The sequence below is a fragment of the Zingiber officinale genome, chromosome 7B (assembly GCF_018446385.1).
Source record: "Zingiber officinale cultivar Zhangliang chromosome 7B, Zo_v1.1, whole genome shotgun sequence".
NCBI classification, from domain to species: Eukaryota; Viridiplantae; Streptophyta; class Magnoliopsida; order Zingiberales; family Zingiberaceae; genus Zingiber; species Zingiber officinale.
Genome location: NC_055999.1, coordinates 59,938,605 through 60,010,693, shown reverse-complemented (window position 1 = coordinate 60,010,693; position 72,089 = coordinate 59,938,605). Strand labels below are relative to the sequence as shown.

General features: G+C 38.3%; 1 pseudogene; it reads right to left on the bottom strand.

The window, feature by feature from the left end:
* Window positions 1-48,664: 48,664 nt before the first annotated feature.
* LOC122007596 lies at window positions 48,665-48,762 on the bottom strand (annotated as a pseudogene).
* Between the last annotated feature and the right edge of the window lie 23,327 nt (window positions 48,763-72,089).

Below are 72,089 nucleotides of genomic sequence, written 5' to 3'. Positions count from 1 at the left end.
TAGTGTTGTGTGTGTTTGTACGAGGCTTCTCCGCCTCCGGCTACGCCCGAGAAGGAGTGTTTCATAGTGGAGGAGTGAGTCGGTGTGTGGATCCTTAGATTAGTCACCTCTTCTTGAGGTGGATACCAAGTAAACCCTAGGTGTTAGCATGTTGGTTTGTTGTGTGTTTGTCTTCGAGTTTTCTGCTGCATATCAAGATGAAGCAAATCAACGCAAGCGCAAAGAAACGCTATTCACCCCCCTCTAGTGGGCACATCGGTCCTAACACCTAGAGCATCTAAGGAGTACCAATAGGTTTTGGGTTCCTATGAGCATATTCTCTACACCCTAGATGGGTTTAGAGAGTGTCAACTTCAATTAGAAAGGTAGTTAACCTAACATTGGTAAAGTTGATACTTGAGAGCATTTTCAAGGTTTCACTAACCTTTGAAAATGAAAAAGGATTATTAGTGTTACTCTTTGAAAGAGTAAAATGTGTCAAAATTTGAGGAGTTGAATCTAATTTAAATTGACACACTTGAGAGAAGCAAAAGTAATGCCAAATTTGGAATTCGGTATTTTCTTATGGAATTAAGGGACATGTAAACCTTAATCCAAATTGTCACTCTTGGAAAGAGTAACATGTACCAAATCTTAAGGAATTATGTTTGAATTAAATTGACACAATTTGGAGAATCATATGAACTACCAAGTTGGGATTTTGGTATGTTCTTAGGGAGTCAAGGGTAAATCCAGGCTTAAAATATAAGGTAATTACTCCTTTGGAAGAATAAATATGCCAAAATTTGAGGAATGCGCTTAATTTTAATTGGCATAAATAAATCAAGAGATTAAAGAAGTGTCAAGTTGGGGTTTGGCACCTTCTTGATGAAATTGGGCAATATAGGATTTAATTTTAAGGTTTAGCTAAAAATTAATGATACTTAGATAGATTATCTAGGTATATTTTATCTATGCTAAAGTGCCATAATTGATTACTTATCACATGTCATGATATCATGTGTTGCATTCATGATTATTATGAAAAATACAAAAAAAAATACCATGTCATGTTATACATACATCATGTAGTTATAGGAAATTTTCTTTTGAAAATTATTTATTTTTTATGTATGTCATAACATATCATGCATCATGTTTAATTCCTTGCTATTAAGGACAAATGACATCTATTATGAATGATAAATATTCCAACAAGTGGGAGTATACTTAGTGACATCCTAGGTGGATGATCATAAATTTCATAATGCCTAGATAGTTATGCATGATCCCTTAGTTTAGGCCAAAACCAAATATACATCTCACAAAGAACCATAGGGTGACTTGTATGTGTTTTAGTACACATTAGATACAAGTGAAATGTTAGGATGATGAACAAAACTCAAGATGTTGATTTAGTGCATCTTGTTGAGTTTTAGGTTCATCAAAACACTTAGTTATGTGTTTTCCAATCATTGGGAAAGCTATTGTACAATTCATGTGCATTGAGCCCAAGAAACATGGTTGGATATTGATTTTGAAAATGATTTTAAAAGGCTTTTGGAAAACCTTGGTGAAGACTATCTCTTGATAGTAATCATCATTGAATAGTTAGACACAAACTTAGAAGAAAACACTAAAATTTTTACAAGGTTTCAAATTTGTGTCAATCTTTGAAAATAGGAAGTATTTTCATAGAAAACTATTTTTACCTGATAGAATATACCCTAAATAATGTCTACATGAGTTTTCATGATTTTAAGAGGTTTGTAGAATTTTTGGGGAGTTTCTAAAGTCTACTGAAATTGAATTTCAGAGAAATCAGAAACCCAATCGATCAGTCGATCAATTGGATGAGTTTCGATCGATCAGTCAATCGATTGGGAAGCTCATTCCCATGAACAGAAGGTCAGTGAATCGATCAGCCGATCGACTGACCCAGGATGGATCGATCAGTCGATCGATTCAGAGGGAATTTCTGCAAGCAGAAGCTTGCGGAATCAATCAATGGATCTATTGAAGTAGCTTCAATCAATTGAGTCCCAACTTCAATCGATTGGGAAGTCTAATTTTGGCTTAAAAAGCCTGATTTCAGCACTTTAATCCACTTCAAGTTCCAATAACCATTCCAAATCCCTTGGAATACATTTGTATATATTTAAGGGGAGTTTTCTTGATGAAAACAGGTATGTATTGGTTAAGATAAATCAAAGTGAAGTTTAGAATGGGGTTTAGTTTCAATTTCAAATTTTAGAACCTCAAAACTTCAAGTTTTGATTTTCAAGGGTCATTAACCATTCCTAACCCTTTGGAATGCATTTGTATGCATTTAGGGGGAGTTTTCCTGATGAAAGCAAGTATGGATTGGTTAAGGTAGACTTAGGTGAAGTTTAGGTTGGGGTTTAATTTCATTATTGAATTTTGAACCTCAAAACTTTAAGTTTTGGTTTTACTAACTGTTTAGGAACTCCAAGTCATTATTGGTGCAATGACAAAAGTTTGACCATGTTTTTTAGGGGGAGTTACTCCTTAAATGCATGAAAATTTATCTTCAAGGACCTTGGAAGGGGGTTAGACCTTAGTGATGGATAATATTCAGGGTCGAGTATTGGGGAACAATGGAAGATTGGTTATCTTCATTCCTAGGATGATAAATGCTCTCGGATGAGCATTGTGGAGTAGGTTACTGCTCAAGGGGGAGCATTGGATTAATGAAGGGGATCAGACCTTCATTGGTAAAGTGAAAAATGCTCTTGGATGTGCATTAAGAAGAAGATTACTGCTCAAGGGGTAGCATTGAATACAATGAATAGGAGTTTCATTAGGAAGTTGATGCATGCTCTAGGATGAGCATTGTGAAGTGAAGTAGAGCTCAAGGGGGAGCTTAGGCGGTAATGAAGAATCTGAGATCTTCATTGTGGGGTTGTTAACAACATATAAGGTTGTAAACAACGTAGAGTTAACTCTTATGGAGAAGAGTTTATTTCCAGTCTTTGATGTGTGACAAAGGGGGAGAATGGAAGGTTAAGTGAGACCTTCATCCCAAGCAGGGGGAGTTCGCCCTCTAGGAAAGGGAGAGAATGAAGGAAACTTTCATTTATTCCTTGTCATGAAAGGGTTAAGACTATGGGATTTAGCCTTGTGATAAAGAAGAGGTTAAGACTATGAGATTTAGCCTAACTTAGAGGTATTGTCAAACATCAAAAAGGGGGAGATTGTTGGGGCAATTTCCCTAGGTTAAGTTTGACCAGTTTGACTAAGCTTGAGTTGAGTCAAGCTTGAGTCAGGATTTGAGTTTTGATGTTTGACAATATAAGGAGATTGCTGGAGCAATCGTTCGGTTATGGAGATGGTCAAAGGGTTAACCAGGTTGATGAGAATATAAGTCAAGTAGGCCAAGGTTGACAGGAGACTTGACTAGGAAAGTCCTAACTGGATGTTAGACATTTGGAAAGTCCTAGTGAGGAGTTAGACAAGGGAAAGTCCTGGTGAGGAGCCAGGCAACAGGAAAATCCTAGTGAGGAGCTAGGCAGGAGAAAGTCGTGGTGAGGAGCCAGGCAATTGGAAAGTCCTGGTGAGGAGCCAGACAATTGGAAAGTCCAAGTGTGATCTTGGCAAAGGAGAAAGTCCTGGTGAGGAGCTAGACAATTGGAAAGTCCAAGTGTGATCTTGGCAAAGGATGTAAGTCCAAGCATGTGGTCTTGGCAATGTAAGTCCTGGTATGACTTGGCAAGGAAGACCCGACAACTAGGATGAGGCCGAAGGAAGCTCCTGAAGGCAAGGCATGAAGGATGGGGAAATATCCAAGGGACGCAAGGATGATGGAGAAGGGGCTAGAAGGCTAGTTCGAGATTGGTCGGGTGTGGCCAAATGCTAGGCATGGAGACCCAATAGGTCATGGTTGACCGGAAGCTGGGTTTGAGACTTTAGACTTGAGTTTGAGTCAAGTTTAGAGTGTTCAATTGATCGGGCGATCGATTGAACAAGGTCCAAATCGATCGGTCAATCGATTTGGACTGTGATACGATTGTGGGAAGGCCCAATCGATCGGCCGATTGATTGAGATTTGAAATTACGAGCACAGAAGCTTTCCCAATTGATCGGGCGATCGATTGGGAGCTGCCAATCGATCGGTCGATCGATTGGGCAGCAGAAGTTCTCACGCGGATACGAGAGCACAGAAAGGTTCTGAATTGATCGGGCGATCAATTAAGGAAGTCCCAATCGATCAGTCGATCGATTGGGAAGTGACCGTTGCGCAGGATCCAGGTGATGGACAGTTGCGATGGAGCAGTGCCGACGTGGCAATTGATTGTGGATGAATTCGATCGATTGTGAGCACTTTTTAAAGCCTGGGCAGAGTGTTTTCTTCGCCAGACTTTGAGTTCTTTCTTGCGATTCCTCTCCGATTTTCACAGTGATTTCTCCTGATCTTCACAGCTGGTTCTTGAAGGCTCTTGGGTTGCATCCCCAAGGTTCAATAGGCTACTACAAGCAACAAGTAAGCTAAAGGAAGAGTGTATTCATTTGTATTTGTCTTTCTTCTTCTTGTGGAAGTGTTGTGTTGTAGTGTGAGTTTGTACGGGGCTTCTCCACCTCCGGCTGCGATCGAGAAGGAGTTGTTCTTTGTGGAGATAGCGTGTCATGTGTGAATCCTTGGATTAGTTACCTTTTCTTGAGGTGGATACCAAGTAAATCATAGTTGTTAGCATTGTGAGTGTTTGTCTTCGAGTATTCTGCACACAACAACAAGATGAAGCAAACTAACGCAAGTGCGATGAAACACTATTCACCCCCCTCTAGCGGGCATATCGGTCCCAACAAAATGCACTGTGGGCATCTATCATGGTTGCTTATAAAATTTTGAGAAACTTATCTAAATTAAAACTCGATGAATTATTTTGTGAACTTGAACTCCATGAACAGACTAACTGAAAATAGGCTGAGAAAGGTATTGCTCTTTTTACAGGTCCCTCAAAAGAAGCTAAAAAGAAGAACAAACCAGAGTCAGAATATGAATCTAACTCAGAAGACAAAGAAGAATAACTTGTGAACATGGTCAAAAAAATGTTCACAAGAAGAAAGAACAACTTCTCAAAGAAGGACCTACAAAAGGTAATCAAGTCAAATGACATGAAGGCGAAGATCACATGCTACGGGTGTAACAAGAAATGACACTACAAGCACAAGTGCCCAAAGGTGAAAGACAATAAATCCAAAGCAACCAGAAAGAAAAAGGCACTCAAGGTGATGTGGGACGAATCATCTTAAGAAGAATCGGATGTCGAAGATTAGAAGCACCACAACTATCTTGCACTAATCACAACAAGACCGAAATAAGAAAGCAAGTCAGAATAAGATGACACGTCCGAATACGAATCAAGCCACGAGTTCGCACTCGTTTTCGAAGGTTCAAACGAGGTATCTTCTATCCTAACTTCAAATTTCTTTAGAATTATTGCATGTTTAAATAAAAAATTAATTAAACATGAAAAACAATCCGAATCACTTCTTGAGAAAAATCAACGCCTCAATGAATAAGTTGAAAAAAGAAATCCAAATCAAGATATAAAACTTGAGGAGGAAAACACATATTTAAAAAATAAAATTAATAATCTTAAAGGGTTATTAGAATCCTTCACAACTAGATCAAAAAACTTGGACCTAATTCTTAAAACCCAAAAAGGTGTATACAATAAATCTGGCCTTGGATACAAGTCCAACTCAACAAACAAAACTTTTCTATCACTGATAAGTCAAAAAGCTTGGATTCCGAAAGCGCGTCTTACCACGCAAGTAGGACTCAATAAATTTTATATACCAAAAATTGAAATTCATTATCTAAAACAAAATCCAACTAAACCCATTAACTCAACACTAAAGAATCAAATAAAATAAAAAAAATCAAATAATAAAATAAAGTCAAACAAGTCAAACTCAAATAAATCAAATAATAAAATAAAGTCAAACTTAAATAAATTAAATAATTATCATCAAGTTTATTATAACTATAAAAATGAACAACGTAAACCTAAAACATAAAAACTCAATAATTCAAGGGGAGGCTCCAAATTTATTAGCACCTCCAAAATATTAGTTTACCTGGCTAGGTAATTAGAATTAGATCAAATAGGGATAAAAGTTTAATTTGAAAAATAGCACTGGAGAAGTTTTGGATGATAATAAGTTAGGGAAGTTCTATATATGCATGCCTATGAAGATATGACTTCGACCTAGTGCATTTGGTTTAGTGGAACTAACTGAAGCTACCCTCTACCAATCCTAGCTAGTTAGACCAAAGTTTTGTAATTAAGTTCAGTGGATAGGACTATTTGGAAAACCTCGAAGGCATGGTTACTCTAATGATGTCTAGGTAACTCACCATAGCCCAGAAGTTTATCTAAAGAATACCTATTTGTTGAACCCAAAGCTAAACTTGAATCTAACATAAAGTTAAACCAAACCCTAAAATTCAATTTAACTCATCTCACAAAACCATAGGATCCCTCTTGTTTGAAAATTTAGACTGGTGAGATGACTAAGGATAATTTAAAAGTAAGTTAATAATTAAACTAAAATAAAAATAATTAATTCATTAATATTTTGTGAAAATAAGTTTAGAGATATTGCTTGTGTCTGAAAAATCTTAGATTAAGGGGAGGATATTTATTCAGATAATTTTTAAAATTTTAGGAAAATTTATGTACTTATATTTTCTAAAAATTTCCTATTTCATTAGGGTTTCAAAAATTTGTTTTGGCCTTAACCTAGATCAAACCCCTAGAAATCATGATCCTATGGATCTAGGAATTGAGCATCTTACAAACACACTAGGTTATCCTGATTGTGCATGTATAAACATAAAATGGTGTGAGATGCGTAGGCATTTTGCCTGGACTTTAGATACTTATATCAGTGCATCAACATAAGTCTAGGCAAAAAATATAACAGAATATTGATCAAATCAAGTAGTCCTATTTTAGTAAATATCTAATTAGACATAAATACTTGTTTTACTGATCATGTAAACACTACTATCTTCTAATAGTTAGTTAGTAACCAAGGGATAGATAGTTAAGGACCAACGATAGATGAATAGTTTTAACTAAGTTTTTATTACTACTACTCTTCTTAAATTTTTATCTCAATTAGTCTTCTAACCCATGTTAACTTAATCTGTGACTTAATTACTAACTTAAATTAATCTTCAATTAATTAATTAATAAAATTAACTCAAAATATCCTTTAAAATTTAATTAATTAATCCTCAAGTTAATCAATTTAATTAACCATTAATAAAATCCATACCTTTTCTTAAATCAATCTTTAATTAACTTTTAAAGCTAATTAATTGTCAAAATTAATTTACGTTAATGAACTTAAGTTTCAACTTAATTTCACAACTTGAAATTAACTTATAACTTACACAACTTATTTAATTTAATCAATTCTATAAATCTACTTAATTCTTAACCTAAATTAAAGAATTGACCTAACCTAATTATCTCTTAACTTATTTAACAAATTAATTAATCTATTAAAACTCTCAATCAAAATCCTTATCCTTAACAACTAAATTAACCATTTTAACTTAATCATCTTCTTTATTTAATTTCCCAAGTTCACCTAATAAAAATTAATTAAACAATTTAACTTGAATCAATTTGTAACTTAAATTAATCTTTAACTTAATAAATTTTAAATTAAATAGATCCTAAAACTTAACCACTAACTAATTAATTTAAATATATAATAATAATAATAATAATAATAATAATAATAATAATAATAATAATAAAAATAAATAAATAAATAAATAAATAAATAAATAAAGAAAACCATGAACGGGAGCCCAAAACTAGGGGCGCCTGCCCCTGGTATCTGGATCTTGGTGCTCGGACGGGGGTCCAGGCGCTCGGACCCAGTCCGATTGCCTGGAATGCCCTATAAAAGGGGGATAGGGACGCCCCTAACCTTTGACCCACATCCTTTTCTCTTTTGCAAAAAGCCCCTCACCGAATTTTACGAGCAAAAGCAAGAAAAGGGAACATATTTTTTCCTAAAACTTTCTTACTTCAGTTATCAAGCCGTGTGTTGCAGATCAACTGAGGTCGTTAGTTCTTTTATAAATATTCTCGATGCCTCGGTAAATTGTTCTTAACCTTAAACTTTAATTTTTTTATTGCTTAGAATTTCATTTTTAGACTATTATTTGTTAATTAGGAAACGATCCCGTTCTGGTGTTGGCCCTTCGACCGCTAGTACATACCCTAGGTTCCCCACTGATGAACTTAGTATTAGATTTTCCTCTACCATTTATGTTCCTATACCTTCTAGACTTTTAGATAGATAATTTTTCATGCGATCATGCATTCCTACTGTAGAAATTATTGATTATTACAGCTTGCATCGATTAGTTTATTGTTCCAGTTCAGTTAACATAGGTCTATGTGCTGAGCTATATAACAACCTAGTTAGAGTCGATCATTTTACCTACACTAGTAGGGTTGCCGGTATAGATATGACCTTATCTCCCACTATTATTTATGACTTTTTGTGATTGAGTCCATCCGCATGTCCCTTCCAATGTTAGACTCCTTAAGATCCACCATTTGGTGATCCCTACTCACATATCACACTTGATACAATCTATTCATATTTTTGGGGGTCAGTGTGTACCGACTATGACCCTATTTAGATCAGTTACCATTAGAGTCCAGGACTATGTCCTCTATCGAGTCCTAGTTACATGCATTTTGCCCCTTACCACTCACGACGTAGCGATGATGTATCATTTTCATTCCTTTCTCCTTTATGCATTATGTCATAGATTAGATATAGACATTAATTTGTATATATTTCTGACCATCCTCTATTCGGCTAGTATTACCACTAGTCGGCGGATCCACATGCCTTATTGACATATTTTGACCGCATACATTGCCTCATTGGACGTTGATGTCACCATAGGTGATGTTAGAACCCTAAATGAGTTTGACATGGTAGGTTCTATGAACTTCTCCTTAGGGGGTGTACATATAGATGATGAGGGCGCCCTATCCTGGAGGAGAGTGACCCAGCACTAGCTCGATCCAGCTGCCCTACCCTAACCTGATCCTGAGGCCCAGGATCAGCCTGATCTAGCTCTAGACGAGGAGGCAGAGCTAGATGCATACATTGCTGATCTCTTTGGGGCACCGACACCAACACTGACACCTCCAGTCCCTCGTACGTTAGACGATCGAGTTATCGGACTTGAGGCTACCATGATGAGTTTTCGACAGAAGGTCTCCGATCTTCGACGGGACTTGTCTCGTTCTTGAGAGGTGAACCAGACTCATCATACTGAGTTAATGGACTTCTTGCGCTCCTGGAGTTCCAGTCCATCTTCCTCGGCTTCGTAGTAGTACAATCCTTGATTATTTTTTTTCTTGTACTTATTGACTTGATGTGACTTTACTTTCATTTCAGTTACTAGTACTTCATTTTTCTTTAGCCAGTTTCACTTTAGTGATTTGACTTAATATTGCTTATTACATAATGATTGATCTCACTATGTTATCATATTAAAAGGGAGATTTTACTTATATAAGTTAAAAATGATTTCTAAAAATGATCTCTCTATATATTTTTTTTCTTTAAAACATCTCTCTTTGAAAAATGTTTTGAGAATACTTTTAAAATATGTTGAAAAGTTATTCCGCTTTGATTTTTTTTAAAAGAAGTTTTCTTAAACCTTTACTTCAACAATGCTCTTATATACATACCTCCTTAGAAGTTTTGCTTGAACTTCCATTTACTTAGATATTTCTTTCCAAAATTTTTTACTTAGAAAACTTTGAATTTTTGAAAATTATTTTGACAAACAAATTTAAAATATTTTTTTTGAAAGTTATTACTTTTGAAAATCTTACTTGCAAAATTTCTCAAAATATTTTTGAAAAGTTATTACTTTTTCTTACTTGAAAATTTTCTCAAAATATTTTTTAAAAAATTATTACTTTTAAAAATCTTACTTGCAAATTCCTCAAAATATTTATTCCTCCCTCTAATTAGACTCTAATTATTTAAAGTAATTAGTATTCAAAATTCCTTATATTGTCATAATTCTTTGAAGCTTGCTTGAAGATCTCTGCTTGCAATATTTTCCTACTTTTTTTATGTATTATGCCTTAATTTTTTTTTATGTATGCCAAAAGGGGAGAATAGTGGGTTAAGTTAGAAAATTGACCTCACTTTAAAATAAAATTGAACTCACTGTAAAACACTTTAAACATTTTATGCTTTATTACATTATTCTAACTTTAATCCAGATTGTCATTATATCAAAAAGGGGGAGATTGTTAGTGCAGATTGCACTAATAGTCTAGTTTTGATATATGAAAATAGGTTATAGTTAGATGGGTTGTTTGTCTAATACTTCTACCAAGTGTGCAGGAGTTGACTGGTCTGAAGGACCTGCCACCAGGTTGAAATCTAGCAAGGTTTGTAGGGGCCGATAGTTGGTGGGAAATCCAGCTAGGTTCGTGGGGCCTGATAGCTGGTGCAAAGTTTAGATAGGTCCATGGGGCCCGATATCTGGCGGGAAGTCCAGTTGGGTCCACGGGACCTGACAACCGACCAAAGTCTAGTTGGATTTGTAGACTTGACAACTGGTGGGGAGACCTGATGGGTTAGAGGCAAGTCGAGTGACTGCAAGTGGTAAGTAACGGTAAGCAACTGGAGGAGAGATCCAGTGAGGATGCGTTCCCCGTTGAGGGAACTATAGGCGTCCGTCTAGCTTAGGTCTATTTGGGAAACCTGAGCTGAGACTATGACTAGATCCTAGTCTCAGGGAGATAGGATCTAATTACTACTTATATTCTATTATGTTGTGATAACTTTTTTTTGCAAGGAAAAATATGTTTTTAGGTTGCCCAGGACTAACCTTTTCTGCAGGGGAAAGCTGTTGAAGAAAAGGGGTATGGGTGCCCAGAAGAAGTCTGGGCACTCGGAGCTGGTCTAGATGCCTGGACTAAGCTCACACATGCGGTTTGGGCGCCTAGACCTGAAACTTCATCCACAAGTTAACGTGGATATTGGCTGAGTCACGTAGTCCAGGCGCCCGGAGGGGTTCCAGGCACCCGGTGGGGTTCCAGGCACCCGGAATGGACCTATATAAAGGCCTTCAATCCAGAGCTTCAAAATAACAACTACTACAAGTTTTCTTCTTGCTCGGTGCTCCGAAAAGGCTCCCGCAACGTTGCTACACTCCACCGACAATCGACGACCAAGACTTTTCAATTCTATTGTTGTTGTTGGCAACTTTTTCCAGTTCTTGTACTTAACTCCTATAATCTTTTGCGAATTATTAGTGGATTTCCTAATAGAAGCACTCGACGAGTGCGAACCTTGGAGTAGGAGTCGTCGAAGGCTTTGAACCAAGTAAAACTCAGTTTGTTAGCATTGGTTCATTTTTTTTCTTCCGTTGTGTAATTTGATTAATTCACTATCAATTTTTGTGATCGCTATTCACCCCCCTCTAGCGTTCTTTTCGATCCTACATAAGCTTGTTCTCGGTCAGCCAATATGTCGCACGATTGAAGGAATTTAATCAAATGTGTTCTCTAATCACTCGATATTTCTACTTCAGCTAGTCCTTTTGATGTTAGCCACCAACAATACTTGTTGAACCGGCCTGCTCGGCACTAACGGGCTCATAAAACTAGCAACTTAGCCAACTCATCCACGTATTGATTGTTCGTTCGAGGGATCTTCTACACAGTTACCTCTTGGAATCCTGCCTTTAAATTTTCAAAGGCCTCAGCATATAATTTCAACTTTGAGAGTTGTTGGGACACCAGTTGGAAGTCTGAATAAATAAAAACCCATGCAGCTCCCACATGCTTGGCTGCTTGCAAACCGGTGATCAGAGTCTCATATTCTACCTCATTATTCATAGCCCGATAGTCTAGACGAATGGATAGTTACATTCTATCTTTGTGCAGTGATATTACAAGTATGTCTACTCCACTACCCTACCGAGTGGAAGATCCATCCATATAGAATGAATAGTTACATTCTGGCTGGAGATTCTATATTTCTATCACAAAATCGGCCAAGGCCTATGCTTTGATGGCCGATCTGGGAAGATACTACATGTCAAATTCACTTAACTCTGTGGTCCACTTGATTAGCCATTCGGATGCCTCAGGGTTGAGGAGAACTCATCCTAGTGTATTGTTAGTTAATACAATTATGGGATGAGAGAGAAAATATAGATGTAACTGTTGGTGTAATCAACCTCCAAGGTTTTAATGTCTGACAAATATGTTTAAATGAGCTTAATCAATGAAAGTCCTAGTCATAGCTAGGCAAGGGTGAGAAGTCAATTGAGTGACTAATCCTAACTACGGTTAGGTAAGGAAAGCCCTAGTTGCAACTAGGCAAGGAAAATCTTGGTAGATCGTGGATGCCAGGTGGTTCGATAGGTCTGGAGGACCCGATATCGAATCCCTGGTGGGCCGATCCAATGCTGAGTCTTGGTGAGTGAAGCCAGGTGTAGAAAACTCTAGGGGGTTAACCTTAGGTCCTAGTGAGTGAATCCAGGTGGAGAAAACCCTAGAGGGAGGTAACTCTAGGTTCTGGTGAGTGAAGCCAGATGGAGAAAATCCTAAGGGGAGGTAACCTTAGGTAATGAGAAGTCTTAGAGGAGTGAACCCTAAGCAAGGTTGATCGGATGGTTTCAGGTCGATCGTGTGCGGTCGACTGGACCAGCGAATCTTGGTAAATCTAAATTTAGTTTTACCATAGTGTTCTGTATTACTATTATTGTTGTTGGCTAATGTAGTATTGTTGGAAAAGACTTAGTGGATTACAGAAGACACTGAGCAGAGAAAGTCCAAACAGGTCTGGAGGACCATGTTTGGCAGGTAAGTTGAGGTAAGTAACTGGAGAAGAGCGACAGTGAGGTCATGTTCGAAAAAGGAACAAACCCTAGGCCGTTGATCCAACTGAAGAAACTAGGAATGTTTCCAAGTTGACATCAAGACAATTCTACTGTCAAATACTACTCATGCATCTTCATATTCATTTATTATTGTCCTAACCTTCGTTTTACTGGGATATATTATATTTAACTCTATTTTACAGGAACCAGACTGATCGGTCAACCAAACTAGGGATCGATCGACCAAACCAGTTCAGCTCAGACTAGAAAACAAAATAAAGCAGAGTTCGATCAAATAGTTGATTGGTTGACTGAACCTAGGGATTGGTCAATAGAATCATGATAATATGGCAGAGATCAAATCGATCTGAAGCAAAAAAGGAAGCCAAGCCGATCGGTCGACCGAACACAAGGATCGATCGACCGAACGATCACTACATTAATGAAGACTTAATGACGTATCTCGGCGAATAGGAAAAATACACTGTTCGATTGACTGAATAAGGTGATCGGTTGATCGAACAATAAATGCTGTTAATGAGGCAAAGATCGGATCTCAACGAAGAAGAAAAGCATAGTGTTTAGTCGACCGATAGAGGGTTCAATTGATCAAATGGATCAGTCGACTGAACAATTTTTCAGTCGATCGATCAATGCCTATAAAAGCAAGGCTCGAGCACCGAGCCGATACAACTCTCTGAACATCACTCTTTCTGATTCTGCTCCGCAACTCCATGTGCAAGCTGCTACACTAAGAAGTACTAACACGCTTAATCATCTACTCCTTATCAGTATAATTTTATATAGCTTGCATTGTACTTAATTTCAATAAGAGAGTAGGTTGTTATCACGTGCAAGCTGCTACACTAAGAAGTGCCAATACGCTTAATCATCTACTCCTTATCGGTATAATTTTATATAGCTTACATTGTACTTAATTTCAATAAGATAGTAGACTGTTACTATCTTATATTATTCATTGTATGAATTGCTTCTTTTAAGAGGTTTTGAAAAGAAGGATTATAGTGAATTGTCCAAAAGTGCGATCAAGGATCGCTAGTCTTGAAGTAGGAGTCAATGTAGGCTCTGAACCAAGTAACCATTTGAGTCTTTTGTATTATTTTCTGCTGCCATTTTGATATTTGTTCGACGAGTCGTTACAAAAAGAAAAGAGTTTTAAAGGAGTGATATTCACCCCCCTTTATCGTTCTCTCTCGATCCTTCAGTAACCTATGAGCGGCCAAGATCAGTGGGTACACCAATTTCTCAAGATAGGTGTAGCAGCATTCAACATTTTTTAATAAATGGCTCAAGAAATACACCGGCTATTTTTCATGGTTGTGCGGCCGCATCTATTAGTATTAGCCCTAGTACCAATTGTGAGATGATTGTAAAGGGCTCATTTTGTATCGTATTTCATTATTAATAAAAAAATGTAAAGTTGGTTATTATATTTATTTTAGTTCAGTGTCGATTAAATAAGTATAATAATGTCCTTGGGTAGTAGGTTCTTATCTACAGCATATCAATTGGTTGAATTGATAGTGAGACATTGTAGATATACATGAAACAATACTCTTAACTATTCCTAGTCAAACATTAATATACAAGGATAATATTAATACGTTGAGACTAGCATGTAGGTCAACAGATGACTTAATCTCACAAGTCATGGATATGAGATCTCAGGTTGACACATGCGTATATATTAGAGAATATATACTGAATGACCCGCCATGAGAATATTTTATGGATCGTTATATGAGTGTCATAAACATTCTCATGTGACTATTGGTATGAATAGTCTTTAGACCTGAAGTCACTACAGTTCCTTACATAAGAAGTTGTATTCTTTGGTATCGGCAAATGTCACCTATAACAAGGTGGACAATAAAGTCGATCACTGGGTATGCAATGAATTATGCGGAGGGATATGAGTGATGTAGATGGGATCTATCCCTTCCATATGATGGAAGCGATATCTGTGGGCCCCTTGATTAGTATAACACAAGAAAGCATGAACATACACAAATGAGTCAATATGAGATATTGAGCTTATTTGATTGAGTGTGTCTACTTAGAGATCAAGAAACACAAAGGTTGATAAGAGGATGACATGGTTTATGCCTCATTGATCAATCTAGATATCAAGGATAGAGGGACCAAGTCATACAAGATAATAGCCACGGACAGGTTAGGTCAGATCTCTACTTTCTCGTCACTTGGATAGCAATGATGCCTTGCTAAATGCCACTCATTGCTTATGTATCTAAATGTTGATTTGGGTACATTGGCAATGTTATGAGAACCTATTGGGTCACACACAAAGAACAAGTAGATATGGAGATGGGTTCATATAATGAATCATTGGATTAAGTCTAATCCGAATTGGACTTATTGAGTAAGACTCAATTGGATCTAATTATTGGATTAAGTCCAATTCAAACTAGACTCATTGAAACAATTCGAATGATTGGAATGGTGATTCGTTGAATTCAAAATTGCATGAGAATCAATGAGTTAGACTCAATGGGTGAATTTGAGTTCACCAAGGAAGTTGAATGGTCAAAATTAAACCATTGGATTGAATGGTCAATTTTGAGCCATTGGATTGGAAGATGAAAGGGTAAAAAGCTTTGGTATTCATGAGATGGATATATATATTATTTTTGGATGATATTTTCATTATGTGAAAAACCTTTAGTCTTCTTCTTTTTCCTCCTTCCCTCTCTTGGCCGAAACCCCTTCTTGTGGTTGCTAGCACAACCTTAGGTGGTTTCCATCTCTATATTGTGAGTTTGTGAGACAAACGAAGGAAAGGCTTGTTCGTGTGGATACCATAGATACGCGAACGTGTGATCGTGATGAGATCCAAGTTGTCTGGAGTTTGTGAGCATGCATCAAAGGTATAACAACTATTATGCAACTTAGTATAAGTTATTTTTTTCCCTTTCACATGAATCTCCTGGAGGAACTAGATGTTTTCCGCTGCGCTTTCGCGTGTTTAGTGCCCTAGTTCCTTATAGTGGTATCAGAGTCACTTGCGAAGGGATATACTAAGTTTTAGAATTTTATATGTGATATTGAATTGCATGATAGATTTACTGTGATTTACAAAATTATGAGTCTCGGCCAGACTATGAGTCTCGACTAGATTGTGAGTCTCGGCCAAATTCTGAGTCTTGATCGAAATTAGTGTTTTATTGAGAATGAAACATAGTTGGTATATGACCAGCAAGGTCTCGACAAAAGGTGTTTTGTTTATAATGAAACATAATCGATCTTGAGGGTAGGAGGTTCTCGGGTATAACAACAACTCATAAAATGAGTATGCAAAATAAATTTTGAAATCATATAAAAGAAACGTAGAGGGACCGCTATGGCATTGCGACTCATAATTTATTGTTGAAATCATAGTAAATTTATGTCATAAGGATATTGTGAATATATATGACATGGTGCATGGTTATGGCCCTTGAACCCCTATGTGATTGTGTGTGATATTGTAATTCATAATACGACCTGCGTGTCGTGCCTTTATCCTTTTATTCTCGTTGTAATTTTAGACTACACTCGAATGTAACTCAAGTTTCTTTAGATTTTGTAATGTACAAAAAAGAAAGGAGTTAGTCTACTGGGCGATGGGTGAAAAGGAAGGAAGGACAATAACACACGATGACCAATAAAGCGCTTGGAGAACCTTCTTTGACCTAGGTTGACTTATCGCTCTTCTCAATGGCTTGAGAAGATCGTAGTTTATGGGGGCCATAACCATGTCATGCTTTAATTTATGCATATATGTGATGTGTGCTTTGATTGTATTCGATACATGTCTAGTTTAAATATAATTAGGTCTTTTTAATATATGCCTACCAAAGTTTAGTATTCACTTCTAGCTCGATCAATTGTAGTCAGGTTTTGCCAAAGCAAAGTGACTCAATTTATCTTGCGAGAGTGCGACAGGACAATTGTGATGTCCGACTATTAAACTTGGGTGTGACTTAACTAAGTTGTCTCATTTAGGTTGAGAGCTTAGAGGCACATCCCATAAAATGGAATTCAAATTGTATTAATCTTGGACAATTAGCCAAAGCTAACTCAAGATGAGCTATAATATGAAATTCATAAGATGGGCAAATGAATAAATAGTATTGTTCATCTAGCTATACAAGAGTTGCATTTGATGCAATTGGTATATGATGCCTACCTACATCATACAAATCTTGGGTGATTAGCCAAAGCTAACTCAAGATGAGGTATAATATGGATCTTTCTCCATATAAATGTTATTGCGATTGGATTTAGAGCTAGTAGCGTCGGTAAAACCACAACCATGACTTGCTCCTACCCAGCTTTATAATTCAGTGGGTGAATCATTTAATTAAAGGCCTAATTAAATGATTGATATATGATACTAAGTTCTGCATTATGTTGTTGTAGATTACTATGTCATCAAGTATGTCGAACACTCTCTCTCTACGATCTGTCCTTGATAAGGACAAGCTCAATGGAGCTAACTTGCTAGACTGGTATAGAAACTTAAGAATAGTTCTCAAGTAAGAACGAAAACTGTACATCCTAGAGCAGCCTATTCCTGAAGCACCCCCTGCTACTGCCACTAGAGCTGATAGGGATGCTTACAAAAGGCATCAAGATAATGTATTAGATGTGTTATGCCTTATGCTCGCCACCATGAACTCTGAGCTTCAGAAACAACATGAGAACATGGATGCTTATGATATAGTTGAAGATCTTAGACAACTATATCAAGGACAAGCAAGGCATGAGAGATTTGAGATCTCTAAAGCACTGTTTCAATGCAGAATGCAAGAAGGAAGTCCTGTAGGGCCATATGTACTCAAAATGAGTGGGTATATAGAAAACCTACAGCGATTGAGATTTTCACTAGGCCAAGAATTGGCCATTGATCTTATCTTGCAGTCATTGCCCGATAGCTATAGTCAATTTATCATGAACTATAGCATAAATGAAATTGATAAACCACTACCTGAGATGTTGAACAAGTTGAGAACTGATGAACTCAACCTTAAGAAGGCAAAGTCTAGTTCCATTTTGATGGTGTCTAAGGGCAAAGGAAAGTGGAAGCCTAAAGATAAGGGTAAGACCCAAGCAAAAGGAAAGGTCAAGACTCATGTACTAAAACCCAAAGGTGGGGTTGTTAAGGAAGGAACCTGTTTCCACTGTGGTGGACCGAACATTGGAAGAGGAACTGCAAGGTATACCTAGAGGAACTGAAATGGAAGAGAAGTGAGACTTCTGCCTCAAGTATATATGTTATAGAAGTCAATCTATCTATTTCTTCTTCATGGGTATTAAATACCAGATGTGCATCTCACATTTATACTAATGTGCAGGGGCTGAGAAATAGTAGAGCGTTAGCAAAGTGTGAAGTGGACCTACGAGTAGGCAATGGTGTAAGAGTTGCTGTTGTCGCTGTAGGAACATATTCATTATCTTTGCCCACTAGGCTTATTTTAGAACTAGAAAAGTGTTGTTATGTGCCCTCTTTGACAAAGAACATTATCTCTGTTTCTTGTTTGGACAAGAAAGATTTTTCATTTATAATAAAGGACAAATGTTGTTCTATTTATTTCAATGATATGTTCTATTGTAGTGCACCTCTTATGAATGACCTCTATGTTCTAGACTTTAAAACCCCAATCTATAACATAAATACCAAACAGTTCAAATCTAATGATTTCAACCAGATATATCTCTAGCATTGTCGCTTGGGTCACATAAATGAAAGTCGCATATCCCAACTCCATAAGGATAGACATTTGGACTCATTTGATTTTGAAACATATGAGGCATGCGAATCTTGTCATCAAGGTAAGATGACAAAGACTCTATTTAGTGGACACGGCGAAAGGGCTAATGATCTGTTAGGACTCGTACATACTGATGTATGTGGTTCTTTCATAATAGCAGCCAGAGGAGGCTATTATTACTTCATTACCTTCATTGATGATTTTAGTAGATACGACTATGTGTATTTGATGAGACACAAATCAGAATCCTTTGAAAAGTTCAAAGAATTCAAGAATAAAGTACAAAACCAACTTGGTAAGAGTATTAAGATGCTTTGATCAGATCGAGGAGGGGAATACCTCAGTCAAGAGTTTCATGACCATCTTGTTGAGTGTGGGATCATATCTCAACTCACTCCACCTGGAACACCACAATGGAATGGTGTATCAGAAAGGAGGAACCGTACTTTATTACATATGGTGTGATCGATGATGAATTATACAGATCTTCTTACTTCCTTCTGGGGACATGCTCTAGAGACGACCACTTTCACACTTAACCGAGTTCCATCTAAGGCCGTCATAAAGACACCATATACGATATGGGCAGGGAAGAGCCCCAAGATATCTTTTATGAAGATTTGGGGTTGTGAGGCTTATGTTAGACGACAAGTCTCAGATAAACTAGGACCCAAATCAGACAAGTGCTATTTTGTTGGATATCCCAAGGAAATAAAGGGATACTTCTATAGTCCCACACAAGGTAAGGTGTTTGTTGCTAGAACTGGTGTATTTTTAGAAAGGGAATTTATTTCTAATAAAACTAGTGGGAGTGAAGTCAATCTTGAAGAAATTCAAGATACACAAACTAGCACTGACACCTTGATGGAAATTGAACAGGTACCACAAGATGTTGTGGATCAGGATTTTGTTACACTACAAGAAGTTGTGGAACAACAACCTGTTCAAGTAGCACAAGCTCTATGTAGATCTGATAGGACCCATCATCAACCTGAGAGATATTGTTTTCTCTTGTCTGACAACGGTGATGTAATTGTTGGATCATGTTGGTCAGCTAGAAGGGGGGTTGAATAGCCCGGTAAAAAACAAAACACAACCCTTCTCGATCTTTCAAAATAACGCTTGCATAAAATAGATTAAATAAATAGAAAGAAACTAAAAGAAGAGGCACAAGTATTTTTACTTGGTTACAACCGAGTAGGTTGTTAATCCAAGGAATGAATCATGCACTAGAATATCTACTTCAGGCGTAGAAGTCTCTTACAGTAGTGAAGCATAGAAAATGAAGAAGCTAAACTAGAAATGAAGCTCACAAGTGTTGAGTACACAATTCTTGAATTGATGAAAAGCTTCTAAACCAAAGCTGTATTTAGCCTTGGTCGGGGTGCCTGAAAGGGGTCCAGGCACCTGGGAGGGGATAAAATTTTATCCCCTTTGCAACGGATCACGTTTGACGTGATCCTGGTCAAAACTTGATTTTGGGCACCCGGAATGGTTCCGAGAGCCCGGACCAGTAAAGTCAATAAAGTTAACTTTTGCTCCGAGTACTCTACTCTGGTGCTGTTCGCCTCGGTCTGGGTCTTCCGCTCTGGCTCCTCTTGCTTGGGTGATTTCCGCCAACCGAAATAAGGCTCACCTGAACCCAATTTTCGGCCTTCTCGAGCAACCTTCCACTCCGGCTTCTCATCCCTCGAAAATGTCGCGCACCTCCTTCTCGTCCGCCCGCATACTCTTTCGCAGCACCTCGTACCTCAGGCGCACCGAGCCCGTTGGCTCTCTCCCATGCCGTCCTTCTCGCTAGCTGCATCTTTTTCTCGACTCCCTGTGCTCCTAAGCTCCTGCACACTTAGACACAAGGTTAAAACACGACAGAACCAAACATAACTTGTTGATCACATCAAAACAACCTTGGGGTTCTAGCAATCTTCCCCTTTTTGATGTGAGCAACCCAAGTTAAGCTAGGGTAAATAGACATAAAAAGAAATAACTAATATTGCAATAAAGTGCAAAAATATAGAGAAATTGTAGAAAAAAAATTGGTCTACCTCCCCCTAGACTTATACTTTTCCTTCTCCCCCTTTTATCACATAAAAAATAAGGTTCTAAGAAAAAAATCTAAGGGTTAAAACTTAGAAAGTTTTTGAAAATTATTTCAATGATTTTTAGAAAACATTTCTAAGTGAAAGAAATTCTCAAAGAAAATTTCTAAGTTAGAAACAAAATCTAAGTTAGACACTTTTGCTTGAAAAATTATTTTGAAAAAAATTTCTAAGTTTTTACAATCAAAATTATTTTAAGAATTTTCCAAGCAGAAAACTTAAGCAAGAAAATTTTTCTAAGCAAAAAAAATATTTTTGAGAAATTTCTAAGTTTTTGCCATCAAAATTATTTTTGAGAATTTTCTAAATAGAAAACTTAAGCCAGAAAATTTTTTCTAAGCATTTTTTTTTAATTTCCAAAAAAAATTTGAAGGACTTTCTATAGTATGCTTTATCAAAAAGTTAATTAAACATTCCATTTCAATATTTTGGCTTCCAGGCAGTGGCGAGGCACAAGACATTCTTGGTTATTGGAGCAACAACCACTTTCTTAGACAAAGCCTCATAAAGAAATTAATTGTTTAATTTTTTCGCTGAAAGCGCTAAATCTAATTAATAGTTCAAGTTAAACAAGACTTTGGAACCCAATATAGGTTCCAGCCTACTAAATTAACTAAATATTTCTTAGGGACATACCTTTTTGAAATATTTCTAATTTGTCCCTGGTGATATCTAAAATACCAATTTAAATTGTTGTATTTTCTAAAATTTATATTATGGAAGCATGCATGATTTTTTAAAGAATCTATTTGTCTTTTCAAATTTTCATTTTCTAACTTTAATTTTTCTAACTCTTCTAATGGGTAGGACTTAGCTAGAATTACTTTTAAATTTTTATTTTCTTTTTCTAATTTACAGCAATCTTTTGTTAACAATGTAACGAACTTAAATAATTTATCGGGAGGAAGAGATCGTACCTGACTTACCTTGTCGATCTCGTTATCCGTGTCTCCCCCTGAACTAGTGCTTTCTTCCGACGTAGCTCCCCCTCATCGATACTCTCGATGCTCATTTTGGAAGAGCTTGAATCACAATCGTCGTCTTGATGACTTGCCATCAATGCAAGTCCGGAGAAGGCCTCAACTTCCGATTCGGACGACGTATCATCCCACGTCACCTTTAAGACCTTGCACTTTTGGATAGGCTTCTTACCTTTGTCTTTGTCCTTATTCCTTAGCTTGGGGCAGTTGTCCTTGATGTGCTCTTCTTTGTTGCAGTGGTAGCAGCGGATCGTCCTTTTCTTTGTACCCTGCGAATGGTTAGTATTTCTAGACTTACATAGTTTCTTAAAACGTCTTACCATCATAACCAATTCCTCGTCATCGAGAGAAGACTCTGACTCAGGTTCGTCTCTCGATGCTTTGAGGGCGACGTTGTGATTGGACTCCTTCGTACCTGCACATCTTGATTCACGCACTTCAAATGTCGAGAATAATTCTTCCAAAGTAATTTTTCTAAGTCTTTAGAAATATAAAGTGCATCTACTAGTGATGCCCATTTCATATTTCTAGGTAAAGAATTTAGTGCGTACCTTAGTGAATCTCGGTTACTTACCTTTTCTCCGAGATTCGAAAGTTCGGTGATAAGCTCTTTAACTCTCGAGTGCAGATACGCAGTTGTTTCATCTTCTCCAAGTCGCAGGTTAGTGAGCTGGTAGCGAAGTAGATCCTGTCTTGTGAGCTTGGCTTTGAACACCCCTTCATGTAGCTCAAGGAACTTCTCCCAAAGTTCCTTCACAAAGTCGTAGTTGCCAATTTGGTTGACTTCTTGTGACGGAAGAACGCTCAGTAGATGGTACTCTACTTTACCGTTTGCCACGTAGTCGGCCTACTCCTTTTTTGTCCACTGATATTTCTCTTTACCTTCTGGTTCTGTAAAACCGAATTCCATAATTAACAATAACTCAAAATACGTTTTAAAAAATACTACATTAACTTTTTTCAGGTAGTGAATTCTCCTTTGAACTTCGGCGGGTATATGCTCGGTCCGGCCATTGTCGTTGCTTCGATCGGCGGTTAGTCCTCCTGAAGCGTCCTGGCTCTGATACCACTTGTTGGATCGTGTTGGCCAGCTAGAAGGGTGGTTGAATAGCCTTGTAAAAAATAAAAGACAACCCTTCTCGATCTTTCAAAATTACACTTGCATAAAATAGATTAAATAAACAGAAAGAAAATAAAAGAAGAGGCATAAGTATTTTTACTTGGTTACAACCGGGTGAGGTTGTTAATCCAAGGAATGAATCGCGCACTAGAATATATCCTTCAGGTGGAGAAGCCTCTTACAGCAGTGAAGCGTAGAAAATGAAGAAGCTAAACTAGAAATGAAGCTCACAAGTGTTGAGTACACAATTCTTGAATTGATGAAAAACTTCTAAACCAAGGTTGTATTTATAGCCTTGGTCGGGGTGCCTGGAAGGGGTCCAAGCACCTGGGAGGGGATAAAATTTTATCCCCTTCGCAACAGATTACGTTTGACTTGATCCTGGTCTTCCACTCCGGCTCCGCTCTCTTGGGTGATTTCAGTCAATCGAAATAACGCTCACCCGAACCCAATTTCAACCTTCTCGAGCAATCTTCCGCTCCAACTTCTCGTCCCTCAAAAATGCTGGCGCCTGCTTCTCGTCCGCCCGCATACTCTTCCGCAGCACCTCGTACCTTAGACGCACCGAGCCCGTCGGCTCTCTCCCGTGCTGTCCTTCTCGCTAGCTGCGTCTTTTGCTCGACTCCCTGTGCTCTTAAGCTCCTGCACACTTAGACACAAGGTTAAAACATGACATGACTTAACTTAACTTGTTGATCACATTAAAACAACCTTAGGGTTCCAACAGTAGTGCTAGTTGGTCTCAACGAGCCTACATCTTATCAGGAAGTTGTACAGGGCCTAGATTTTGAGAAATGGCTAGAGGCTATGAGATTCGAAATGGAATCCATGTACACTAACTAAGTATGGACTTTGGTTGATCCACCTGAAGGGATCAAATCCATTGGGTGTAAGTGGGTCTTCAAGGTGAAGACTGACATGGATGGTCATATGCATACCTATAAAGGTAGATTGGTGGCTAAAGGATTCAACAAGATTCATGGTATAGACTATGATGAAACCTTTTCACCAGTTGCGATGTTCAAGTCCATTCGGATCATGCTTGCTATTGCTGCTTACTATGATTATGAGATCTGACAGATGGATGTCAAAATCGTATTTCTTAATGGAAATCTATTGGAGGATGTGTACATGACACAACCTAAGAGTTTTGTAGATCCAAAGAATGCTAGAAAGGTTTATAAGCTGCAAAGATCCATATATGGATTAAAGCAAACTTCTACAAACTAGAATCTTGGATTCGATGATGTGATCAAAATGTTTGGTTTCATTAAGAATGAAGATGAACCTTGTGTCTACAAGAAGGTTAATGGGAGCATAGTCATCTTTCTCATATGGTATGTAGATGACAAACTTTTTATTGGAAATGATATCCCTACTCTTCAGTCAGTGATGACTTGGCTTGGGAATTATTTTTCAATGAAAGACTTAGGTGAAGCAACCTATATTTTAGGTCTTAAAATCTATAGAGATAGATCTAAAAGATTACTTGGCCTAAGGTAGAGTACGCACATTGATAAGGTGCTTAAATGTTTTGCCATGGAGAATTCCAAGAAGGGATTCCTGCCTATGTCACATTGTGTGAGTCTTTCGAAGACTCAATGCCCCTCCACTAAGGAAGAAAGGGACCGCATGGATCAAATTCCTTATGCATCTACTATAGGGTCTATCATGTATGCCATGCTTTATACTCACCTAGATGTCTCGTATGCATTAAGCATGATGAGCAGATACCAGTTAAATCTAGGTGAAGGTCACTGAACAACAGTCAAGAATATTCTTAAGTACTTGAGAAGGACTCAAGATTATCTCTTGATCTTTGGAGGCAATGAAGAGCTTGTTGTAAAGGGTTACACCGATGCTAGCTTCCAAACTGACAAGGATGATTTTAGATCGCAGTCAGGGTATATGTTTTACTTAAATGGTGGGGTTGTGAGATGGAAGAGTTCAAAGCAAGACACAGTTGCTGATTCTACAATAGAGGCTGAGTACATTGTTGCTTTAGATGCAGCAAAGGTGACTGTTTGGATCAGGAAGTTCATCATAGAGCTTGGTATTGTTCCTAGTATAGCGAACCCAATAGACCTCTATTGTGATAACAATGGGCTATTGCACAGGCTAAGGAACCTCACTCTCATCAGAGATCCAAACACATACTACGACGATTGTATCTCATTCGAGAGATCATCGATAGAGGAGATGTGAGGATATGCAGAGTCCCGACTTAACATTGTGGATCCTTTGACCAAGTCTTTGGCATAGAGAAAGCATGATGGTCACACTAGGTCAATGAATGTTCGATATCTTAGTGATTAGCACTAGTGCTAGTGGGAGATTGTTAGTATTAACCTTAGTACCAATTATGAGATGATTGTAAAGAGCTCATTTTGTATCATATTTTATTATTAATAAAAAAGGGTAAAGTTGGTTATTATATTTATTTTAGTTCAGTATCGATTGAATAAGTATAATAATGTCCTTGGGTAGTAGGTTCTTATCTACAGCATATCAATTGGTTGAATTGATAGTGAGATATTGTAGATATACATGGAATACTACTCTTAACTATTCCTAGTCAAGCATTAATATACAAGGACAATATTAATGCATTGAAACTAGCATGTAGGTCAACGGATGACTTAATCTCACAAGTCATGAATATGAGATATCAGGTTGACACATGAGTATATATTAGAGAATATATACTGAATGACCCACCATGAGAATATTTCATAGATCATTATATGAGTGTCATAAACATTCTCATGTGACTATTGGTATGAATAGTCTTTAGACCTGAAGTCACTACGGTTCCCTACAAAAGAAGTTGTATACTTTGGTATCGGCAAACGTCACCTGTAACAAGGTAGACAATAAAGTCAATCACTCGGTATGCAATGAATTATGCGGAGGGATATGAGTGATGTAGATGAGATCTATCCCTTGCATATGATAGAAGCGATATCTGTGGGCCCCTTGATTAGTATAACACAAGAAAGCATGACCATGCGCAAATGAGTCAATATGAGATATTGAGCTTATTTGATTGAATGTGTCTACTTAGAGATCAAGAAACACAAAGGTTGATAAGAGGATGACATGGTATATGCCTAATTGATCAATCTAGATATCAAGGATAGAGGGACCAAGTCATACAAGATAATAGCCACGGATAGGTTAGGTCGGATCTCGACTTATGAGAACTCATTGCTTATGTATCTAAATGTTGATTTGGGTACATTGCCAACGTTATGAGAACTTATAGGGTCACACACAAAGAACAAGTAGATATGGAGATGGATTCATATAATGAATCATTAGATTAAGTATAAACCGAATTGGTCTTATTGAGTAAGACTCAATTGGATCTAATTATTAGATTAAGTCCAATTCAAACTAGACCCATTGAATCAATTCGAATGATTGGAATGGTGATTCATTGAATTCGAAATTGCATGAGAATCAATGAGTTAGACTCATTGGGTGAACTTGAGTTCACCAAGGAAGTTGAATGGTCAAAATTAAACTATTGGATTGAATGGTCAATTTTGAGCCATTGGGTTGGAAGATGAAAGGGTAAAAGCCTTTGGTATTCATGAGATGGATATATATATTATTTTTGGATGATATTTTCATTATGTGAAAAACCTTTAGTCTTCTTCTTCTTCCTCCTTCCCTCTCTTGGCCGAAACCCCTTCTTGTGGTTGCTAGTACAACCTTAGGTGGTTTCCATCTCTATTTTGTGAGTTTGTGAGACAAACGAAGGCAAGGCTTGTTCATGTGGATACCGTAGAGGCACGAATGTGTGATCGTGCTGAGATCCAAGTTGTCTGGAGTTCATGAGCATACATCAAAGGTATAACCACTATCATGCAACTTAGTATAAGTTATTTTCTTTCCCTTTCACATGAATCTCCTAGAGGAACTAGATGTTTTCCACTGCGCTTTCGCATGTTTAGCACCCTAGTTCTTTACAGCACCATTGCTGACCCGATTGCTCGCTCTGTGGAAGATAAGTAGATCTAGAGTGGCTCACCGACGGTGGACTTTGCAAGTACAGGTAAAGAAGATAAATAAACTTTAAGCTCTTCCAGTGCCTTATCATATTTGGCATCTTATTAGAATTTAGTGACTTGATGTAGAATCTTGAAAAATTGGAGGCTCCGATCGAATGACTTAGAGATGAATCTTGACAAGGCTATAATTCGTCCAGTCAGACGCTGAGTTTCCTTCAGATTGCTTGGAGGAGGCATGTCTTGCAGTGCCTTTACTTTGCTCGGATTCTCTTCAATTCCTTGCTTGGTTATGATGTAACTGAGGAAACATGCACTCTTAGCTCCAAATAAGCATTTTTCAGGGTTTAGCTCAACTCCGTATTTCTCAAGGTTTAACACGTCTCCTTTATATATGTAAAAAGATCAGTATCCTAGAGGGATTTTATTAATATGTTATCAACATATACCTCCATATTCCGGCTGATATATCGTTGGAATACCTTGTTCATAAGTCTCTTATATGTCACCCCGGTATTCTTTAGTCTGAATGATATGACATTGTAGCAATAAGTTTTTTCAGCCGTGATAAAGTTAACTTTCTCTTGGTCCTCTTTGGCAAGCGGGACCTAATGGTATCCTTGATATGCATCTAGCATGCATATCAACTTACAACTAGCGGTAGAGTCTACCATCTGATCAATGCATGACAAAGAGTAGTAGTCTTTCAGGAACGCCTTGCTCATGTCTCTGAAATTGATGCAAGCCCGTCACTTGTTTCCTGGCTTGGATACTAGTACAACGTTGGCAAACCAGCTCAAGAATTTCACTTCCCTGATGTGTCCAGCCTCAAGTAGCTTTTCCACCTCCACTCGGATAATTTGATTCTGCTCCACTCCGAAGTCCCTTTTCTTCTGTTTGATTGAACAAGCATCTAACTGAATGTGCAACTCATATTGCATTATTGCTAGAGAGAATCCTCGAGAGCTCGTGGGTTGTTCATGCAAATACATCATGATTCTGCTCAAGCAGCCCACCAACTCGAACTTCTTCTCCGGGCTCAGATTGGCTACGATGAACATGGTGGCGTTTGGTCGGTTGGGATGAATTTATACTTCTTCTTTTTCTTCATAAACCAGAGTTGAGGGAGCCTCCCGAATTGTGTTGACGTCAAGCCATTGAGCCTTCCGAGTAGTTCGGGACTTGGCTCATACCACCTCTACATAGCATCTGCATGCTACTAGCTGATCGCCTTTGACTTCGCCAACATGAAACTTGATCTTCTGGAAAAATATAGAGACGATAGCTTGGAACTCATTTAAAATTAGCTCGCCAATAATTACGTTGTATGTCGAAGGAGTGTCCACCACGTTAAAGTTCAACCGGCGAGTCCTCATGAACGACTCCTCCCCTAGAGAGATGACCAACCAGATCTGACTGATCAACAACATCTTATTTCTTGTAAAGTCGTATAATGGAGTAGTCATAGGTTGGAGTTCATTTTGATCTATCTGAAGTTGATTAAATGCCTTCTTGAATATAATGTTGACCGAGCTGCCTATGTCAACAAAGGTTTGGTGGATGTTATAGTTGGCGATCACAGTTTTGATAATTAAGGCATCGTCATGAGAGATCTCCACTCCTTCCAAATCTCGAGGATCGAAACTAATTTCTGGTCCCTATGCTTTTTCCTCACTGCACCCGACTACATGTATCTTCAACCGCCTGACATATGACTTCTAAGCCCGATTCGAGTCACCGTTGGTCGGGCCTCCTACTATCATGTCAATGTCAACCCAGGCAGCATTGTCATCATTTGCTTACTCCCGGGCTGACTGGCGCAACCGCTCGGCAGATGCCCGAGTAGGTTTGATTATCTTTTTCCTTAGGCTGTGGTCAGTGTTGCTCGATAGATGCAATGCCTTGATCATATTATCTACCCGCTCGGTGGTGATGGTGGCGCTTGGGAGAGGGAGATCGATGGAGGAATCCTTTGGGGGGGGGGGGGGGTTGGTTGGTGAGACTTTAGGTTGAAATGGTAACAATCCTTCATGTTGTGGGATGTCGAGCCATGGTAACAACAAAATAGCGGGGTCCACTATCGGGGCTTGAGGAGTCTTGCCTGCTCGACCTCCACATGCTAGATTGTATGGGCTTGGGGCTCCTGGTGTTGCTGTGGTGCGACCACTCGGGACCCTCTTGGCGGCAGATTGGTGTGGCCGCTTGGAGTTCTAAGACAACCGTCGGCTCAGAGATTACTTCTTTTTCTGGGTTGACTGGGCCTTTTCAACATTGAAGTACTTCATAGCCCATCTGAATAGATGATATAAGTCTCTTGGAGGCTTCCTAATAAGTGAGCGAAAGAAATCATTATTTGTAAGTCCTTGTGAAAAGGCACTTACCAAAATTTCTTGGGTGGCAAATGGGACGTCTATGGAAACTTGATTAAATCTCTTAATGTAGGCCCGTAATATCTCCTTGGACCCTTGTTTGAGTAAAAATAAGTTGACATTTGTCTTTGTAAGGAACTAGGGAGCTAAACATGTGAAAGTGCAGCGAAAAATATCTAGTTCCTTTCCAGAAGATCCATGCGAAAGGAAACCATATACTAAGTACTAATTTTTATACATGAGAAAGTTATACCTTTATTGCGTGCCCTTCGCAATCCCAACTGTTGGAACCCCAAGGTTGTTTTGGTATGATCAACAAGTTAAGTTAGGTCCTGCGTTATTTTAACCTTGTATCTAAGTGTGCAGGAGCTTAGGAACACAGGTAGTCGAGCGGAAGATGCAGCTAGCGAGAAGGACGGCAGTCCGAGGGACGAGGTGCTGCGGAAGAGTACACCGGCGGACGAGAAGGAAGCGTGCGGTGGTTCCGAGGGACGAAAGCCGGAGCGGAAGATTGCTCGGAGAGCAAGAGACGCAGCTAGCGAGAAGGATGACATGCGGTGCGTCCGAGGGACGAAGACTGCGAATGAGTACGCCGGCGGACGAGAAGGAAACACGCGGCGATTCTGAGGGACGAGAAGCCGGAGGGAAGCCCGCTCGAGAAGACCGGAAGTTGGGTTTGGGTGAGCCATTTTCCGGATGGCAGAGATCATCCAAGCGAGCGGATCCAGAGGAGAAGAACCGGATCGAGGCGGGACTGAACCAGAGAAGAGGCCCCGGACGAAAAAGTCAACACTGTTGACTTTGGGCTCCGGGGCGCCCGGAGCAGTCCAGGGCGCCCGGAACCCTTCCGGGCGCCCGGACCTTGATTTTAACCAGGATCGCGATTTACGCGATCTGAACGTTGGGGGATAAAGTTTTATCCCCCCAGGGCACCCAGAACCCTTCCAGGTGCCCCGACCAAGGCTATAAATATAGCCTTGGTCCAGAAGCTTTTCAATGTCCTACAAGTGGTATCAGAGCCGAGTACACCTCAGAAGGACTAACCGCCGTATGGCCGGAGCTAGCGACTACCCACCAGCATTCGAGGGGGAGCTTGCTTCTTGGAAGCAACAAATGATGGTATTTCTTAACTCTGATATTGGTATTTCTCTAATAATGAAAACAGGTTATGAAGCACCAAAGACAACGAATGGAGAAAAACTCGATCTACGCCTATGGAACAAGAAGCAACGTGACGAGTCAATGGCAAACGGTCGGGCAGAGTTTCACATTTTAACCGCAATACCAAACGAAGACTTTGATAGAGTTGGAGAATACAACAACGCAAAAGAACTTTGGGAAAAGTTTTTAAAACTCTATGAAGAACCGATTGAAGCCGTCCCCTCAATAGACATCGAGCCGTCATCAAAAGAATCCGAGACGGAAGAAATTACCGAGATAGCCCCAACAGCCGAAGTACATCCCGAGATCGATAAAGGGGTAAAATCTTCAGAAGAAATTAATTCAACAGGGGGAGAACCAACGACCAACGAGGTAAGTAAGGTATGGTCTCTATCCTCTGAACAATCGGTTAATTCAATAGAAAAATTGCCTGAAGATTTTTGCGATTTAAAAATTGAATTACTGAAAAAGTTTTTTGAATTAGAAAATCAATTGTCAAATTTGTCTTGCAAATTTGAAATGTTATCCAAAGAAATTTGCAAATTAAAAAATATTTTGACAAAAGAATTATGCAAATTAGAAGAATTTTTCAAATTACAAATTACTCTCTCGAAGGAATTTTGCGATTTAGAAATTGAGTCACCGAAAATGTGTTTCGGATTAAGAAATCTATTGTTAATAGATTCCTGTAAATTAGAATTTTTGTTGTTAAAAAATTCTTGCAAATTACAAAATATTCTTTCGAACGAATTTTGCACATTGACGAAAGATTTTTTTTTTATTGTCGAAAAATTTTATCAAGTTAGAATCTATGCTATTTGAATATTTTTGTGAAGTTGAAATTCAAAAAATAATAGAAATTAACATGATATAAATTATTGCATGTTTAATATCTGTGGCTTTATATTTGAAAAAGTGTAATTTCAGAAGTTATGAAAAATTGAAATAGAAATTTAAAACTTGCTGATATAAGTATCATTATAAAAATAAATGCATAGAAAAGTTTTTTTTAATGCTATCAATTTTTTTTAAAATTTTCTTGCATAAGTTTTTGGGCTTAGAAAGATTTATTTCTGGTGAAAACTTAAAAATTTTTCAAAAAGTCATTCTTTAACTTAGAAATTTTTTTAACTTGGAAATATTTTTTCTTCGAAAAACATTGAAATAGATTTCTATAATTTTTCTAAGTGTCAAACCCTTAGATTGTTTTTTTTGAAACCCCATTTTTTTGTGATCAAAGGGGGAGAAGGGAAAGTATAAGTCTAGGGGGAGGTAGAAAATTAAAAATTAAAATTTGAAAATTTTGAAATTCAATTTTTTCTATCATGTTGCATCTTATTGCAATAAATTGTTTTTACTCTATGTCTATTTGTAACCCTAGCTTAACTTGGGTTGATCATACCAAAAAGGGGGAGATTGTTGGAACCCCAAGGTTGTTTTGGTGTGATCAATAAGTTAAGTTAGGTCCTGCGTTATTTTAACCTTGTGTCTAAGTGTGCAGGAGCTTAGGAACACAGGTAGTCGAGCGGAAGACGCAGCTAGCGAGAAGGACGACAGTCCGAGGGACGAGGTGCTGCGGAAGAGTACACCGGCGGACGAGAAGGAAGCGTGCGGTGGTTCCGAGGTACAAAAGCCGGAGCGGAAGATTGCTCGGGGAGCAAGAGACGCAGCTAGCTAGAAGGACGACACGCGGTGCGTCCGAGGGACGAAGACTGCGGATGAGTACGCCGGCGGATGAGAAGGAAACACGCGGCGATTCCGAGGGACGAGAAGCCAGAGAGAAGCCCGCTCGGGAAGACCGGAAGTTGGGTTCGGGTGAGCCCTTTTCTGGATGGCAGAGATCACCCAAGCGAGCGGATCTGGAGGAGAAGAACCGGATCGAGGCGGGACTGAACCAGAGAAGAGGTCCCGGATGAAAAAGTCAACGCTGTTGACTTTGGGCTCCGGGGTTCCCGGAGCCCTCCGGGGCGCCCGAAACCTTTCCGGGCGCCCGGACCTTGATTTTGACCAGGATCGCGATTTACGCGATCTAAACGTTGGGGGATAAAGTTTTATCCCCCCAGGGCACCCGTAACCCTTCCAGGCGCCCCGACCAAGGCTATAAATATAGCCTTGGTCCAGAAGCTTTTCAATGAACTCACTTGTAATTCATTTTTCTCTGTGCTTTATTTTCTTTTGTACTGTCAACGCTGTAAGAGGCTACTCCGCCCAGAGGAGAATCAGATAGAGCGCTTACTTTCCTTGGATTAGCAATCCCCTGATTGCAAACCAAGTAAATCTCTTGTGTCTGCACTTTTCTTTTAGTCTCTTAGTTTAATTATTACAAGTGTCTTTTGAATTAGTTGAATATCTGAGAAAGGTTTTTCGTTTATTCTTGTAGGGCAATTCACCCCTCCCCTCTTGCCGGCCTCTAAAGGGACCTACACCAACAACAATGTTTCTTTAGATATGGATCTTAGCGCGATCAAGTGGTTGCGCCTCTATGGTATCCACACGAACAAGTCTCGTTTGTCTCACAAACTCACCAAGTGGAGAATGAAACAACCAAAGGTTGTGCTAGCAACCCTTCTTGGAAGTTTCGGCCAAGTGGAAGAGAGAAGGAGGAAGAAGGGCAAGAACACCAAAAATTCATCATGAAAATGAATCCAAAAACTCCCTTTTATAGATTCATGAAATTGCCTCATGCCTTAATGTCAATTGCCTTGATTGACATTAATATTTATCTTCATCCAATGAATCCAATGAATCCTATGCATGCAATGCATGAGCAATTAAAATTGTTCACTTTTCTTTCTTCATGAATTCAAATTCATGAAATCATATAATGAGTCCAACTCATTAATCATCAAATAATTCATGAAATCATATAATGAGTCCAACTCATTAATCATCAATCCAATTGATTCAATGAGTCTAATTTGAATTGGACTCAATCCAATAGTTGGATTTAATTAAGTCTTACTCAATGAGTCCAATTTGAATTAGACTTAATCCAATGATTCATCATATGAATCCATCTCCATTGACTTGTTCTTTGTGTGTGACCCAATAGGTTCTCGTAACGTTGTTAATGTATCCAAATCAATATTTAAATACATAAGCAATGAGTGGCATCTAGCAAGGCATCATTGCTACCCAAGTGACGAGAATGTCGAGATCCGACTTAACCTTTCCGTGGCTATTATCTTGTATGACTTGGTCCCTCTATCCTTGATATCTAGATTGATTAATGAGGCATAGACCGTGTCATCCTCTTATCAATCTTTGTGTTTCTTGATCTCCAAGTAGACACACTCAAACAAATGAGCTCAATATCTCATATTGACTCATTTACACATGGCCATGCTTTCTTGTGTTCTACTAATCAAGGGGCCCACAGATATCGCTTTCGTCATATGGAAGGATAGATCCCATCTACATCACTTACATCCCACCGCATAATTTATTGCATAGCCAGTGATCGACTTTAAAGTCCACCCTGTTACTGGTGACGTTTAACGACACCAAAGTATACAACTCCTTATGTAGGAAACGTAGTGACTTCAGGTCTAAGGACTATTCATACCAATAATCACATGACACTCATACAACGATCCATGAAACATTCTCATGGCGGGTCATTCAGTACATATTCTCTAATATATACCCATGTGTCAACCTGATATCTCATATCCATGACTTGTGAGATCAAGTCATCCGTTGACCTACATGCTAGTCTCAATGCATTAATATTGTCCTTGTATATTAATGCTCAACTAGGAATAGTTAAGAGTAGTGTTCTCTACAATATCTCACTATCAATTCAACTAATTATCATACTGTAGATAAGAACCAACTACCCAAGGACATTATTATACTTATTCAATTGGCACTGAACTGAAATAAATATAATAACCAACTTTGACTTTTATTAATAATGATATATGATACAGAATGAGCCATTTACAATCATCTTATAATTGGTACTAGGGCTAATACTAACAATCTCCCACTAGCACTAGCGCCAATCACTGAGCTATCGAATACACATTGACCTAGTGTGACCATCATGCTTTCCCTGTGCCAAAGCCTTGGTCAAAGGATACGCAATGTTAGTATCAGTTGATACTCTGCATATTCTCACATCTCCTCTATCGATGATCTCTCGAATGAGATGGAATCACCAGAGTATGTGTTTGGACCTTTGATGAGAGTGAGGTTCTTTAGCCTGTGCAATAGCCCCATTGTTATCACAATAGAGGTCTATTGGGTTTCCTACACTAGGAACAACACCACTCTCTGTAATGAACTTCCTGATCGAAACAACCTCCTTTGCTGCAGCTGATGTAGCAATGTACTCAGCTTCTATTGTAGAATTAGCGACTGTGTCCTGCTTCGAACTCTTCCAGCTCACAGCACCACCATTTAAAAAAAATACATACCTTGACTGCAATCTGTAATCATCCTTGTCAGTTTGGAAGCTAGCATCGGTGTAACTCTTTACAACAAGCTCCTCATCGTCTCCAAATATCAAGAAATAATCTTGAGTCCTTCTCAAGTACTTAAGAATATTCTTGACTGCTGTCCAGTGACCTTCACCCAGATCTGACTGGTATCTGCTCGTCATGCTTAACGCATATGAGACATCAGTGCGAGTACAAAGCATGACGTACATGATAAACCCTACAGCAGATGCATAAGGAATCTGATCCATGCGATCCCTTTATACCTTAGAAGAAGGACATTGATTCTTTGAAAGACTCACACCATGTGACATAGGCAGGAATCCCTTCTTGGAATTCTCCATAGCAAAACGTTTAAGCTCCTTGTCAATGTACGTACTCTGGCTTAGGCCAAGTAATCTTTTAGATCTATCTCTATAGATCTTATGACCTAAATTGTAGGTTGCTTCACCTAAGTCTTTCATTGAAAAATAATTCCCAAGCCAAGTCATCACTGATTGAAGAGTAGGGATATCATTTCCAATGAGAAGTATGTCATCTACATACAATATGAGAAAGATGACTGTGCTCCCACAAACCTTCTTGTAGACACAAGGTTCATCTTCATTCTTAATGAAACCAAATGTTTTGATTACATCATCGAATCGAAGATTCCAGCTTCTAGAAGCTTGCTTTAATCCATAAATAGATATTTGCAACTTACACACCTTTCCAGCATTCTTTGGATCTACAAAACCCTCAGGTTATCTCATGTACACATCCTCGAGTAGATTTCTATTAAGAAATGCAGTTTTGACATCCATCTGCCAGATCTCGTAATCATAATAAGCTGCAATAGCAAACATGATCCGAATGGACTTGAGCATCACAACTGGTGAAAAGGTTTCATCATAGTCTATACCATGAATCTGCATAAATCCTTTAGCCACCAATCTACCTTTATAGGTATGCATATGACCATCCATGTCTATCTTCACTTTGAAGGCCCACTTACACCCAATGAGTTTGATCCCTTCATGTGGATCAACCAAAATCCATACTTGGTTAGTGTACATGGATTCCATTTCGAATCTCATGACCTCTAGCCATTTCTCAGAATTTGAGCCCTGTACAGCTTCCTAATAAGATGTGAGCTCATTGAGACCAATAAGCTCTACATCACCATGGTCAGACAAGAGAAAAGAATATCTCTCAGGTTGACGACAGGTCCTATCAGATCTGCGTAGACCTTGTTCTACTTGAACAGGTTGTTGCTCCACAACTTCTTATGGTGTAACAAAATCATGATCAACAACATCTTATGGTACCTGTTCAGTTTCCATCAAGGCGTCGGTGGTAGTTTATGTATCTTGGATTTCTTCAAGATCGACAGTACTCCCACAAGTTCTTCTAGAAATAAATTTCCTTTCTAGAAAGACACCAATTCTGGCAAGAAACACTTTGCCTTGTGTTGGATTATAGAAGTAATATCCCTTTGTTTCCTTGGGATATCCTACAAAATAACACTTGTCTGATTTGGGTCCTAGTTTATCGGAGACTTGTTGTCGAACACAAGCCACACATCCCCAAATCTTCATAAAAGACATCTTGGGACTCTTCCTAGTCCATATCGTAAATGGTGTCTTTATGACAGCCTTGGATGGAACGCGGTTAAGTGTGAAAGCGATCGTCTCTAGAGTATGTCTCCAGAAGGAATCAAGAAGCTCTGTTTGACTCATCATCATTCATATCATGTCTTATAAAGTATGATTTCCCCGTTCTGATACACCATTCCATTGTGGTGTTCTAGGTGGAGTGAGTTGAGATATTATCCCACAATCAACGAGATGGTCATGAAACTCTTGGCTAAGATATTCCCCACCTCGATCTGATCAAAGCATCTTAATATTCTTACCAAGTTGATTTTGTACTTCATTTTTGAATTCTTTGAACTTTTCAAAGGATTTTGACTTATGTCGCATTAGATACACATAGTCATATCTACTGAAATCATCACTAAAAGTAATGAAGTAATTGTAGCCTCCGCTAGCTGCTATTCTGAAAGGGCCACATACATCTGTATGTATGAGTCCTAACAAGTCATTAGCTCTTTCACTATGTCCACTAAATGGAGTTTTTGTCATCTTGCCTTGAAGACAAGATTCACATATATCATATGATTCAAAATCAAATGAATCCAAAAGTCCATCCTTATGGAGTTGGGATATACGACTCTGATTTATGTGACCCAAGCGACAATGCCAGAAATAAGTTTGGTTCAAATCATTAGACTTGAACCGTTTGGTATTTATGTTATAGATTGGGTTGTCAAAGTCTAGAACATAGAGTCCATTCACAAGATGTGCACTACATGAGAACATTTCATTGAAATAAACAGAACAACATTTGTCCTTTATTACAAATGAAAATCCTTTCTTGTCTAAATAAGAAACATAGATGATGTTCTTAGTTAAGGCAGACACATAACAGCACTCTTCAAGTTCTAAAATAAGTCCAGTGGGCAAAGATAAGGAATATGTTCCTACAGCTATAGTAGCAACTCTTGTGCCATTGCCTACTCATAGGTCCACTTCGCCCTTTGTCAATATTCTACTATTTCTCAAGCCCTGCACATTAGTACAAATGTGAGATGCACATCCAGTATCTAATACCCATGGAGAAGGTATAGATAGATTGACTTCTATAATATATATACATAAGGCAGAAGTTTCACTTCTCTTTCTTTTCACTTCCTCTAGGTATAATTTGCAGTTCCTCTTCCAATATTCGATCTCACCACAGTGGAAGCAGGTTCCTTCCTTAGCCACCCCACCTTTGGGTTTCAATGCATGAGCTTTGCCCTTGCCTTTGGTTTGGGTCTTACCCTTACCTTTGGGCTTCCATTTGCCTTTGCCCTTTGGCACCATTAAAATGGTGCTAGGCTTTGCTTTCTATAGGTTGAGTTCAGCAGTTCTCAACATGCTCAATATCTCAGGCAATGGTTTGTCAATTTCATTCAAGTTATAGTTCATGACAAATTGACTATAGCTTTCGGGCAATGATCGCAGAATTAGGTCAGTGTCCAATTCTTGGCCTAGCGGAAATCCCAGTCTTTGTAGGTTATCCATATACCTGATCATTTTGAGCACATAAGGCCCTACGGGACTTCCTTCTTGCATTCTGCATTGAAATAGAGCTTTAGAGATCTCAAATCTCTCATGCCTTGCTTGTCCTTGATATAGTTGTCTAAGGTGTTCAACCATATCATAAGCACCCATGTTCTCATATTGCTTTTGAAGCTCAGAGTTCATGGTAGCGAGCATAAGGCATGATACATCTAATGCATCATCTTGATGCTTCTTATAAGCATTTTTATCAGCTCTAGTGGCAGTAGTGGGGGTGCTTCAGGAATGGGCTGCTCTAGGATGTATAGTTTTCTTTCTAGCTTGAGAACTATTCTCAAGTTTCTGTACCAGTCCAAGAAGTTAACTCCATTGAGCTTGTCCTTATTATGGACAGATCGTAGAGAGAGATAGAGTATTTGACATATTTGACGACATGGTGATCTACAACAATAAAATGTAGAAATAAGTATCATATTTTGATCATTTAACTAGGCCTTTAATTAAATGATTCTCCCACTAAATTGTAAAGCTTTGGTAGAAGCAAGTCATGGATGTGATTTTACCCACACTACTAGCTCCAAATCCAATCGTGATAACATTTATGTGGGACAAGATCCGTATTATACCGCATCTTGAGTTAGCTTTAGCTAATCACCCAAGCCTTAGTATAATTTAGGTAGGCAAATTTACCAATTACTTCATATGTAACTCTTGTATCATTGTGTGAATAAGACTATTTGTTCATTTGCCCATCTTATGAAATCCACATTATAACACATCTTGAGTTAGCTTTGGCTAATCGCCCAAGACTAGTATAATTGAATTATATCGTATGGGATATGCCTCTAAGTTCTCAACTTAGTTAAGCACATCTAAAGTTTTAGTAGTCGGACATCACAATTGTCCTTTGCACTCTAGCAAGATAAATCGAGTTACTTTGCTATGGCAAAACCTGACTACAATTGATTGAGTTAGAAGTGAGTACCAAACTTTGGTAGGCATATTTGAAAGACCTAATCATGATTAAACTACACATGCATCGCATACAATCATAGCACACTACAACAAAAACCCTCATAGACATCGATTTTCCACCGGTGTCTATTACATTTTCGACTGTTGTCTATGAAGGCGATGTAAAAGGTCTGCCATTTTAGACATCGGGTTATAACCGATGTAGTATCACTTAACGACATCAGGTGTAAAACCGATGTAATATTATATGTTAATAACACCAGTTTTGGCAGCGGTATACAACCGATGTAATATTAGTTAATGACACCGGTTTTGCAGCGGTGGAAAATTGATGTAATATCAGTATTATTTAACGACACAAATTCGATTTCCGAAATAGTGAAAAACCAATATTATCACCAAGCAAATCATAAAACTAAGTTAATATTATTAATTCACTAAGAAAATCACAAATAAAAATGCACCGATGTATCTAAACACACCAAGTCAATATTCATATAACCAACACATAAATATTCTTCTTACAACATAAAAAGATAATAGATATTGTGCACATCAAGTCAGTATCCACAAATTACGCATAACTATTTTTCTTACAACATCAAAAGGTAATAGATAGTACACAAATATTCTTCTTACTGGTGCCAACGTTATCCTTCTTGCTCTGTGTAGAGATTTAACTAAATCTTCCCTAGTGTTCTCTTCCCCTTCAGCCACTCACATTTCCAGCTTTTAAAATAGCACTCGGTAAACGTCTGATTACAGAATCCCTGGAAATTCAAAGACTGGATTGCTATGTCTCCATCTCGAAGCCACATAAGATCATCTCTCCCACCTAAACATATAGGTGACAGAAGTGAGATGGCAGTAACAAGGAGTTCATACCTGTTTAGTTAAGATTCAGCAAGCAAACATGATAAGTACCATGTAGTGAGGGCAAGTCAGAAGGCCAAGGGCGCTTGAGCCTAAGTGGAAAGGAAGATGGATACATTGGAAACATTGTTAAAGGCTTAATCTCCCAAAGAGAGACTCTTGGCTGCCTCTCTCCAGAAGTTGACTCATCCCAGCCAACCTACAAGAAAAGCCAGATTCAGTTTCAAGAGGAAGTGGCAAATTAAGAACTTAGCGGTGGCATTCAAGAAACATTAATGGATTGCAACAGTTTTACATGTTACTATAAAAGTCAGAAAACGGTTATCACATGGCAGGTTTGCTAAAGAGGAAAGTAAGAAAACTTCAGTATATATACCTTCACAGAGCGCCAATATGAATTTGGCCATCGGACAGAATCTAGATCACTTATCCCTGTGACAATGCCCATATATCTAACAATAAAAGGACAAGGCAATTAGAAGCTACTGTGCATTAAAAAGCCTATGACAAACTAATATAGATGCTTTTAATATAAATAGGGGAAAGCAATACTCAATTGCACATTAGATAGCTAATGGATGTTCCAACAACAAAAAGAAAAATGCAACTCAGGAATGAGAAAGGCTATAGTACCAACCTGTGCACACTAGACTCCTCAGTTTCAAATAGCATTCTAAAACGCATGCCGATGGAAACACGGGTGTGATATACTGCTTTGACATACTTATCTAGAGGGATGGCAAACTATGAAGGGCTTTCCTTGATAGCAAAGATTATGCTCAGAGTTATAGCTCTTACAACAATAAAGGCAAAATTGTGCTGAAGCAATTACCCAAATTGAGTCTACAACTCCATTGATTGAACCAAACAGAAAGAGATGGTCAAATCGACTCTTTCTCTAAAAGCTTTCTTTTTAGATCTTTCAGAGCATGAACTATTTCTGGTTCTAAATTGTGCTGAAGCAATTTTCCTTGCATGGAAGTTGACCTGGCAGAATCAAATAAATGAATAACAGCAACTGATGGTCAATTATTTTTAGAACAACTTGACATCCGTGAATCTAATAATCTGTATCTATTCATAGAACACAGCAATTAAGGCACATGAGTTTAACAAAGTCAAAAAAAGTTTGAAATTTATGTACATAAGAAACTGTTGTGGAGTTGAGATGAAAAATAAAGAACTAGCTAATATGCTCTTGTAAAAATGGAAATTGGGATTTCCTACTAGGAAAAACAAACTAAGATGGATAGATGAATTGTGAAATCAGAGATCCTTCACATATAGTAGTAGGAAATACATCTTTCCAAGAGTTTTCAATATTACAAATATCTGACGGGATGTTGCATTCTGCAATATTTGAAAGCCATAATCTTCAATATTTATTTTTAATAGTCCTCTTAGTTGATCTTTCTTTCCTTCTTTATTTAGATGTTTACAACATTAGTGAGTTAGAGATTTTTCCCTTACTAGCAACAGTGTCTTCTGGTGCCATGATTGCTGCCTGATGCTTTTATAAATCAGATGATTGGGGAATAACTCTTTAGTTAATGTATAACTAATCATACATGCTACACTATTTATATTTGTGGTTTGTCATAAAAGGAAATACATATGTGTGAACATTCTAAATGGAAACACATTAATGCGAATGGGAAAAAAATATTAAAAATGCATCAAGGATTATAGCGATAGGAGATTATGAAATAATATCTTTCCTTTAATACCTATTAAACTAAAGGTACTACAACTATCTTTAGTTTGCACCCAACCAAAAGAACATTATCAGATGAACAAATGTTTCATGATTGTTGGTGTCAAATTGAATGGCACGCCTTTATCTGAACCAACTTCAGGACAATGGCATATTGGCAATACGTCCATGAATTTTGGTTTACCTCATAACGCCAAATCAAGCAACCCACGAGGTCGACAAATCCATGTTTCTTACAATTGGAAAAATAATAAGATGATTGAAGCGTCCCATAGGATTCTTAAGCTTGAGAGATATGATGATGCAATTAACTTCAGGTTTGTGCTTTATTGTGACTGATCTAGTAAGTCACCTAGAGCTTATTAAGAAAATATGAAAACAAATCAGAGAAAAGTATGTGGATTATCAGGTATGTAGGTGTGCATATATACTCTCACCAGGTATGTAGGTGTGCATATAACTACCAGGGAGATAAAATGCATTACTAGAGACGCAAAACAGAAACACGGCCTGTAAAGCCAATGTAGACAATGAGGATAATTTCTTGGAGAATGAAAAAGGCCCCATTTGGAACTGTTTCTTCTATGCTCTTTCTTCTTACAACTCAGGCCTAAGATCCAACACCAACTTCTTTCACAATTCACAAGATGACTGAGAAGTCAGAGTCAAAAACAAAACAACGTGTCATTCAACCCTTAGAATCCCTTTTTCTCCCTTCAACAGAGAAATCTTCTAGATAATAAACGCAACAAAAGCTACTTCAGAAACAAATGAAAATCAATGGCCAAACAATCGAATCTAGAAAGTAAAAAAAAACTCTAATTTTAAGCTTTTTCAACATTATAACCAAGTAATAATTTAATAAACACCAAGACGAAATAAGTAGTAAACCCTAAATGGAAAAAGCAAGTTCTTCCTTCCACATGTGAAAACAATAGGTCACAACCTGCAAAGCTAATACAAGATGGATCCGAGGAGAAATTAAACTAAATGCAGCAGAGAAATCGTACAGATCTGGAAGTAGAAAAGAGAAATTACCAAACGGAACAACAAGATCAGAAAGGCAGCTCGATCTGAGGCACCATTGGACCAACAAGATAATGAAAAAAAAAACTCAAACACAGTAACTTTAAGCAAGAATCTGAAGATAAAAATAGCAGATACAGAATCGTAGGTCCTTGGATCTTAACGGAAAACACAAGAGAGGTACATTGCAGTGAAGAAATCGCCTAGATCCCGGGTCGAGGAAGGAAGTTTACCTCATCGACAGGAAGATCCGACAACGACTGGATCTCGGGAACTCTCAGATCTGTCTCCGCAGAGAACTTGGAGAGGAGAAGAGGGAGGTGAGGCTGAGTGAAGAGTGAAGTGTTGGAGGGAAGAGTGAAGTGTATACGGTGGACGGTGCTCTAGGTTTAGGTTTAGAGGGAAGAGTGAAGTGTTGCAAATTTTGGCTAAGTATTGGTGGAAAAATTAAATTATTTTATTTTGGTTCATTAACACCGGGTTTTAAAACCCGCTGTTAAAATCGATGTCTATTAACGAAAAAAAGGTGCTCATAGACATCGCCTAAAAAACCGATGTCTATGAGCGAAAATCTGCGCTCATAGACACCGGTTTTTGGAAAAACCGGTGTAAAATACTCAAAGACATCGGTTTTTGCTCAAAACCGATGTTGTTTCACTGATTGTTAGTTAGAGCCCTAGAGCCAATCATTTGATGATTGTATTATGGACTTGTTGTATCATATTCTTATATAAATAAAGGCATTTGTTTTGGTTATTATACTTACTTATATTGGTGCCAAATAAACTAAGTATAATAGCGTCCTTGAGTAGAGGGTTCTTACCTATATCAATCGGTTAGTTGAACCGATAGTGAGATGATATAGGGAACACTACTCTTAATCATTCCCAGTCGAGTATTAACATTCAGGGACAATGTTAATGCGATGAGACTAGCATGTAGGTCAACTCGATGACTTGATCTAACAAGTCATGGATATGGAGATATCAAGTTGACACATGGGTATGCATTGGAGAATGTATACTGAATGACCCGCCATGAGAAAGTATCATGGATCGTTATATGAGTGTCATATACTTTCTCATGTGGCTATTAGTATGACTACTAGTCCTTAGACCTGAAGTCACCATAGTTCCCTACATAAGGAGTTATGTACTTTGGTTTCGTCAAACGTCACCCGTAACTGGGTGGACTATAAAGGCGATAACTGGGTATGTAACGAATTATGCAGAGGGATGTGAGTGATGTAGATGAGATCTATCCCTCCTATATGACGGGAGAGACATCGATATTCTTGATAGAGTGAGACCACGAAGTGCATGGCCATGCCCAAATGAGTCAATATGAGATATTGAGCTCATTTGATTTAGTGAGTCTACTTGGAGTTCAAGATTTAGATTGGTCAGAGGATGACACGGTCTATGCCTCACATTGATCAATCTAGATGTCTAGGATAGAAGGACACTTGTCATATATTGTGAGGAGTCACAATTAGTAGTCACAAGGTGATGTTGGATTTCAACATTCTTGTAACTTGGGTAGTAATGATGTGTTGCTAGATACCGCTCATTACTTATGCTCCTAAATGGGTTTAGGGGCATTGCCAACATTACAAGAACCTATAGGGTCACACACAAAGGACAATTAGATGGAGATTAGGTTCATATGATGAACCAAGAGGATTAGATTCATGTGATGAATCAAATTGGATTAAGAGTAATCCTAATTGGGCTAATTGAGTTGGACTCAAGTTGATTCATATGTTCAATGAGTCTAATTTAGATTATGACTCATTGAATCAATTTAATTAAATGAATTAGATTCATTATATTAAATTGGCTTGAATTAAATGGTTGGATTAGATCAACCATGAGAGAGATTAAGTCAAGTTTGACTTGACTTGAGAGGAAGAGGAAGAGTCAAGTTTGAATTGATTATTTGCCACCTCATTTGTGAGTTGGCATTAGGAGGACTAATGATGATGTGCCACATCATCATAGTTGGCACATGTGTGTGCCACCTCATGGAGGTTACAAGTCCTCTCTTTAATGGCCTCCACATTTAATGAAAAGGAGTTACACTCCTTAATGTGGCCGGCCAGTTTTGTAGTGAATGAAAATTTGATTTTTCATTCAAGGCTCATTCACATCATCTTCTTCCTCAAGCTCTCCCTCTCCTCTCTTAGCCGAACCTTACCAAGGTGCTAGCACACCTTTGTGTTAGGTTTTCTCCACCTATTTGTTCGTGTGGATACTTCTAGAGGGTTGTACACTTGACAACCTCGAGATCCGGCATCACTTGGAAGAGAGGGATTGCGCAGGGCATCGCATCGAGGGTAAATTCCTTCTCTAGTGTAGATCTAGGCTTTAGTAAACTCGTACTCGAAATTTTGTTTGTAAACTTCGCACGGATCCGGTGGCATGGGAGATTCGGGATTTCCGCAACGAGAAAAAACGGTTTTTGTGGCCCGAAAATCCCAACACCGATGTCTATGAGGGTTTTTATTGTAGTGGCATATCATGGCATACATCACATATATGTATAAAAGAAATTGTGACATGGTTATGACCCCATTATCTATGATCCTCTCAAGCCAATGAGAAGATCGAAAACTCAACTTAGGCAAAAGCATCTTCTCCAAGTGCTTCCTTGGTCGCCATGTGTTGTTGTCTTTCTCCCTTTCTCATCGTCGTCAAGTAGACTTATTCTTCTCTAATTTGTACATTACAAAATCTAAATAAAACTCGAGTTACATTTGAATGTAGTCTAAATTTACAACTAGAATAAAAGAGGAGAGGCGCGACACGCAGATTGTATTATGAATTACAACACACACATTCAATCATATTGGGGTTTAAGGACCATAACTATGCACCATGTCATATAAAATTCTCAATCTATTTTGACAAAATTTACTATGATTTAAACAACTAATTGCGAGCCACAACGCCATGATGGTTTCGCTAAAAACCTCTTGGCCGAAACTTGCTCATAATCATGCAAATCATAATAAACATGTAATGCAATTTCTATATCACATATGAAATTCTAACTACTTAGTATATGCCTTCGCAAGTGGCATTGATGCCACTGTAAGGAACTAGGGCACTAAACACGTGAAAGTGCAGCGGAAACCATCTAGTTCTTTTCCAGAAGATCCATGCGAAAGGAAACTATATACTAAGTACTAATTTTTATACATGAGAAAGTTATACCTTTATTGCGTGTCCTTCGCAATCCCAACAACAGTGTTTCTTTAGATGCGGATCTTAGCGCGATCAAGTGACCGCACCTCTATGGTATCCACACGAACAAGTCTCGTTTGTCTCACAAACTCACCAAGTGGAGAATGAAACAACCAAAGGTTGTGCTAGCAACCCTTCTTGGAAGTTTCGGCCTAGTGGAAGAGAGGAGGAGGAAGAAGAGCAAGAACACCAAAAATTCATCTTGAAAATGAATCCAAAAACTCCCTTTTATAGATTCATGAAATTGCCTCATGCCTTAATGTCAATTGCCTTGATTGACATTAATATTTGTCTTCATACAATGAATCCAATGCATCCTTGATGTGCGTAGATTGTATACACTTGTTTAGCATGTTTTAGTGCACATTCACATACTTTGCACATGCTTTGTCTACATATTTTTATACTTTCAGCTTTCCTTTTAGCATATTTACTCTTTTTGTTCGGAGATCTACTTTTGTGCATTTTCTGTACACAGGAGTCAAAATTGGTGAAGGTTTCATGTTTAAGACTAAATCCGCAAGCGAAGCAAAGGAGGAAGGCACCATTCTTGTACCTCACACGACCCTGCCATAGGGGGTTGCCCAGGCCGTGTGGAGTTCCTTGGCCGTGTGGATGCAGCAGAGATGGAAGTTGTCACGACCATGTGAACCTCACATGGCCATGTAAAGATTTGATGCCAGATGGAGCCCTGGCCGTGTACACCACACGGCCATGTGAGATTTCCAGAGACTAGGAAGGCCCTGGCCGTGTACATCACACGGCCGTGCAGGATTTCTAGTGAGCAAGAGGGCCCTGGCCGTGTACACCACACGGTCATGCCAGGTTTCCAGAGGCGGAGGCAGTACAGGCCGTGTAGATCTACACGACCGTGCAAGGGGAGCATTGGCAGAAGCAAGCCACGGCCGTGTACCACACACAGCCGTGTAAGGTTGGCAGAGAAGGGAATAGCTCTGGCTGTGTGAACCTCACACGACCGTGCCTCGGGGCCGTGTGGCGCCCGAACCTCACCTCTATATAAAGGTCTTTTCAAGATTTGAAGGAGGATCTTCTCCCTTTTGGGGGGAATTCAAGATTTGGGTGTTCCTCCACCTTCTTGGAGGGATTTCTAGCCATTCTAAGGGAGGATCTTCAACGTTTCGACTCCGGGGAGCGAGGATTGGATCCGAAGACGGTTCTTCATCGTAGATAACCTTTTTCTTCCCTATCTTTCTTGGATTTGGGATCAAGATGTTTGTCTTTTCTTATTCTTTGGGATTCTTTCCTTGTTCCATGGATTAGATCTCTTGTTCTAGGATGGAGGGAGTATTTGTAATGGAGATTTGATGTAAACTCTTGTGGATTTGCCAAAATTCCTATTTTTATAATTTTGCCCTGTTTGTATCTATTCTTTCTTGTGTGGATTGTTGTGATTAGGGTTTAATTACCATACTTGATTGAATGTTTGAATATCTTGTGGATCTTGTATGGATTGCCTCTTATTCGATTTTTCGAGGGACGTTCGTGATAGGAACATGCCCGTGTAATGACGTTTGAGGGTGATCTTGAAAGGGAAATTAGGTATTTCAAGAGGGTAGGATAGATTTGATGCATTAATCTTTATATCTTAATGAGGTTAAGAAGTAGTGGATTTCTACGTTGATTTTGTGAGGGACGTACGTGACAGGCAAGCCCGTGTAAGGACAACATAGGGTTCATTCCTAATTGATCACATTTAGATATATTTCAGTCTTAGGCTGGTTGTCTATTGCAAGAGGGAACCGACAACCTTCAACAAATGATGGACAATTGAGAAATAAGATTTGGTAGATCATTACATTGAATAACATTACAAAGAAACCAAAACTCCTAGAACATACCTTTATCATTGCCCTTATTCTTGTTTCTTATTCTTTTATTTCTTTGTTTACCTTTCATAGTTACACTTAGATTTTGTAATCAATTGATTGGTTGTTTAGCTAACTCGCTTTGAGATATCTTTAGTACTTATTCCAGTCTCTGTGGATTCGATATCTTTTATTATTACTTACGACATATCCGTACACTTGCGGAGGTCAACAAGTTTTTGGCGCCGTTACCGGGGACTGCGCTATAACATTAGGGATTTTCAATTGAGTTAGACTAGACATAACTTCTCTTTTCATTTGCATAGTTGAATCTAATTGTTAGAATTCTGTTTTCATAAGCTTTTCCTTTCTTGTATAACATTCTTGTCAATTCTTTTTGTTGTAACTCTAATTCTGCATTTTGATTCTAACATTCTTGTCTAAATTTTCTTAGTTTCCTTTGGATTTAGTTTCTTTCTTTCTTTTTCTTTTGTAAACATATCTTGGTATCTTGTTCTTCTGTATGCGAAGATCTAACTTTGCAGGAGAACTTCTTCCTCTAGACCCTGAGATAGACAGAACATTTCATAGAAGAAAAATTTTGCAAAGACAATAAGAAGAACAAGAACATTCTATTATGGCGAATAGACCACTAAAGGATTATGCAACACCTTATGTTAGGGGTTTTAGATCTAGTATTTCAAGGCCTTCAGTTGAAGCAAATAATTTTGAGATCAAACCTGCGATTATATCCATGGTGCAGCAAAATCAGTTTGGTGGAGGACCGCATGAAGACCCAAATCAACACTTGGAAGTCTTCTACAAAATATGCGGCACAATGAAAATGAATGGTGTTCCTTCAGAGGCACTGCACCTACTATTATTTGGGTTTTCCTTGAGAGATAGAGCGAAGCAATGGCTAAACTATTTGGCTCCAAATAACATCACCACATGGGAGCAATGTGAGCAATAATTCCTTGACAAATTCTATCCTCCAAGTAAAACAGCTCATATGAGGAATCTCATTGCAAGCTTCAAGCAAGCAGACTCTGAATCTTTATTTGAAGCTTGGGATAGATACAATAGTATGCTCAGACAATGCCCACATCATGGTTTAGAAAGGTGGTTAGTGCTACATACATTTTATAACGGCATCAATTATCATACAAAGGTGTCCCTTGATTCAGCTGCTGGAGGGGCACTTATGAATAAGAGCTTGGATAAAGTCGAGAAGATAATTGAAAGTGTAGTACAAAACTACCATCAATGGGATAATAAAAGAAGTGGTGGCTATTCTTGTGTGAACCCAACAACAAAAGCATCAGGAAAATTTGATGTTGATGCAGTAACTTTATTGGCTGCAAAATTGGATGCTCTTACAAAAAGGTTTGAGAATATGGGAGCTAGCTCAAGTACGGTCAATGCCATTGTTTCTTCTTGTGAAGTATGTGAAAGTTTTGAACATTCAAATGACTCATGTCCATTGGGAGCTATCACTGCACAAATCAATCAATTAGAGCAATGTGATGCAATCATGGGTTTCAATTAAAGGCAGAACAACCCATACTCAAATACCTACAATCCTGGATGGAAGAGTCATCCTAATTCCTCCTATAGAAATAATCAAGATCAAGGACCATCCATGGGGGCAAGACCTAATTTTCAATCCAGACAACAGAATTTTCAGCAACAATCTTCTCAAGGCTTTCCTATGTCTAAAACTGAAAAGATGTTTGAAGAAATTATGTCCACTCAGAATGAAATGAAACAAGACATTTTAAAGCTTACTCAGAGAATAGATAATTCTGATAGACATCAAAAGATTCTGGAAAATCAGATTGCCCAACTAGCTTCCTCATCCTCTAGAGCACCAAGACAATTACCTGGCAAGCCTGATGTCAATTCTATGGAGCACTGCAATAGAATTCAGCTTAGGAGCGGACGAACCTTGGGAGATCCCCAAGTGACTGCTGCAAAAGGAATGCACACTGAAGAAGAGCTCTCTCCTCCAACACCAAATCAGATTCAAGATAATGAGGAGAGTTCCACTAAGGTTGAAGAGACTCTTCCACTCAACCATCAAAGTATAGTGTTGGTGCAAGTTACACCAGAATCAAACCTAAGTTTTGATGCTGTCAAAGGTTCAAGTTAAGTCTTGTTATGATCTAACAAATTGACTGAGTGTGCAGGATGTTTACTCAACCGAGAAAGACCTAGTTGGAGGCTAGGCAGGAGAAATCTAAGCAGATCATGGAATCCAGGTGCAAGTCTAAGTAGGTCGAGGAGACCCGAAGTTTAGCAGTGTGATCGAGAGGTCTAGAGGACCGAAGATCAAGAGAAAAGTCCTGGGGAGCCGATCAAGGCTGAGTGAAAAGTCCAAACTAGATCTGGAGGATCAAAGTTTGGCAGGTAGGTTGATGTAAACAAACTGGAGGAGCGACAGTGAGGTCGGGTTTCCGAAGGGAACAACCTTAGGTCGCTGATCCAACTGAAGAAACCGGGGAGGTTTCCAAGTTGAGATCAAGACAGTTTTACTGTCTTTCATATTACTCATGCATTTTACATTACTGTGCTAATCTTGGTTTTGTAGGGTGTTTTGCTTAACACTGTTTTGCAGGTTCTGCCCGATCGGTCGACCGAACCACTTGATCGGTTGACCGAGCCAAGCAAGTTCAGTTCAGTATTCGGATCAAACCTAAACAGAGTCCGAGCTCGATCAAAGCTTGATCGGTCGACCGAACAGTAAGATCGATCGACCGAACAATAAGATCGGTCGACCGAACCTTGATGACTTAGCTCAGCTAGTTCATCAGCACCGATCAGCAGAAAAGGAAAAGAAGCTGATCAGTCGACCGAACCCAGGGATCGGTCGACCGAACCCAGGGATCGGTCGACCGATCCAATCAACATTACAGTTGCATTAATTGAAAATCTCGGCAGATTTCAATGAATAAGGAAAAAGCTTGTCCGGTCGACCGAAAAATGGGATCGGTTGATCGAACCATTAAAGATTAGTTAATGTCAGAGATCGAGCCAGCATCAGACTCCAGCCAGGAAAGGATGGGAGCTGGTTCGGTCGACCGAACAGATGGATCGGTTGACCAAACCTCCATTACACCTTTAAAATGAGGCTCGAAGTCTGAGGCCAGAATAACATTATGATCAATTCAAGTTATCTTCTGCAAGCTTCTCATGCTACAAGTCTTCATCAACCCTGCAAGCTACTCTATCCTACTGAGCTTCAACGTTTAATTATTACTGTCAGTATATTTTATTTATATTTCACTTAATTTTTATATAAGATAGTAGAAGTGTTACTATCTTACATTCTTGTACTTGTACAATTTGCTCCTTTTTGAAGATTTCGGAAAGAAGGATTATAGTGTTTGCCCATCGGTACGGTCAAGGACCGCGGGCCTTCGAGTAGGAGTCGAGCTAGGCTCCGAAAGAAGTAAAAGAACTTGTCTATTCGTTTAATTTCCACTGCTTAACTTTGTTTTAAAAAAAAAGATAAAGAAAAGTTTTAAAAAGTGATATTCACCCCCCCTCTATCGCATGTTTTCGATCTATCATATAGCAACCCCTTTTCCTCAAAGATTGATTATGTTAAAGAAGGATGAAGAGTTTGGCAAATTCTTGGAGAAGGTGAAAGAAATATGTGTTGAAGTACCACTCATTGATGCAATCCTTCAAATGCCCAAGTTTGCCAAATTCTTGAAGGACATCATGTCAAACAAAAGAAGGAAAGGAGACATAGAGACCATTGCACTTACAGAGGAATGCAACACTCTTTTGGAGAAGAACACTTTCCCAAAGTTGAAAGACCCAGGAAGCTTTTATATTCCTTGCAATATAGGAACTAAATTTATTGAGAAAACTTTTTGTAATTTGGGGGCAAGTGTTAGCCTCATTCCTTATTCTATTTGTAATAAATTAGGTCTCAAAAACTTTAAACTTACTACCATGGCACTGCAACTTGCTGATCATTCCTATATGTACCCTATGGGTATCGTAGAAGATGTGCCGGTAGAAGTAGGTGGGAGTATAATTCCCACCGATTTTGTGGTTTTAGACATGGAGGAGGACCCAAAAATTCCTATCATATTGGGAAGACCATTCCTTGCTATAGCGGGAACTATTATAGATGTTAAAAATCATAAACTTTCTTTGGTGATTGGTAAGGAACGGTTGAAATATGATTATCTAAACCCTCTAACCATGTCTCTTCTCTCTTAAATGCTTGTAGCAGGGCAAGCATTTACAAACTGGAGGAATGGAACTTCCATCCTCATGGGAGGCCACCAAACGAAGAAAATATTGTGGTGGAAGATGTTGGGAGAAGACCTCCCAACAAAAATGACAAATATGTCTGCCCTCCAAGGGCAAGGAAAAGAGAGGAGTATTCAAGATTGGTCGAGCTAAAGACCTTAAACAAGCGCTTCTTGGGAGGCAACCCAAGGGTTCTTTTTAGTTAGTTTCATTCCATGTCTCTATTGTTCATTAGTAGTGTTTTTACTTTGCTTTTTGCTTTGTTTTTAGGTTGAAATTTCACTTCCATGAGCTGGCCATGGATTTCTTCATGGGCACGGAAGTATTGGAGAAGCAAGAAAGGAGGAGAAGCATCAATTGGAGCAAAACAAAGCATGGCCGTGTGCTGTACATGGCCAGGCATATGTTGCAAAGAAGGGAGATGCTTGGGCCGTGCCTATACAACACGACCGTGTGGAGTCTCCAGAGAAGAAAAGGTGCATGGCCGTGTCTCGTACACGGCCGTGTAAAGAATCCAGAGGAGGAGAACTTCTTGGCCGTGTCTCACACACGACCGTGTGAAGGAACCAGTACAGAAGCATGCACTGGTCGTGTCATCTGACACGGTCGTGTGCTGATTCCAGAGAAGGAGGCTGGTGAGGCCGTGACCCAGACATGGCCATGCATGGATACCCGAGGCGAAGAAGGTTATGGCCATGCCAATTGGCATGGCAGTGTGAGCCAACCCGAGAAGGAGAAGGCAGGGGCCGTGTAGATCTACACGACCCGTGTGGAGAAATCTTACCAGGCCATGTCTCCTATACACGGCCAGATTCAAGCCGTGTCCCCCACACACCCTCCTCATCTCAACATCCTCTTCTCTCCAAAACTCCTTTCTTCTTCCACCTTTCTTCCAATCCTTCTCAGATATAGGTCTAAAACTCTTTCTTGTCCACAAACTTCATCTAGATCTAGATCCTTCTCTTCTCCTAGACCCAAGATCTCCACTTTCATAACCCTAAGATCTATTTCTTCAAGATCTAGTTTCTCCAACCACAAGCAGTACTCCTCCCCACTCTAACTTGACAAAATGTCCAACCTTTTGAAGAGACTTCGCAAGGGAGGTGGTGGATCTAGCGGCGGAGACAAAGGGAAGGAGCCATCCAAAGATAAGGGGAAACAACCGGTGAAAGGAAAAGGAAAGAGGACCTCACGCGACGAAGGTAATGACAATGAATTCAATATCGTATTTAGAAATGATGATTAAATAACTAGATTTTCAATTCTTGTCAATAGAAAGATCATGTGTACTAGGTATATGGACCCAACTATTTTAGATATGATGGGAATTAGGGATGATATAGATTGGATGATTGGGTTCTTGGATTGGAGTGATATGTTGTACACACATCTACCTACTTATCCTCGCCTTGTTTTGGAGTTTCTAAGTTCACTAGATGTCAATTTTGCCAATGAGGATGATTATGTTGGCAAGATAACCTTTAGATTAATGAATCAAGAATTTCAATGGATATTTAGTGATTTCAACACTTGTTTTGGATTATCTTTCGGTAGCTCTCAGATGTTTGACTCTAGGTTTAATTGGAACAATTTTTGGAATTCTATCACCGGATTGGATCATCCCTATGAGCCCTCCAGAGCCAAGGCTTCTCACATGCAAAACCCTATTTTTAGATACCTACATCGTGTCATGAGCAAAACTATTTTTGGTAGAGGGGAAAGTGATGGAGTCGTTAAGAAGTAGAACTTTATTCTCTATGGGCTATGTTACATAAGGTTGATTTTGATTCCGGCTTCCATTTTTTGTAAACCTTAGTGAGAGCTACGAGGGCATCTTTGGGATCAATAGTTCTTGGTGGTTTGATTACTCAAGTAGCCATTAACTTGGAACTTGATTTAGATGGGTTGGAAGTTATACATGCCAATGATATGATCGACATGGATGCATGTCGTGCTATGAAAATGATTGTTCAGGATGAGAATGGTTTTGCATTTCCTAGGAGGAATGGTTTTCCTTTTCCTCTTCCTTGTCCTTCTCGAACTTCAATTCACAACCTAGCTAATTGGGTAATCGTTGATTTAGACCCCGAATATGTCCCTTCCATATCCGGAGACACAGAGCCACACATTGAGCCCTCGACATCTGGACACCCACAGCCTTCCGGTCATCCGGATCCAGCTAGGCATTCTTTTGCCTATGGTATGGGTCCCTCCATATTTGACTTTTCTGATTTTCATACTTCTCTAGAATCACTTCATCAGAAGCAAGATGCCCAACGAGAAATGTTGGAGGGTCGCTTCTCTTTATCAAATGACCAGTTTAGAGAGGTACAAAGTCACTTTCAGTTCACGAGGAATTTTCAAGGACAAGTGGTTGAATTTGTCCAGGATTATGATACGAATCAGGCTAGAATGAGGGATTTTATGCAGAGCATGAGTGTCACTAGCCAACAAGTAGATGCTCTATTTGAGTATCATATAATCCTGAGCAAAACTCAAGTTTTCCTAGTTTTCCCATTGGCCAACCACGTCGTAGGCCTCCTTTTCCTCGTCCTCCTCCACCTCCACCTCCTCCACCATATTGATTTCATCGGGACGATAAAAAGTTTAAGTCTGGAGGGGTGTCGAACCTAATTTTTCTTTTTGCCTTCTAGTTTCTTGTTTTCTGCATGTTTAGTTTTTGTTCTGCATTTTATTTCGATTGTCTTGCTTTGATTGCTTGTTTTGATAGTCACTTGACTATCTTTTGAAAAAATCTTGTGGCATAGATTTTGAGAATATCAAAACTTCACTTATATGCTTTCTTGTCTTCAAGATTAAATGTTAGCACGTTCATTATCTAGATTCATGATGTTTTAAGTGATGCTAGTAGTATACTTAATGTACCTCTTTTCTCTATATTGGGTAGCATGAAATAAGTTAAGTGTCTTATGGAGATGAGTTTTAGTCTTGGCTTGACCTTAAGGATCTTATCTTCACTATACCTATACTTGATGCTTGAATGGTTGATATCGTTGAAATAGTCATGATTCATCTTGTTTGTTTAATACTTGGTATCCATGGTGATTTCTCAAACTTCATTTTGGTTACTAGATGAGACTCAACTCATGTAAGCTCATTTGGAAAAATCAAAATATCCCAACATTTGTGCTAAAAAGTACATTTGTGAATAAGATTTGCACAATGCAAATACTTATAAAAAAAGTGAATAAGGGATATAAAAAATAGTTGTCGTGAGTAGAATCTAGCTAGTCACCCCTTTGAGACCGAGTTAGGTTACTGGGGAAATGACTGCTTAGCTTCTCTTGAGATTGAACACGCCTTTGAGACCTTGGGTTGATTAAGAAATATGAACCAAGTGTGTGGCAAGTAAGTGTCTATCACTGGTTACTTGTCTATCACTAGAAACATTAGGAATTCAAACTTGATGACGACTTGACTAGGACATAGATTGAAACTTGAAGAGCTTTGAGTTGTTTTATTTGCACTGTGCACAGGGTACTTATGCTTGAGCAAAACTTAACTTGTTTTCATGATCATGCTTACTAATGAAACCTTTTGATAGAGTTAGGAGAATGCATTAGGGATATGAGAGCATTGTAGAACATATGAATTTAGATTGCATCATTTTGTTTGAGGACAAGCAAAGGTTTAAGTCTGGGGGTGCGATGTGCGTAGATTGTATACACTTGTTTAGCATGTTTTGACGCACATTCACATATTTTGCACATGCTTTGTCTACGTATTTTTATACTTCCAACTTTCCTTTTAGCATATTTACTCTTTTTGTTCGGAGATTTGCTTTTGTGCATTTTCTGTACACAGGAGTCAAAATTGGTGAAGGTTCCGTGTTTAAGGCCAAATCCGCAAGCGAAGCAAAGGAGGAAGGCACCATTCTTGTACCTCACACGACCCTACCATGGGGGGTTGCCCAGGCCATATGGAGTTCCTTGGCCGTGTGGATGCAGTAGAGATGGAAGTTACCATGACCGTGTGAACCTCAGACGACCGTGTAAATATTTGAAGCCAGATGGAGCCCTGGTCGTGTACACCACACGACCATGTGAGATTTCCATAGACCAGGAAGGCCCTGGCCGTGTACATCACACGGCCGTGCAAGATTTCTAGTGAGCAAGAGGGCCCTGGCCGTGTACACCACACGACCGTGCCAGGTTTCTAGAGGTGGAGGCAGTACAGGCCGTGTAGATCTGCACGATCGTGCAAGGGGAGCATTGGCAGAAGCAAGCCACGACCGTGTACCACACACGACAGTGTAAGGTTGGCAGAGAAAGGAATAGCTCTGGCCGTGTGAACCTCACAACGTCATGCCTCGGGGTCGTGTGGCGCCCGAACCTCACCTCTATATAAAGGTCTCTTCAAGATTTGAAGGAGGATCTTCTTCCTTTTGGGGAGAATTCAAGATTTGGGCATTCCTCCACCTTCTTGGAGGGACTTCCGGAGATTCTAAGGGCGGATCTTCAACGTTTCGACTCTGAGGAGCGAGGATTGGATCCGAAGACGGTTCTTCATCGTAGATAAGCTTTTTCTTCCCTATCTTTCTTGGATTTGGGATCAAGATGTTTGTCTTTTCTTATTCTTTGGGATTCTTTCCTTGTTCCATGGATTAGATCTCTTGTTCTAGGATGGAGAGAGTATTTGTAATGGAGATTTGATGTAAACTCTTGTGGATTTGCCAAAATTCCTATTTCTATGATTTTTCCCTGTTTGTATCTATTCTTTCTTGTGTGGATTGTTGTGATTAAGGTTTAATTACCATACTTGATTGAATGTTTGAATATCTTGTGGATCTTATATGGATTGCCTCTTATTCGATTTTTCGAGGGACGTTCGTGACAGGAACATGCCCGTGTTAGGACGTTTGAGGGGTGATCTTGAAAGGGAAATTAGGTATTTCAAGAGGGTAGGATAGATTTGATGCATTAATCTTTATATCTTAATGAGGTTAAGAAGTAGTGGATTTCTACATTGATTTTCCGAGGGACGCACGTGACAGGCAAGCCCATGTAAGGACAACATAGGGTTCATTCCTAATTGATCACATTTAGATATATTTCAGTCCTAGGCCGGTTGTCTATTGCAAGAGAGACCTGACAACCTTCTACAAATGATGGATAATTGAGAAATAAGATTTGGTAGATCATTACATTGAATAACATTACAAAGAAACCAAAACTTCTAGAACATACCTTTATCATTGTCCTTATTCTTGTTTCTTATTCTTTTATTTCTTTGTTTACCTTTCATAGTTATACTTAGATTTTGTAATCAATTTATTGGTTGTTTAGCTAACTCGCTTTGAGACATCTTTAGTGCTTATTCCAGTGCCTGTGGATTCGATATCTTTTATTATTACTTACGATATATTCGTACACTTGCGGAGGTCAACAATCATATGCATGCAATGCATGAGCAATTAAATTTGTTCACTCTTCTTTCTTCATGAATTTAAATTCATGAAATCATATAATGAGTCCAACTCATTAATCATCAAATAATTCATGAAATCATATAATGAGTCCAACTTATTAATCATCAAATAATTCATGAAATCATATAATGAGTCCCACTCATTAATCATCAATCCAATTGATTCAATGAGTCTTATTTGAATTGAACTCAATCCAATAGTTGGATTTAATTGAGTCTTACTCAATGAGTCCAATTTTAATTAGACTTAATCCAATGATTCATCATATGAATCCATCTCCATCGACGACTTGTTCTTTGAGTGTCACCCAATAGGTTCTCGTAACGTTGGCAATGCATCCAAATCAACATTTAAATACATATGCAATGATTGACATCTAGCAAGGCATCATTGCTATCCAAGTGACGAAAATGTCGAGATTCGACTTAACCTTCCGTGGCTATTATCTTGTATGATTTGGTCCCTCTATCCTTGATATCTAGATTGATCAATGAGGCATATACCGTGTCATCCTCTTATCAATCTTTGTGTTTCTTGATCTCTAAGTAGACACACTCAAACAAATGAGTTCAATATCTCATATTGACTCATTTACGCATGACCATACTTTCTTGTGTCCTACTAATCAAGGGGCCCACAGATATCGCTTCCGTCATATGGAAGGGATAGATCCCATCTACATCACTCATATCCCACCGCATAATTTATTGTATACCCAGTGATCAACTTTAAAGCCCACCCTGTTACGGGTGACGTTTGACGATACCAAAGTATACAACTCCTTATGTAGGAAACCGTAGTGACTTCAGGTCTAAGGACTATTCATACCAATAGTCACATGAGAATGTTTATGACACTCATACGACGATCCATGAAACATTCTTATGGTGGGTCATTCAGTACATATTCTCTAATATATACCCATGTGTCAACCTGATATCTCATATCCATGACTTGTGAGATCAAGTCATCCGTTGACCTACATGCTAGTCTCAACGTATTAATATTGTCCTTGTATATTAATGATCGACTAGGAACAGTTAAGAGTAGTGTTCTCTATAATATCTCACTATCAATTCAACCAATTATCATACTGTAGATAAGAACCTACTACCCAAGGACATTATTATACTTATTCAATTGGTACTGAACTGAAATAAATATAATAACCAACTTTGCCTTTTATTAATAATGATATATGATACAAAATGAATCCTTTACAATCATCTCATAATTGGTACTAGGATAATACTACCAATCTCCCACTAGCACTAGTGCTAATCACTGAGATATCGAATACCCATTGACCTAGTGTGACCATCATGCTTTCCCTAAGCCAAAGCCTTGGTCAAAGGATCCACAATGTTAGCATTGGTCGATATTCTTCATATTCTCACATCTCCTCTATCGATGATCTCTTGAATCAAATGGAATCACCGGAGTATGTGTTTGGATTTCTGATGAGAGCGAGGTTCTTTAGCCTGTGCAATAGCCCCATTGTTATCACAATAGAGGTATATTGGGTTTCCTACACTAGGAACAACACCAATCTCTGTAATGAACTTTCTGATCCAAACAACCTCTTTTGCTGCAACAGATGCAGCAATATACTCGGCTTTTGTTGTAGAATCAGCGACTGTGTTCTGTTTCGAACTCTTCCAGCTCACAACATCACCATTTAAACAAAATACATACCCTGACTGTAATATGTAATCATCCTTGTCAGTTTGAACCTAGCATCGATGTAACCCTTTACAACAAGCTCCTAATTGCCTCCAAATATCAAGAAATAATCTTGAGTCCTTCTTAAGTACTTAAGAATATTCTTGACTATTGTCTACTAACCTTCACCTGGATCTGACAGGTATCTGCTCGTCATACCTAACGCATTAATGAGTCCAACTCATTAATCATCAAATAATTCATGAAATCATATAATGAGTCCAACTCATTAATCATCAATCCAATTGATTCAATGAGTCTAATTTGAATTAGACTCAATCCAATAGTTGGATTTAATTGAGTCTTACTCAATGAGTCCAATTTGAATTAGACTTAATCCAAAGATTCATCATATGAATCCATCTCCATTGACTTGTTCTTTGTGTGTGACCCAATAGGTTCTCGTAACGTTGGCAATGCATCCAAATCAACATTTAAATACATAAGCAATGAGTAGCATCTAGCAAGACATCATTGCTACCCAAGTGACGAAAATATCGAGATCCGACTTAACCTTTCCGTAGCTATTATCTTGTATGACTTGGTCCCTCTATCCTTGATATCTAGATTGATCAATAAGGCATAGACCGTGTCATCATCTTATCAATCTTTGTGTTTCTTGATCTCCAAGTAGACACACTCAAACAAATGAGCTCAATATCTCATATTGACTCATTTACGCATGACCATACTTTCTTGTGTCCTACTAATCAAGGGGCACACAGATATTGCTTCCGTCATATGGAAGGGATAGATCTCATCTACATCACTTACATCCCACCGCATAATCTATTGTATACCTAGTGATCGACTTTAAAGTCCACCCTGTTAGGGTGACGTTTGACGATACCAAAGTATACAACTCCTTATGTATGAAACCATAGTGACTTCAGGTTTAAGGACTATTCATACCAATAGTCACATGAGAATGTTTATGACACTCATACGACGATCCATGAAATATTCTCATGGTGGGTCATTCAGCACATATTCTCTAATATATACACATGTGTCAACTTGATATCTCATATCCATGACTTGTGAGATCAAGTCATCCGTTGACCTACATGCTAGTCTCAACGTATTAATATTGTTCTTGTATATTAATGCTCGACTAGGAACAGTTAAGAGTAGTGTTCTCTACAATATCTAACTATCAATTCAACCAATTATCATACTGTAGATAAGAACCTACTACCCAAGGACATTATTATACATATTCAATTGGCACCGAACTGAAATAAATATAATAACCAACTTTTCATTTTATTAATAATGATATATGATACAAAATGAGCCCTTTACAATCATCTCATAATTGGTATTAGGGCTAATACTAACAATCTCCCACTAGCACTAGCGCCAATCACTGAGCTATCGAATACACATTGACCTAGTGTGACCATCATGCTTTCCCTGTGCCAAAGCCTTGGTCAAAGGATACGCAATGTTTGCATCAGTCGATACTCTGCATATTCTCATATCTCCTCTATCGATGATCTCTCGAATGAGATGGAATCGCCAGAGTATGTGTTTGGACCTTTGATGAGAGTGAGGTTCTTTAGCCTATGCAATAACCCCATTGTTATCACAATAGAGGTCTAGTGGGTTTCCTACACTAGGAACAACACCACTCTCTGTAATGAACTTCCTGATCCAAACAACCTCCTTTGCTGCTGCTGATGCAGCAATGTACTCGGCTTCTATTGTAGAATCAGTGACTGTGTCCTGCTTTGAACTCTTCCAGCTCACAGCACTACCATTTAAACAAAATACATACCCTGACTACAATCTGTAATCATCCTTGTCAGTTTGGAAGCTAGCATCGGTGTAACCCTTTACATCAAGCTCCTCATCGCCTCTAAATAAAAAGAAATAATCTTGAGTTCTTCTCAAGTACTTAAGAATATTCTTGACTACTGCCCAGTGACCTTCACCCAGATCTGATTGGTATCTGCTCGCTATGTTTAACGCATACGAGACATCAGGGTGAGTACAAAGCATGGCGTACAAGATAAACCCTATAGCAGATGCATAAGGAATCTGATCCATGTGGTCCCATTATACCTTAGAAGAAGGATATTGATTCTTTGAAAGACTCACACCATGTGACAAAGGTAGGAATCCCTTCTTGGAATTCTCTAGAGCAAAACGTTTAAGCACCTTGTCAATGTACGTTGATAACCATCATTTTGGCTATATTATTTTGAATCATAATGCATGTTTTTATTGGTTTATTCATAGTTTAATCTCATATTAGCATCATATCTCAATATTGCATTTGATCTTGGACTTAATTATAAATTAGCCTATTTTCATGGTATTTTGGTACTAATATTTGTTTATTATTTTGTAAGCATCAAAAGGGTCATGGACCCAATCAGATTGGACCACACTTGGGCTCAAATCTAGGGCAAGATGAGGCGATCAAGACCTAGATTAATCTGGACCGTCCGTTGAAGATCAAGCAGATTTGGACCATCCAGTGATGATCTGATCGATCCAACCTACAGGAGAGTAGATCCAGACCCTAGATTAACATCAGTACCTTCAGATCATATTTTGGGCAAACTTTCACCGTTGATTTAGCTCAAAAGTTTCTCAGCCGTCCGATCAGAGAGGGAGTTGTTTAAAACGTTGAGAAGCTACAGTAGACCTTGAGCTCGGCTTCGCGATTCCACCACTGTTCATCTTCTTCGTCGCCGAAGCTTCCCTTCCACAATTCAGATCTGAGAGCAGATTTTCTTCTCCGACGACGATAACCAAGCTTCGGCGTTCATCTTCTGGTGATCAGAGAGCAGCCGAGGGAGGTTTCTCAGCCGCGCCTTGTTCTGTTCCATCACCACATTGCCGATCGGGGAGGTTTCCGATCAGTGATCTTCGCATCCACCAGGGCTTCGAGGGAGGTTTCTTGGAGTTTCTGTACCTTTTCCGCATTCCATTCCGCAGCGAAGCTGGTTTGTTCTGATCAATCAGATTAGCTTGGCAAATCACAGAGCAAACTCTGTTTTCTTCGGTTGATGGTGATACCAGTCAGATGCGAGCTTGAGGGGAGGTTTCCAATGGCCATGAGCATCATCTGGTGATAGTTGGAAGCTTGGTAGTTCGTTGGATGTTCGAGGGGAGGTTTCCGAGAACAAATCTGTTTAACAGCAGATTGATGAAGTTTGGTTTCTGTTTTGGGATTGTGGAATGTTTAGGGTTTTAGTTTCCTTTATTCTATGTCTTTGAATTGTCCATAAACATGCTCAGATCTCGTGATCTGATTACATTTCTTTGCAATTTCTATTTTGTTTCATGTTTCCTTATGCAATTTTGTTTGTGATTTCTTGCTTACAAACCCCAATCTTAGATCTACTTTCTGATTAGTTTTGCAACACTGATACTAACAGTTGTAGGGTTTTGTAATTTAGTTAGCAATTTAGTCTTTGTTTCTATAATCTTGTTTAAGTGTGAGATGCTTAATTTGATGGTTAAGTTGCTATTTCTGTTCATCATCATGTTGCATTTGGATGTTAGAGTGAATTGAATGAACCTTTGGTTGTTATAAGCTAGTGCTTAAGTTTAATTCAAGGATTTATAAACTCAAACATTTTTGTTCAGTTCATTGGGTTTATTGTGATTAAGTTCAATGATTCATAATTGATACTAGCTTGATGAGAATGAACCGATCTTAATCTTCCTTTTGATTGCAGTAGGATCCAATTAGCAATGGGAATGGAATGGAAAAGTTTAATTAACTTTGATGATGGCATTAATCAATTGGAATTAATTCTAGGATTTACACACACTTACTAGTTGCCCTTGGAAAAAAATACGACTTGGGACTCCATACTACACAAGTTTATTTTAGCTTATGTGAGTTTCAATCTTTATTAATTTGATGTGCCATGTGACACGAAAATGGCTAACACCAAATTTTGGCGCCGTTGCCGGGGAATTAACTAGCAATGTGTGTTGATTTTAGATTGATCATTGAGTGATTTTAACTGATTAGCATTTTTCTTGGTTGATTTGATTGCTTATTCTTTTTGTATTTTCATGTTGGATTATTCTTGAATTTTTAAATGCTTTTACTGTTCATGTTTTTATGTGATTGAAACTTTATGCATTTGAGTCTTCTAACATTGATTTCTAGTGTTGTAGTGAAGAACAAGAGATTTCTTAAGCATGGATCCATATTTTCAGAATTTTGGAGGTGGAATGGAGAATTATCAGTGTTTTCAACCTGAGTATCGGTTTTACCCAAACATGGATCAACAAAATAGGTATGAGTCATTTTCAAATGGTTTTAATGCTAATTGGGTGGATAATTCATGTTTCAGGTATGAAAGTGCACAAGGACCATTTATAGAGCCATATCCTACCTACCAGAGTTCATATGGATTTCAAGAAGTTTCAACATCATTTGAACCACATCCTTATCAACAGAATGATTTTCAGATGAATGAATCAACATGGAAACTCAGGGAGATTATGCAACAAATGAATGAACATCAAGAGCAGCAATTCTCAAGGATACAGAATATACAGAATCAGTTGGATTTAATTGCATCATCCATTCATCAGTTACAAACACAAAATGCTAGTGGGGAGGTGGATTGTGGAGCTCTTGTCAGGCCTGACACTGCATCTACTTCTTCATTTGATTCTTTAAGTACTTTTTATTGTTGTGATGATGTAGTTGAATATAATTTTGATTCTACTAATGATGTTGCTCTAGATGTTGTGAATGATGCAGGATTTGAAAATTTAATTGTTGAAGATGATTTAAGTGTAGGGGATTGCTTACTGGAAGCATTACCTCAAGAATCACCTGATGATGTTGAAGATTTAAGTGTAGGGGAATGCTTACTGGAAGCATTACCTCAAGAATCACTACATGAGGATGAACATTCACCAGAACCACAGTTTGAGCCATATCTTGATGAAGAGGAGGTAACAATTACCACGCCAGGTACCTTTCAACACAACGAGGTGAGTATTTTTTGTGATTTTTCAGAAAATTTAATTGAGGTACCAATTGTTGATTTTATTAGTTGTGATTCATTGATTGACAAATTTTCTACCCACACTAATATTCTCCTATCTTCTTTTTACCTCACATGCGTGTGGGAGGGGTTTCTTTTTATTGATGTTGTAGGAGAACATAAGCTTCCGGAGTGGATGCTTGAACTGAACCGACTAAGGCCTCCAGAAAGAATTTGCAATGGAAAAATGTTCAATAAAAAGAAATTGATTGCAACCACGATTATTCCACTTCTGGCATGGATTATTCTTCTCAATCTTCTTCAACCACCGGAATTAAAGGGGAGTTGGTTCTAATTTCACTTTCTTTTGCATTTTAATTCATGTTTTGTTAATAAAATTCTTTTTATGCATTTCTTTAGTTACATACTTTGCATTTTGTATTTTACTTTCACACTTTGCTTCCATATTTTGCATTTTGTTTAGTATATAGCATTTCATTTTTAATAAAATTCTTCATGGGAATTTTCTAAGTAATATTTTTAAGGTGGTAAAAGTCTATTAAATTTGATCATCAATTTTAGGTCATTGGATATGATTGGATACTCTACTTACATGATATTGATTAAAATGGTGGTGGATTCCAATTTGATTAATTGGGCTTATTTGCATGAAAATACCTAGAGAGGACCACTTTTAGCCTACATTCTATTATTTTCTTTGTGTGACATGCACTCACAATAATTGAACTCTAGAACTTGCTTAGCTTCTTTTCAAAGTCACAATAGCATATGTGTGCATGGAGATAAAGGATTATTTTCATTCTTGATCTCTCATAAACTCCAATTCCTTTCTTCACAATTTTCTTAAAACATTTTTTTTTCTCTTGCACTTTAACCTTTGATTACTTTTGCTTGGTCCATTTCATTTAGGATTTTGGTTGACTATCTTGATCAGTGAGATTGTTTGATGATGGCCAGTATTTTAAGTGTGGGGGAAAATTAGCTTATTCTCAAGAATTTTTAAGAAGAGGGATGGTCCCATAAGTATTGAATTGTGATTTGTGAGAGTGATGTAGGAGATTCAAACATGGACTTTGATTATGGTAACTTGATACTATGTGCAGTAATTTGGCCAGAAATTTTGAATTCTGCAATTGTTCTACCATATTGAAAGTTTGAGTTTCTTGAATCTGAATTTTTGGAGCTAATTGTGATTCATTGTTGGAATTCTATGGCATGGAGTTTGAAACTGTTTTGGAATGTCTTAATTGTATCAATTGGTGTTTCCATGTTTCCAAATTAGCCTTAACACTGTGAATGCAGAATTTTATGCCAAAAGAGTAAAAAATCAGTCAGATTACAAGAATGTGAAAGGCTGCAGTAAGAGGAAGATGCAGCAGTAATGGTGTGCCAAGATCTAGGAGTAAATGAGGAACAATTGTGAAAAGGTTGTACATGAATCTGAGCTAGAAAGTAGATCAGTTTATGCTGGGAGTTTCAGATTTAGTAACTGTGCAGGATTTCAAAGGCTGAGAGCTGTCCAGTGGAGTTGAAATGTATTTGGTTTCAATTGATTCTTGAGTGCTGAGGAAATGAAAGGGGACAAGAGAGATCATCTAAGATGAGGATACTCAGGAATGCAGGAAAGACAGACCTGCAAACTGCTGTGGGCAGTAGCAGAAGTTTACAATTATGTATCAACTTAGTATTGCTTACATTTTAATTTGTTGAGGAAATAGTTGTAGACAGTGTGCTGGTGGAAACAAGTCTGATGACATTTTGATTGACCTGTGAAATATTAAGATGTTCAGGAATGAATTTCTGGACGAACACAAAGTAGGTTTCTGGAGCTGAATTGCACCTCAATTCTGATATTGAAGAAGTAAGCTTTGATAGATTCTGGAATCTAATCATTGAGGCTAGAATTAGAAATTCAATTGGTGAGTATTGTTCAACTCATGAAGCACTTCAGAATGTAACATAAATTCTGAAAATTTGAAGGAAATTGCAACCATTCGGAACTGGAAGCAGTAATGAAACTGAAAATTGCACTAAACAGAATGCAAGTTGGTTTGAGGGGCTGAGTTTTTAAACAGAAATGCAAATGTAGAATCTGAAAACCAGAACTGAGCTTTCAGATTTAATTTTTCAAGCTCAAATGAAACAAATTTTCATCTATGATATTTGTGATACTTTAAAAGGATAGCTACAAGAGCAAATTCAAAGCTTGCTGATTGTGTGCCAAAGTGTATCAAAAGATTAGAAGGAACATCTAAACAAGGAAGAAATTTGAGTTTAGTCATATATGATGCGGAATAAATGGTATTTTAGCCTTTAAAGTCCTTTATGAATTCAGGAATCTGAATATGAAGATATCAGAGCTAATGTATCACATTTTCAATTTGTGTTGATGAAGTGATGGTATTTTGAACTGATCTGCAGGGAATTTGATGAGTTTAATCTGTTTCCTCAATACAATGGGAATGCAAATATCAAGATTTAAATTTTTATGTGATGAATCCTGGACTTGGAAGGGTTGAAGCTGATTTCTAATAATAGATTTTGTTGTTGACTAATGCTCTCGAAGCAAGTTGAAGCTGTGGAGCTATAAATGTCCATTATTCTGTTTGAAAAGCTTCAATAGGAAACTATCAAAATGTGCAACTCCTTTTAGCTTCAATTCATCAATTCTGTCACTGAAGTTGAATCCTTAAGTTGAAGTCTAAAATGAATCATACAAATTTTATACATTGAATTAGAGAATTTGCTACCAAGCTGTATTTCTGAACTTGAAGCTATAGCATGTAACTTCAACTCTTACATATATCAGAACACTTCAAAATCCAGATTCTGGATCTATTGAAGTTCATGTAGGCTTCCTACTGCTTTGGAATGAAGTTGGAATTTAGAGTTTGGAAATCTCTGAAAATTTAAAGGCAGAAATTCAAGAGCTTGAAGCTATTCTGAAGGAGAAAAGGCAGTGACAACAACCTTAGACATGTGTGATTTCTGAAATTGCTGCTACTGGATACCAAGTTCTTCTGGAAACAAGCAGAGGTAATGAGAAAGCTGTAAAAGTAGATCATTGAAGAACTGGATACCAAGTTCCTGGTTTCTGAGTTCTGTCCAAACAACTGAAATCTGCTGCTGATCAGAAATCAGAAGCTAAAATTCAAATATGAAGTCATATCCTTAACTTATCCTACATGAAACTAAACTGTCTTGAATTCTGAATTCTGAAATTGGATTGCTGGAATAGGAGCTGCAATGTGTGTGCCAGTTTTTGTATGAATGAAAGGCTGCTGGAACTAAGCTTCATATTGCTACTGCATGAATTTCAGAAGTTAATTACATTTATTGAGAGGTTGCTAAACTTGAATCCTTTAATTTGTGAATTTATGTGCTGCAATTCCAGTAGTGTTCTTAAATTTCAGTCCAAGGAGTTGGACGAAATCAGAGATGGAATGCAAGAAAAAAAATCAGAGCTGATAAAAGTGTGGATTGCTGAGTGAATTAGAGGGAAAAAATCTGCAGAAACTGTAATTCGTTTACAGCAAAAGGATAAGGTTGCTGCTGAATCAGAGTTGATTTTGGTGTACAATCTGCAGAACAAAAAATCTGAAACTAAGAAGTGCTGAACTAATAGCAGTTGGACTAATTGATTGAAGAGTTCAAGAAAAGTTTTTAATGTGTAAGATGATATCTTCTTAGCTTTAGTTGGAGTTCAAGAGCTGCAACCAAATGATTGCAATCTAATATGGAATTCTCTGTTATTGAAGTCAATAAGTTTTAGGAAATTCTGAACTTTTGTGTATCAAACTAATCTGCAGAATTGTGTAAATCTGCTGGAATTTTGTACAATCTGCAGGATTGTAAATAAAAGCTGAAACTAAGGAATTGAAGAACTTATATCCTGAATTCTGATTCTTGAAACTATTTTCTGGTATCAAGTAATTTGGAGCTCAAGCTGCATTTCAGTTTTTGTTCAGTAAGTTGACACTGTTTTGTGCCAGGATTTTAGTTCTGCTTGGTGATTGTGGTTGTGGATTTTCAAGAGTTAGCATCTTTATTGGATTGTTAATTGAGTACCAAGTATATGTGATGATAGCACCCTATTGTGAGAAATTTGTAACTAAAGAAAACCTCAGTAATAACAGGGACAAAGGAAGAGGAAAATTGTAGATTGAAGAAAGGGTAAAACAGTGGATACATAATGTGTTTTATTGTCCGAGACGGCCAATGGATTAAGTGTGGGGGAGGTTGTTGGATACATGATGTGAGATAAGCTTCCAAATGCTGAAATTTAAGTGGAAAAAAAAATGCAAAAACAGTGAAGAAGAAAATTGAAAAAATGGCACATTAAAGGAGTATCAAGTGGAAGATAGAGTATCAAGATTCTTTGTTTGTCATCAAATTGAAGGGGAGGTTAGCTTGATATTTTGAATTGGTAACGACAAATTGTATTCATATCTATTCACATCAAATGGTCAACTCATCAAGTATATTCCTCCAATACTCTCATCTTCTCATTTTCTTCATTAAATACTTTTCTTTTGCCATTTTCATTCACTTTCATTGTTCTTTTTGCTTCCATTTAAATTCTTGTTGATAAAATCCTTTTGATTCATGTATGCTATGTTTATAGTGGTGGAGAATTAGAAACTAAGCAAGCTTATGGTAGTGAAATGTTGTGAGTGACATTGAGTGAACTCCACATATATGCTATTTTGAGTGTGAGGGCTAGAATAGATAAATTCCTTGTGAGAATGCAACTTGCTTAATTTTTTCAATTGGATTGAAACCACCATACCTACTGATTATTGTTTGAATTGTATTCGTGATTGTTTGTGATCTTTTAAGATGATCTTAGTTAAATTCTTTTTACTATCTTTTAGGTATTGCTAGGATATTTTTGTGGAGATGATTTTTAGGTTTTTCTTGACTTGAACGGGACGTCCAAGGCTAAGTGTGGGGGATTTGATAACCATGATTTTGGCTATATTATTTTGAATCATAATGCATGTTTTTATTGGTTTATTCATAGTTTAATCTCATATTAGCATCATATCTCAATATTGCATTTGATCTTGGACTTAATTGTAAATTAGCCTATTTTCATGGTATTTTGGTACTAATATTTGTTTATTATTTTGTAGGCATCAAAAGAGTCATGGACCCAATCAGATTGGACCACACTTGGGCTCAAATCTAGGGCAAGATGAGGCGATCAAGACCTGGATTAATCTGGACCGTCCGTTGAAGATCAAGCAGATCTGGACCATCCAGTGATGATCTGATCGATCCAACTTACAGGAGAGTAGATCCAGACCCTAGATTAACATCAGTACCTTCAGATCATATTTTGGGCAAACTTTCACCGTTGATTTAGCTCAAAAGTTTCTCAGCCGTCCGATCAGAGAGGGAGTTGTTTAAAACGTTGAGAAGCTACAGTAGACCTTGAGCTCGGCTTCGCGATTCCACCACTGTTCATCTTCTTCGTCGCCGAAGCTTCCCTTCCACAATTCAGATCTAAGAGCAGATTTTCTTCTCCGACGACGATAACCAAGCTTCGGCGTTCATCTTCTGGCGATCAGAGAGCAGCCGAGGGAGGTTTCTCAGCCGCGCCTTGTTCTGTTCCACCGCCACATTGCCGATCGGGGAGGTTTCCGATCAGTGATCTTCGCATCCACCAGGGCTTCGAGGGAGGTTTCTTGGAGTTTCTGTACCTTTTCCGCATTCCATTCCGCAGCGAAGCTGGTTTGTTCTGATCAATCGAATTAGCTTGGCAAATCACAGAGCAAACTCTGTTTTCTTCGGTTGATGGTGATACCAGTCAGATGCGAGCTTGAGGGGAGGTTTCCAATGGCCATGAGCATCATCTGGTGATAGTTGGAAGCTTGGTAGTTCGTTGGATGTTCGAGGGGAGGTTTCCGAGAACAAATCTGTTTAACAACATATTGATGAAGTTTGGTTTCGGTTTTGGGATTGTGGAATGTTTAGGGTTTTAGTTTCCTTTATTCTATGTCTTTGAATTGTCCATGAACATGCTCAGATCTCGTGATCTGATTACATTTCTTTGCAATTTCTATTTTGTTTCATGTTTCCTTATGCAATTTTGTTTGTGATTTCTTGCTTACAAACCCCAATCTTAGATCTACTTTCTGATTAGTTTTGCAACACTGATACTAACAGTTGTAGGGTTTTGTAATTTAGTTAGCAATTTAGTCTTTGTTTCTATAATCTTGTTTAAGTGTGAGATGCTTAATTTGATGGTTAAGTTGCTATTTCTGTTCATCATCATGTTGCATTTGGATGTTAGAGTGAATTGAATGAACCTTTGGTTGTTATAAGCTAGTGCTTAAGTTTAATTCAAGGATTTATAAACTCAAACATTTTTGTTCAGCTCATTGGGTTTATTGTGATTAAGTTCAATGATTCATAATTGATACTAGCTTGTTGAGAATGAACCGATCTTAATCTTCCTTTTGATTGCAGTAGGATCCAATTAGCAATGGGAATGGAATGGAAAAGTTTAATTAACTTTGATGATGGCATTAATCAATTGGAATTAATTCTAGGATTTACACACACTTACTAGTTGCCCTTGGAAAAAAATACGACTTGGGACTCCATACTACACAAGTTTATTTTAGCTTATGTGAGTTTCAATCTTTATTAATTTGATGTGCCATGTGACACGAAAATGGCTAACACCATACGTAATCTGGCTTAGGCCAAGCAATCTTTTAGATCTATCTCTATAGATCTTAAGGCCTAAAATGTAGGCTGCTTCACCTAAGTCTTTCATTGAAAAATAATTCCCAAGCGAAGTCTTCACTGATTGAAGAGAAGGGATATCATTTTCAATGAGAAGTATGTCATCTACATACAATATGAGAAAGATGACTATACTCCCACAAACCTTCTTGTAGACACAAGGTTCTTCTTCATTCTTAATGAAACCAAACGTTTTGATTGCATCATCGAATCGAAGATTCCAACTTCTAGAAGCTTGCTTTAATCCATAAATAGATCTTTGCAACTTATACACCTTTCTAGCATTCTTTGGATCTACAAAACCCTCAGGTTGTGTCATGTACACATCCTCGAGTAGATTTCTGTTAAGAAATGCAGTTTGACATCCATCTGCCAGATCTCGTAATCATAATAAGCTGTAATAGCAAGCATGATCCGAAAGGACTTGAGCATCACAACTGGTGAAAAGGTTTCATCATAGTCTATACCATGAATCTGCTTGAATCCTTTAGCCACCAATCTACCTTTATAGTTATGCATATGACCATCCATGTCTGTCTTCACTTTGAAGACCCACTTACACCCAATGGGTTTGATCCCTTCATGTGGATCAACCAAAATCCATACTTGGTTAGTGTAGATGGATTCCATTTCGGATCTCATGACCTCTAGATATTTCTCAGAATTTGAGTCCTGTACAGCTTCCTGATAAGATGTGAGCTCATTGAGACCAATACGCTCTACATCACCATGCTCAGATAAGAGAAAAGAATATCTCTCAGGTTGACGACGGGTCCTATCAGATCTGCGTAGACCTTGTTCTACTTGAACAGGTTGTTGCTCCACAACTTCTTGCGGTTTAACAAAATCATGATCCACAACATCTTGTAGTACCTGTTCAGTTTCCATCAAGGCGTCGGTGCTAGTTTGTGTATCTTGAATTTCTTCAAGATCGATAGTACTCCCACTAGTTCTTCTAGAAATAAATTCCCTTTGCCTTGCGTGGCAACAACCAGTTTTGGCAACAAACACTTTGCCTTGCGTAGGATTATAGAAGTAATATCCCTTTGTTTCCTTGGGATATCCTACAAAATAGCACTTGTCTGATTTGGGTCCTAGTTTATCTGAGACTTATCGTCGAACATAAGCCTCGCATCCCCAAATCTTCATAAAAGACATATTGGGACTCTTCCCAGTCCATATCGTATATGGTGTCTTTATGACAGCCTTGGATGGAACGCGATTAAGTGTGAAAGCAGCCGTCTCAAGAGCATGTC